The following is a 72,089-nucleotide window of genomic DNA, read 5'->3' as shown; positions in this document are numbered from 1 at the left end:
ACCCAGGCTCTCCTGGAGGTACTAAGGTGGCTCAGCCCTCTTCCTAGATGCCTCAGTATCAAGGTCCTTGAGTTTGCTGGTTACTGATTCTGATCTGTACTTCGTCCTTGGACTCTGCTTATCGTCTGACCCCTGCCTGCTTGCTTTGTCTCTCCTGTTGCCGACCCGGATTGCCTGACCTGTACCTGTGCTGCCTGCCCTGACCTATTGCCTGTCTGACCATGTCTCTGCCGTATCCTTTGGTCCTGCACCTTTGCTCCTGGTAACGCCTCTGCCCGCCTGACTACGCTTATACTTCCGGTACCTACACAGGTATCTCCTGGCCCACCTGGACCAACTGCCACTGACTCGGGGATTGCTCTGGAGTAGCCCCTAGCAACTACCTTAACAGCTCAAGTCTATCTTCACCATCTGAGGCTCTAGTGAAAACCAGGTAGTTGCTTAGACACGCCCCTCCAGAGTATAGCCAGTGAGTGGCACAGTGGGTTCACACCCGCTGATCTGTGACACCCCATGACTGACTATAATCCCATGGGGACCTCTCCTAAAAGTCCGGGATCCTGTCATTCTGCAAAACCTCAAAGGAGTTTTCCTGGACCTAGATTTTGTTGACCTATCCTCAGGGTTAGGGTTGGCCACTTTAACATGACTTTTGCAAACATGCATTAAACAGCACGATAAGTTACTTATGGACACATATTTAGTACAGCTTTAGCAATGTCACCTTCATGTTTATTACAGTCAGCTCCTCTGCCCTCACCCAGCTCAAGTCCCATCAAGGCTGCAAATAGTGAACCCCTTCAACACCAATGTCTATACTTCATGACAGTCCCTCTCTTTAACCACTTGCCGCCGCGCTAACGCCGAAAGGCGTCATTGCAGCGGCTCTCCCAGGTCACACTAACGCGATTGGCGTCATCTCGCGTGAGCCGAGATTTCCTGTGAACGCGCGCACACAGGCGCGCGCGCTCACAGGAACGGAAGGTAAGAGAGTGGATCTCCAGCCTGCCAGCGGCGATCGTTCGCTGGCAGGCTGGAGATGTGATTTTTTTAACCCCTAACAGGTATATTAGACGCCGTTTTGATAACAGCGTCTAATATACCTGATACCTGGCCCTCTGGTGGTCCCCTTTGTTTGGATCGACCACCAGAGGACACAGGTAGCTCAGTAATATGTTGCACCAAGCACCACTACACTACACCACCCCCCCTGTCACTTATTAACCCCTTATTCACCCTTGATCACCCCTGATCACCCCATATAGACTCCCTGATCACCCCCCTGTCATTGATCACCCCCCTGTCATTGATCACCCCCCTGTAAAGCTCCATTCAGATGTCCGCATGATTTTTACGGATCCACTGATAGATGGATCGGATCCGCAAAAAACATACAGGCGTCTCCCTGGAGCCTTCCAGGGGGGGGTGATCACCCCATATAGACTCCCTGATCACCCCCCTGTCATTGATCACCCCCCCTGTCAGGCTGCATTCAGATGTCCATATGATTTTTACGGATCCACGGATATATGGATCAGATCCGGAAAACACATACGGACATCTGAATGGAGCCTTATAGGGGGGTGATCAATGACAGGGGGGTGATCACCCCATATAGACTCCCTGATCACCCCCCTGTCATTGATCACCCCCCTGTCATTGATCACCCCCCTGTCATTGATCACCCCTCTGTAAGGCTCCATTCAGACATTTTTTTGGCCCAAGTTAGCGGAAATTATTATTTTTTTCTTACAAAGTCTCATATTCCACTAACTTGTGTCAAAAAATAAAATCTCACATGAAGTCACCCTACCCCTCACGGAATCCAAATGCGTAAAAAATTTTAGACATTTATATTCCAGACTTCTTCTCACGCTTTAGGGCCCCTAGAATGCCAGGGCAGTATAAATACCCCACATGTGACCCCATTTCGGAAAGAAGACACCCCCAGGTATTCCGTGAGGGGCATATTGAGTCCATGAAAGATTGAAATTTTTGTCCCAAGTTAGCGGAAAGGGAGACTTTGTGAGAAAAAAATAAATAAAATCAATTTCCGCTAACTTGTGCCAAAAAAAAAAAATTCGATGAACTCGCCATGCCCCTCATTGAATACCTTGGGGTGTCTTCTTTCCAAAATGGGGTCACATGTGGGGTATTTATACTGCCCTGGCATTTTAGGGGCCCTAAAGCGTGAGAAGAAGTCTGGGATCCAAATGTCTAAAAATGCCCTCATAAAAGGAATGTGGGCCCCTTTGCGCATCTAGGCTGCAAAAAAGTGTCACACATCTGGTATCGCCGTACTCAGGAGAAGTTGGGCAATGTGTTTTGGGGTGTCATTTTACATATACCCATGCTGGGTGAGATAAAGATCTTGGTCAAATGCCAACTTTGTATAAAAAAATGGGAAAAGTTGTCTTTTGCCGAGATATTTCTCTCACCCAGCATGAGTATATGTAAAAAGACACCCCAAAACACATTGCCCAACTTCTCCTGAATACCGCGATACCACATGTGTGACACTTTTTTGCAGCCTAGGTGGGCAAAGGGGCCCACATTCCAAAGAGCACCTTTAGGATTTCACTCGTCATTTACCTACTTACCACACATTAGGGCCCCTGGAAAATGCCAGGGCAGTATAACTACCCCACAAGTGACCCCATTTTGGAAAGAAGACACCCCAAGGTATTCCTTGAGGGGCATGGCGAGTTCCTAGAATTTTATATTTTTTGTCACAAGTTAGCGGAAAATGATGATTTATTTTTTATTTATTTTTTTCCTTACAAAGTCTCATATTCCACTAACTTGTGACAAAAAATAAAAACTTCCATGAACTCACTATGCCCATCACGAAATACCTTGGGGTGTCTTCTTTCCAAAATGGGTTCACTTGTGGGGTAGTTATACTGCCCTGGCATTTTAGGGGCCGAATGCGTGAGAAGTGGTTTGAAATCAAAATCTGTAAAAAATGGCCGGTGAAATCCGAAAGGTGCTCTTTGGAATGTGGGCCCCTTTGCCCACCTAGGCTGCAAAAAAGTGTCACACATGTGGTATCTCCGTACTCAGGAGAAGTTGGGCAATGTGTTTTGGGGTGTCATTTTCATATACCCATGCTGGGTGAGAGAAATATCTTGGCAAAAGACAACTTTTCCCATTTTTTTATACAAAGTTGGCATTTGACCAAGATATTTATCTCACCCAGCATGGGTATATGTAAAATGACACCCCAAAACACATTCCCCAACTTCTCCTGAGTACGGCGATACCACATGTGTGGCACTTTTTTGCAGCCTAGGTGGGCAAAGGGGCCCACATTCCAAAGAGCACCTTTCAGATTTCACAGGTCATTTACCTACTTACCACACATTAGGGCCCCTGGAAAATGCCAGGGCAGTATAACTACCCCACAAGTGACCCCATTTTGGAAAGAAGACACCCCAAGGTATTCCGTGAGGGGCATGGCGAGTTCCTAGAATTTTATATTTTTTGTCACAAGTTAGCGGAAAATGATGATTTTATTTTTTATTTTTTTCCTTACAAAGTCTCATATTCCACTAACTTGTGACAAAAAATAAAAACTTCCATGAACTCACTATGCCCATCACGAAATACCTGGGGGTGTCTTCTTTCCAAAATGGGGTCACTTGTGGGGTAGTTATACTGCCCTGGCATTTTAGGGGCCCAAATGTGTGGTAAGAAGTTTGAAATCAAAATGTGTAAAAAATGACCGGTGAAATCCGAAAGGTGCTCTTTGGAATATGGGCCCCTTTGCCCACCTAGGCTGCAAAAAAGTGTCACACATGTGGTATCTCCGTACTCAGGAGAAGTTGGGGAATGTGTTTTGGGGTGTAATTTTACATATACCCATGCTGGGTGAGAGAAATATCTTGGCAAAAGACAACTTTTCCCATTTTTTTATACAAAGTTGACATTTGACCAAGATATTGATCTCACCCAGCATGGGTATATGTAAAATGACACCCCGAAACACATTCCCCAACTTCTCCTGAGTACGGTGATACCACATGTGTGGCACTTTTTTGCAGCCTAGGTGGGCAAAGGGGCCCACATTCCAAAGAGCACCTTTCGGATTTCACCGGTCATTTTTTACACATTTTGATTTCAAACTACTTACCACACATTTGGGCCCCTAGAATGCCAGGGCAGTATAACTACCCCACAAGTGACCCCATTTTGGAAAGAAGACACCCCAAGGTATTCGCTGATGGGCATAGTGAGTTCATAGAAGTTTTTATTTTTTGTCACAAGTTAGTAGAATATGAGACTTTGTAAGAAAAAAAAATAAAAAAAATAAAAAATCATCATTTTCCACTAACTTGTGACAAAAAATAAAAAGTTCTATGAACTCACTATGCCCATCAGCGAATACCTTAGGGTGTCTACTTTCCGAAATGGGGTCATTTGTGGGGTGTTTGTACTGTCTGGGCATTGTAGAACCTCAGGAAACATGACAGGTGCTCAGAAAGTCAGAGCTGCTTCAAAAAGCGGAAATTCACATTTTTGTACCATAGTTTGTAAACGCTATAACTTTTACCCAAACCATTTTTTTTTTACCCAAACATTTTTTTTTTATCAAAGACATGTAGAACAATAAATTTAGAGCAAAATTTATATATGGATGTCGTTTTTTTTGCAAAATTTTACAACTGAAAGTGAAAAATGTCATTTTTTTGCAAAAAAAATCGTTAAATTTCGATTAATAACAAAAAAAGTTAAAATGTCAGCAGCAATGAAATACCACCAAATTAAAGCTCTATTAGTGAGAAGAAAAGGAGGTAAAATTCATTTGGGTGGTAAGTTGCATGACCGAGCAATAAACCGCTAAAGTTGTGGAGTGCCGATTTGTAAAATAGGGCCTGGTCTTTAGGGGGGTATAAACCTGTGGTCCTTAAGTGGTTAAAGGGTCACTAAGTTTTCAATAAACTTTTCATATGTCAAATCAAAAGTTTTGATCCATGGGGGTCCGAGAGCTAGGAACAAAGACTGATTATAATAGGGGTGTTTAGGTCGGTAGCCTCAGGCCCGATATTTCTATGGGCCCCATTGCCGCCAAAAACACCCATTACAAGGAATTATGCTCATAGGACCTGTGATGACATCATCACCATTTGACCAATAACATATGGTCCTTTCTACTCCAGGAGGAGTGTTGTTGCAGGAAAAATTTGCTATACATGTAGTTTAATGTGGCGATTACATCAGGAAAATGCGATGAAGGGTGTTATACTATATGCTACATACTTTGGGGTATTGCATACTGTGATGGTGTTATACTATACACTGTGGACTGTTATACTATATACTGTATACTGTGGGGTGGTATACTATATACTGTATACTGTGGAATGTTATACTGTGGGGTGGTATACTGTATACTGTGGAATGTGATACTGTATACTCTAGGGTGGTATACTGTATACTGTGGGGTGTTATATTGTATACTGTTGTATGTTATACTGTATACTGTCGGGTGTTATACTAATTACTGTGGGGTTTTATATATTGTATACTGTGGAGTGTTATATGCTGTATACTGTGGGGTGTTATATACTGTATACTGTGGGGTGTTATATACTGTATACTGTGGGGTGTTATACTGTATACTGCATACTGTGGAGTGCTGTGGGGTTGGGGGTGTTATACTTTACACCAGGGATGCTCAACCTGCGGCCCTCCAGCTGTTGTAAAACTACAACTCCCACAATGCCCTGCTGTAGGCTGATAGCTGTAGGCTGTCTGAGAATGCTGGGAGTTGTAGTTTTGCAACAGCTGGAGGGCCGCAGGTTGAGCATGCCTGCTTTACACTATGAGGGGCTGGGGTGTTGTGCTATATATGAGATATAGTTTTCTTTAAAATTTACCAGAAAAAAAAGGGGTGGAATACAAAAGATGCGATGGAGAGAAGGATCCCAAGATGGGTAAACAGCCCCAGGCCTATAATATACTTAATGCTCCCCTGGCTAGGATCCCCATTGATTGCTAGAGAGCGAGCTCCCTATTTGAGTGCTTCACTCTCCTCGTTCTAGAGATTGGTGGGGTTGTCAGACCCCCAACGATCACATATTTTGATGTGTCTCTATGACATGTCTAAACTTTTTTGAAAACTCTGTGAACTTTTAAGAACTAATTACCTACTGGAGATTATTAGAATCAGCCATGGCATATCTCCTGATGTTGTTTAGTGTCTTAGAGCAGGACCCCCAGGGATTCCTTAATTGAGTGTGCTGCTTGGCCAACATCTTTCTTTCCCGATCCTTCCATACATGCATGCTCAGCTCGACCCAGCATTCATGTGTAGTTAATGATGCGAAAGCTGCTATCAAACACCCCTGACAATAGCTAGTTTCTATGAGAACAAACGGATCGGGCAGTTGAAATCTACCATGCCGGATCCTTATATCTGTGAACATCAGCCATTGGGGGGGGGGGAGTTGGGAGGGTCCATACACATTAAGGTAGTTATTTGCCTGAACCCACCGGAATTAGTGGGTTAGGTGAAATAGATGAGTCTGGCAGTGGCTTCGTCCCCTTCTTCTTACTGAGAACAATTTGCATGCCTGGCCGAGCTGAGCAGGTACAGTATGTGTATGAGTTTGGCTAACAGTTATCTTAGGCCTCTTGCACATGACTGCCTGCGCCCCGTGGCCGTGCTGCAGCCCGCAAATTGTGGGCCGCAATGCACTAACACCCACCGTGGGGCAGCCGCAGCGGACCCATTCATTTTAATGGGTCCGCGATCCAGCCGTTCCGCAAAAAGATAGGACATGTTCTATCTTTTTGCGGAACGGAAGTACGGGACGAAACCCCACGGAAGCACTCCGTAGTGCTTCCCTAGTGTTCCATTCCGTGCTCCCGTTCCACACCATTCCGCATCTCCGGATTTGCGGACCCATTGAAGTGAATGGGTCTGCATCGGTGATGTAAAAAATGCACACGGAACGGTGCCCGTGTATTGCGTATCCGCAAATGCGGTCCGCAATACGGCCACAGAGCTCACACGTTTGTGTGCAATAAGCCTTATGTCACCCAGCATCAGTCACTGTGATAAATCCGGTGCATTTTATGACTGTGTAGTTTGTTTACCCTGTCCTAAAAATTTGACAGGATTAGTAAATCTTCCCCAATTCGTTATGGAAATGGGGGAATCCTTTATCCCTTTCCGGACCCCCGCCAAGTCTGGTTTTTAAAGCTGGTGCCCGCTTGTGAGTGCTGAGCGTGCCATAACCACTGGGCTTCTGCTGTTTTACATAGCAAAAGACTTGGGGTAATGTCTGTGATCGGCGGTAATCAAGGACATTTAACCCCCCAGATGCCATGGTCAAAAGTGACCACGGCATCTGGGAGCACTAAAACCGGGATTAGTGCGACCTGAACTAGTAATAGGTCTAAGGGCTCATGCACAGAACCATATGCCCTCCGAGACATATGGTCCGTGAGCGGGCCATATGTCCTGGAGCGGCATACATCGTGCACACCGGAGCGCACAGCATCATAGGTTACTATGATGCTGTGCGCATCGGGCCGCCCGCGGGACTATTTTCCTGCACTCATATGATATTATGAGTGCGGGACAATAATCCCGCGGGCGGCCCGATGCGCAGCGGGCCATATGTCCTGGCGGCCCGAAGCGGGCCATATGTCCTGGAGCGGCATACATCGTGCACACCGGAGCGCACAGCATCATAGGTTACTATGATGCTGTGCGCATCGGGCCGCCCGCGGGACTATTTTCCTGCACTCATATGATATTATGAGTGCGGGACAATAATCCCGCGGGCAGTCCGATGCGCAAGCATCATAGTAACCTATGATGCTGCGCGCTCCCGTGTGCACGATGTATGCCTCTCCAGGACATATGGCCCGCTCACGGACCGTATATCTCGGAGGGCATACGGTCGTGTGCATGAGCCCTAAGCCTGTACAAAGTTTACAGGCCGATTACTAGTATATTCCAACGCCACCTGTAGGTGGCAGAACTGCATTTAAATATACTGGATTCCGTATTCTGTATTGCATAGATATGCATTACAGAATACAAGATGCAATCCAACCTAGGGTGACTTAAAAAAAAGTAAAAAAAAAAAAAATGTTTAAATGTTTTAAAGAATATTAAAAAAAAATTTAAATCACCTCCCTTTCCCTAGAATAAAAGAATAAATACATAAACAATAAAAAAAAAAAAAACATCATGGGAAGAACTGGATCCAAAAATGTCTGTAGTACTTAAATTTTAAAAATATTTATCCCATACGGTGAACGGCGTCACGGGAAAAAAAATCAATATGGGCGATTTGCCTTTTTTTTTTTTTCTCACTTCACCTCCCCAAAAAACCTGAAAAATCTGTAATCAAAAAGTTGTACATACTCCAAAATGGTATCAATAAAAACAATAGAAAATACATAACTATAAAAAGTTATGGGGTTCAGAATGTGGCAATGAAAAGAAAAAATTTTTTTTTTATAAAGTTGTCTTTCTTTTCAGTATTAAAACACAGGAAAAACGATATAAATGTGGTATCGCATCGTATTTCATCAGTTTTGCCACATAGGGAACACCCTATAAACAAAACCCATAAAACTGTGGTTGAATTGCGGGTTTTTTCCAATTCCAACCCAGCTTGTCCAGTTTCCCACTACATTGTATGCAATAGTAAATGGTGCCATTAAAAAGTACAACTTGTCCCACAAAAAACAAGCCCTGATAGAGCTATGTGAACGGAAAAATAAAAAAGTTAAGACTCTGGGGACGCAGGGAGTGAAGAAACGAAAACACAAAAATGGAAAACTGCAGGGTCCTGAAGGGGTTAAATCATCCTAGGTGCATAAACATAAAGGTGAAAGGCACGTGTCCATCCTGGAGCGTCTCCAATAGCGGGTGCCTCACACATGGTTCTGTGTTTACACGCTTGTCTGTGGTTTATGGGACCTCACCCACCTGTGGTTTGAGGCTTCAGTTATAGGTTGTTCACCACCAGCCCCTCAGGGAGCATCTCTGCAGTGCCAATTATAAGACGTCTCCAGGAGATACAAAAGTTATTTACACCTTTTTTTTTAGACTGATTCATTATGGAGCTATTTTTCATGGCCAGGCAGGTATACCAGTGAATCCCCAATCCTCAGGCAAAGCGTCCTGGAAAAGGAGATGGTGCTATAGATACAATACAAACAGAAAAAACCCTATATACTCTTATTTTTAAAGACACGGTTACATAAAAACATTTCAGGTGTTGTAATTCCAAACCATACAGCACATCTTTATTCCTTTTCCATTGTACATCAGGTACTCTAATATTAGAGCAGATCTGTAGAAGAAAGATTGCATACCTCTCAACCTTTGCAAAGCTCAAAGGGAGACAATAGCAGTGCGCACATAGCTAAGCCATGCCTCTAACTCCGTCTTATGCCTATTATAGTACCCCAGACCTGAGGGTATCTGCAAATGTTTTATTTGGTATTGTTTAGTTATGTTATGCCATGCATTCTAGTAAGAAGAGATATGGTTGGCAGGAACAGGGCTAACCAACCTGTTCCTGCCCTCTTAGTAGGAGTGGTCTGATCCTACTTCCTGCCAGGAGAGGAAGTTTGAGTCTAGACAGAGGGGGAAAAAGGAAGCGCATGCCAGAGCCCCTACTCCAAGAGCTTGATACTATTCTCTTGTGAGACCCTTACTCCAGGAAGATTTATGGAGTCAAGATACAGCTTTCCAAAAAGGTACAGCAGATGAAGTCAGCAGAGTAAGCAGCAAGATTCCACTTACAGACTTACAGCTGTCGGTGAGGTAAAACAGGGCAGACACCCATCACCTAGAAAAAACAGCAGGCCATACTAAGTATAAGCCTGTATTACACAGTGAACGCCTACATCCACAAGTGCCTGCAAGTCCTATTTAATTGCCACACAACCTGCCACCATACCTCCTCACCTAGTGCCACAAAGTGTACTTTGTACTTTATACTGCTGGGTGCGTTGTATTCTGCGAAAAGAAAAGACAGACTGTTATACGTTCACTTCTGGCCTGATTCTTCAAACTGACTTTCAGGGAGCAATGACCTGAGGGAGTACACCGTGACACAACACCTCATCAGGGCCACTACCACTCCCATATTCTGCATTGGCTCCTAAGGGGCTCACTGTGCTATCTATATATTTCCAATCCCACCGAGTCTCATTAGTGCCCCCACATGGTAATTATTCCCCCTTTATGCCCCCACATAGTAGTTATACCGTCTTTGTGCGCCCACAATGTAGTTACAACCATATTGTGCCTCCACATAGTAGTTATGCCCATACTATGCCCTCGCACAGTAGTTTTGCCCACATTGTGCCCCTTCACAGAAATTGTACCTACATTGTGCCCCTACACAGTAGTTATGCCAACATGGTGCCCCACATAGTAGCTTTTTCAATATTGTGCCCCCACACAGTGGTTATGCCCATACTATGCCACCACACATTAGTTTTGCCCACATTGTGCCCCTTCACAGTAGTTGTACCCACACTGTGCCTGTACACAGTAGTTATGCCAACATGGTGCCCCACATAGTAGCTATTTTGATATTGTGCCCCCACACAGTAGTTATGCCCATACTATGCCGCCACACAGTAGTTTTGCCCACATTGTTCCCTTTCACAGTAGTTGTACCCACATTGTGCTCCTACACAGTAGTTATGCCCACATGGTGCCCCACATAGTTGCTCTTTCCACATTGTGCCCCCACACAGAAGGCATGTCCACATTGTGCCCCCCACATACTGATAATAAAGCCCAGCAGGCGCGATGTGTCACTGCATCTCCCCTGCAGGAGGAACACAGGTCAGTGAATGGTGAAGCAGGAGGCTGATGGCTTCTCCTCTTCACCATTGTGTTCAACTGAATCTGCATCCTCAGGATGCAGATATAGTTAAATGCATTACATACCTCAGCTGTCCCACAATCCAGCGACCGAAATCTGGGTCTGGAACAGTTGGGAGGTGAGATTATATTCTACTTATATTCTGCCCTGTGTCTAATTTGTTTGTAGCTGTCATCAGGGGCGTAGCTATAGGGGAAGCAGGGGAACTGGCTGCTTTGGGGCCCACCCAGGAGGAGGACTAATAGATGTTATTGTCAGGGCCCCCTCAACAGTATTATAGAATTACATACAGTGACACTGTAGCAAACGGACGGAGTGACTTCCTCGTCTGAGAGAGCGATCTTAATTAGCCGCAGGAGTGGGGGTTGCATGGGAGGAAGGGGTTGCAAAGAAGTTTCTGGAGGGGGGGCCCATTCCAAAATGTGCTGTGGGGCCTAGTCATTTCTAGTTACACCACTGGCTGTCATAAAGCATTCTATGAATGCTGACAAAGAGTTGATAGGAAATTTCCTCACTTTAAGCCAGGCATGCCCAACCTGCGGCCCTCCAGCTATTGCAAAACTACAACTCCCATCATTCCCGGACAGCCTACAGCTTTCAGCATACAGAAGGGCATGGTGGGAGTTGTAGTTTTACAACAGCTGGAGGGCCGCAGGTTGAGCATGCCTGCTTTAAGCCAATTTAAGCAGATGATAGTGGAAATTATTTAGTGTCTGTCACAATGTTCTCAGTAGAAGATGGCACCCCAGGGAATGTTTGGGTTTCACGCTGTTGTTTATATCTGTAGTCTGTACAGGGTAAGTGAATGCTATATTTGTAATGTAAAGTTTGCACTTTGTCTCCTCATGGTTATTCTTAGGCTGCAGGTTCCCCTGTCACCTAAAAATCCACTGAAGCAGAAACTAATGAACTCATCATTGTCAATCATTATAAGACGCTGCAAATATTTCACGAGGGACCGACCAGGTATAATAACGCAGAAGATAATCTCAAATTTAAAATGCATGATAGGCTTAAATCAGGGGCAGGCTGGCCCACCAAAGTACCAGAGGATTCTCAGAACACCCAGGCCCTGATACCATAGTGGACTCCAAAGTTCCAGGAGAAAATAAATATTTAGAGCTGACTTTGGAGCCAATCACTTGCTACCAGGATTTTCTTTTTTTTATCCAAACCTTATTATACTATGTTGATGACATAAAGGTTGGACTCCAAGAATAATTTCCTCTGGTAGGCCGAAGGAACCCCAGTCTAACATTGGCTTAGATACATGGCTCAGCATGTAGCTGGCCAGCTAAGACCTGTCCTAGGTTGCTAATATGTGTAGTTAAGCTGTTTTTACTGAGTAGGAAGTAAGACCAATCACAGCCAGCCTCACACTCAGCAGGAGTCTTGGCCACTCAAAGCCAATCTTACACTCAGCCTGTGTGTGAAATTCCCCTAGCTGGAATCATTATTCATCAAAGGAGAGGAGCTGAACAGACATTTATTCCACTAAGAGCTGTGTTTTATGGAAACGAGAGGCCAAAATAGGTATTTAGAACAGTTATATAATGTTCTTATTGTTAATGTAGTGATTAGAACTGTATACTGAACCAGTTATGTGTTTGTTCACAGTTCCACCATACAAGTTGCAAATTATGAACTGCTCATACCAGATCATACTGAGCCATAGAAAGCAAAGTAAGCAACCAATCTGCAACTAGTTACTGTTACTCATAAAGTGCTTAAATAACTTAAAATGAGAGTACAGATACTAAAGAGAGAAATATAGACACCATTTTATGTTGAATGACAAGATTGAACAGTTGAACCACCATCTTATGCATACCACCATTTGTGATACTTTATTCAACACGTGTTTTGTACATGGACTATCTGCTGCGGAGGCAGCAGTTTTATATATGAAGAAAAGTTGAAGTTACTAAAGAAGTTATGTTCAAGCATTTGGTGTGATCTTTAACCCCTTAAGGACCCATGACGTACCGGTACGTCCTAACTTTAAAAATACATTGAGGCGCGGCAGGGGTTAATCGGAACAGGATGTCCGCTGAAATCATTCAGTGGGCATCCTGTCACAATGCCGGGGGAGGGGGGCATTGTAACCCCCCCGCATCGGCGATCACAGGCCGGAAGCTGTATGAGTAATACACACAGTATTACTCATACAGCCAATGCATTCCAATACAGAAGTATTGGAATACATTGTAAAGGGGATTAGACCACCAAAAGTTGAAGTCCCAAAGTGGTACAAAAAATAAAGTAAAAAAAAAGTTGAAAAAAGAAAGTTTTTCCCCCCCAAAAATGAAAAGTTTCAAGTAAAAATAAGTAAAAATATAATTTTCCCCCAAATAAAGTTAAAAAAAAATTGGTAAAAAATAGGGGGAAAAAAAAAGTATACATATTAGGCATCGCCGTGTCTGTATCGACCGGGTCTATAAAGATATCACATGACCTAACCCCTCAGATGAATACCGTATAAAATAAAAAATAAAAACTGTGCTAAATAAACAATTTTTTTGTCACCTTACATCACAAAAAGTACAACAGCAAGCGATCAAAAAGGCACTTTTATGGAGTTTCTACTCTAGGGGTGCATCAGGGGGGCTTCAAATGGGATATGGTGTCAAAAAACCAGTCCAGCAAAATCTGGCTTCCAAAAACCATACGGCGCACCTTTCCTTCTACGCCCTACTGTGTGCCCGTACAGTAGTTTACGGCCACATATGGGGTGTTTCTGTAAACGGCAGAGTCAGGGCAATAAAGATACAGTCTTGTTTGGCTGTTAACCCTTGCTTTATTAGTGGAAAAAATGGGTTAAAATGGAAAATTAGGCAAAAAAATGAAATTCTCAAATTTCATCCCCATTTGCCAATAACTCTTGTGCAACACTTAAAGGGTTAACGAAGTTTGTAAAATCAGTTTTGAATACCTTGATGGGTGTAGTTTATAGAATGGGGTCATTTTTGGGCGGTTTCTATTATGTAAGCCTCGCAAAGTGACTTCAGAGCTGTAGTGGTCCCTAAAAATTGGGTTTTTGTAAATTTCTGAAAAATTTCAAGATTTGCTTCTAAACTTCTAAGCCTTGTAACATCCCCAAAAAATAAAATATCATTCCCAAAATGCTACAAACATGAAGTAGACATATGGGGAATGTAAAGTCATCACAATTTTTGGGGGTATTACTATGTATTACAGAAGTAGAGAAACTGAAACTTTGAAATGTAAAAATTTTTCAAAATGTTTGGTAAATATGGTATTTTTTATGCAAAAAAATTTACTTTTTTGACCCAATTTTACCAGTGTCATGAAGTACAATATGTGACGAAAAAAAAATCTCAGAATGGCGTAGATAAGTCAAAGCGTTTTAAAGTTATCAGCACTTAAAGTGACACTGGTCAGATTTGCAAAAAAATGGCCAAGTCCTTAAGGTGAAATAGGGCTGAGTCGTTAAGGGGTTAAACCTACTGTTTCCACAGAACATCGCTAGAGGAATTACATAGTAATAGACAGTCTGGTTAGACTAATAGTCAGAGATATCAAAATTCTTCTAATGCCACAGCGCAAAAGGCACTTCATAGTGCTGCACGTGTCACACAGCAGATAGTATGACACATTTACCTCCGATGCTCTAATAGGGGCCCCAGTTGCAGATTATGTCAAAAAAGGCAGACAAAATACAGTAGATATTTTTTCTGTTAAAATGCTGAACCCTGTGATTGGGTGGCCACACGGTTGACCCCCAAAAGCGGACACTCTGGCCACACCCCCAACTCCGCTAGGCCATGCCCTGCTGCCAACAAAGATAAAAATACAACTGGAAGAACGTCAGGTGAGCTGTAGGTGGGCAGGGGGAGGGTCAGTTTGTGCCTGCAGCTCATGATCAGACAGTACAATGCTGCTGTCTGAGCGTGAGCTACTGAAAAGGGGGACATCCTTGCGTCCATCCAGAGGACAGAGGACAGGGAGTCAGAAAGCCGGACTGTCCGACCTAAAACCAGACGTCTGACATCCCTACCCCATGATGTAAAACCCAACAAACCCATTATAGTTAGTAGTCTGTTGTGCACTATTCCTATAAGGAAAGGAACAACTGCAATAGGAACACCAATGTGAATGTAGCTTAGATACAGTGGCTCATGAGACAGTATCATACATGATAGCTGTAGTGCCCCGGAGCAGGGGTACTTTGAAGCCTAGACATTTGTGGACATTTGCCCCTGTTTGCCCTACGCAAAGTCATCAACGCCTTACTTTATTTCACTTTACAGGGTTAACTTGCATTGGCTTATACGGTCTGATACAGTGTAACTGTGTTTTATGTGTTTGCTGTGATATACTGTATTAGCATGGAACTTTGGAAATGGTTAATGAACACTGAGAGATTTTTGGGACTTTATTAGATAATAATGAGAAGCTGGTAATTTTCCACAGCTACCATAAGGTTTAAAGAAGAGCATGTTTTGGAGGGAAAAAGCCAGACTTGTTTACAATAAAAACCACTTTTTGAATGCCAGGTGCTGCTACGTTATTATGTCTGAAAGACCATTTTTGTCTGGAAAAACTGCTGTGTCATTGCCATTGAGTATCATTGAAGCTCTAATGCAAGTCTATGAGCGACGGGATTTGTAACATTGTATTTGTTTGTGCTGAGTTTCTCCACTCCACCCCTGCCACTAAAAGGTTCTAGTTTTGCTAGAAACTATATATAAGGAGAGCAGTCAGGGCCCCTAGTGTTCTGTAGTTAGAGAAAAAAAAGTGCTTAGAGGAGGAGACTCTGCCAGCCTATTCAGGGACTAGAAGAAGACACTGAGACGAGGATACGCTTCCACAGACCTTGGATCACCAGCCTTTGACCAGGGTACCAGCCTTCTGAGAGAGCGAGAGGGACAGCTAACTCAGGCCTTTTCTCAGCATCAAACCCTTCTTCTGCCAGGGAGGAGACTGGAGAAGCCAGCCTTATGCCTCGTCTGTATTATTTTGCACCTGAATTGCTCCAGTAAAGAAGCACACTAGTTTACTGCAGACCTTGACTTCTGGACCTCTGCGGCATTAGAACTGTAGGTGGGGGCGCAATTTAACCTTTAGCCCCGCACTCCTGCACATATCTGTGTGTTTGAGGATTATTGTACATGAAATTCGCAGCACAAACCGCAACAAAAACGTGATGTACAATGACCCCTAAGCATAGATGTATGTAGGAAAGGGTAAAGGACCTTTGGGAAAACGTAATGTGAGGGTGAAGGACCTTTGAAATAATGTAAAGTGAGGGTGAAGGACCTTTTTGATTGATGATGTATGCATGTCACGTGACTGATCATCTCAAAGGTCCTTAAGCCTCCAAAAAACTGGAGGAGATGGAGAACCTGCAGCAGCCTGTAAGTAAATGTGTGTCTATTTGTGTTCTTTTGTCCAGAAAATGTTTTTCTTACAATAAATAGGTTTTCAATCATGAACTGCGGTCTGGTATGGGGTCTGAATTTATTGTAGTGGCTGTACTTACTTTGGGGCCTGAGGTCTGTATTTACTCTGGGCTTTTCATCTGAACACACTTTGGGGTCTGGTCTGGGGTCTCTATTCACTTTGGGATGTGATATAGGAGTCCTATGAACTTGTGCATAAACTAGCGAGGTTTGGAGGACATATGTTAATGGGAGCTGAAGGAAATTATTCATATGCCATTTAACCCTTTGCCTCAGGCAGCAGAAAGGCTAGTGTGTGGGCCCCAATACATACTAATGTATTGTCATGCAAACCCATCAAAAATGGCAGGTTAGGCTGACAGTCTAATGTGTGTGCAGAGCTCCCAACTCTCCCCTGACAGCTGATGTCCATGTATGTGTATGGGGGAGTCGGGAGATTGTCCTCATCCTCCTAATCTAAGAACTCTGGGGGATTAATCCTTTCAGATTTGTTAGTGGTCACTTTGGCATAACATCCAGTTCACACGATCCAATATAACAATCCTAACAGTTATCTAATTAATATGTATCATAGTCGGAGAAGACGACTTAGTCGCTGGAGTGTGCAGAGGTCACAGACAGGGTCCGGATACGCTGTGGCTGGGAGAGGTTTATTAATGGGATTTGCAGAAAATAAAACCGACTGATTAGTGATTGCACGAGATCAGTGAATCTGTGGCTAAGAATAGACTATGTGACGCACGACCAGTTACAGGGCGGTTAAATAGTGATAAATGGTTAAGGGGCCAGTTACGGTTTTGACCAGATCATTGATGGGATATAAATGATTGACTCAGTGGAGATACTTCTGTGAATGGGGTTATTTTTAACATGTCCTGAATGAACATCAACACCATCAGTGATGAGTGGGGTCATGGAGTGCGGTGAGATGTGAGGACAATGGTGAGGGAAAGGGGGCACGGGATGGGATACACAGAAGGGAGTGGCAGATGCCTAACATCTTACTCAGGTACAACATGGTGTAATCAACCCCCTCACCTTTCCCTAAACCATCCTGCTTTCTTATTACGACCTCTACAATCCTATAATGTTACAGTGACTCAGAGCTTGGGGGAGATCCAAGCCGCAGCGTTCAGTCATCCAGCACATCTGTAGCAACCTACAACTATATACTGTGGAGCCAGTGTATCTAAGCCTATCGTTAATGAGACTATCTGCTAAAACGGTCTATCTAAGCCTATCATGTGTAACTCTGTCTGCTAAACTGGTGTATCTAAGTCTAACATGTGTGATACTGTCTGCTGAACTGCTGTATGTAATCATGTCATGTGTGATACTGTCCGCTAAAGCGGTGTATCTAAGCCTATTGTGTATTAGACTGTCTGCTAAACTGGTGTATCTAAGCCTATCGTGTGTGAGACTGTCTGCTAAATCGATGTATCTATGCATATAATGTGAATTCTGTCTGCTAAACCGCTTTATCTAAGCCGATCATGTGTAACTCTGTCTGCCAAATCGGTGTATCTAAGCCTAAAATGTGTGCTGAACTGCTGTATCTAATCATACCATGTGTGATACTGTCTGCTGACCTACTGTATCTAATCATGTCATGTGTGATACTGTATGCTGCGCTATGTATCTGAGCTTATCATATATGAGACTGTCTGCTGAGCTGCAGTATCTAAGTCTGTCATGTGTGATACTGTCTGCTGAGCTGTGTATCTAAGCTTATCGTGTTCGATACTGTCTGCTGAGCAGCAGTATCTAAGCCTTTTATGTGTGATACTGTCTGTTGAGCCTATGTGTCTAGGCCGATCATGTGTGATACTGTCTGCTGAGCCAGTGTATCTACACTATCTATCTATCCATCTGTCTCATATCTATCTGTCTCATATCTGTCTATCTGTCCTCACCCATTTCTACTTTGATTCTTCCCATTCCCTCCCCTTCTTAGGCCCCTCCTCCTCTTTTTCCCACCCATGAGGAGCTTCATATCTCTATAGCTTGTAAATGGTGTTAGTTTTTTGTGTTTATCTTCATAGTTCTGCTATGTGCTATTTTTCTGTATTATACAGTAGAAAGTCTCTTCCTCAGGACACGTCTGAAGGAGGCTAGTGTAATCTGGTGTAAGAGTGTGAACTTTAAATTAGATTATCCTCCAGACTTTGTTGATCTCCTCTTCCTTCCGACCATATGCAAGCAGCTTCTAAAAAAATTGTTCAAGACACGATGGAGTAATGGACTGGGTATATCTGTGTCACTACAAGTCCCAGCATGCTGTGTTACTACTGAGCTGTGTATCTTGGGTCATGCAAACTTTAACTTTGTTTTTCCCTTTTGAGCTGTAATTGAATGTGGACCTGTGCATTGGTAAACAGTATTTTCGCTTTGGTCAGCTGAAAATTCCCTGGCATTCTCTCACCAACCAAAAATTTCACAAACCACAGACATGTAACATTCAAGTCTGATCTACTGAGGGCTTATGAAGGGGCAAAGCTGTACTCAGTGCTGTCACCTAGTGTATACAGCTGGTATAAAAGGATCAATAGTTCTGCAAAACCATGCTGGTATGACCTAGGCATCTTCTGGTATATTATTTTATATGTTTATCTCCTGTATATAGTTATATATGTACACCTAGTATAAGTTATACATATTCTTGTGTATAGTGATATGGACCATGCTGGTATAACCCGGGCATCTCCTGTATATAATTATATATGTACAGCTGGCATAGGTTATACATTTTCTTGTATATAGTAATATTGACCATGCTGGTATAACCTGGGTATCTTCTGTATATAATTATATATGTACAGCTGGTATACGTTATACATCATCTTGTATATAGTGATATGGACCATGCTGGTATAACCTGGGTATCTTCTGTATATAATTATATATGTACAGCTGGTATACGTTATACATCTTCTTGTATATGGTGATATGGACCATGCTGGTATAACCTGGGTATCTTCTGTATATAATTATATATGTACAGCTGGTATACGTTATACATCTTCTTGTATATGGTGATATGGACCATGCTGGTATAACCTGGGCATGGTCTGTATATAATTTTATATGTACAGCTGATATAAGTTATTCATCTTCTACGGTAAGAGCAGTGAGACTATGGAACTCTCTGCCTGAGGTGATGGTGAGTTCACTAAAAGAGTCCAAGAGGGGCCTGGATGTATTTCTGGAGTGTAATAATATTACAGGCTATAGCTACTAGAGAGGGGTCGTTGATCCAGGGAATTATTCTGATTGCCTGATTGGGGTCGGGAAGAAATTTTTTCCCCTAAAGTGAGGAAAATTGGCTTCTACCTCTCAGTTTTTTTTTTTGCCTTCCTCTGGATCAACTTGCAGGATGACAGGCTGAACTGGATGGACAGGTGTCTTTTTCAACCTTATAAACTATGTTACTATGTATAGTGATATGGACCATGATGGTATAATCTGGCCATCTTCTGGTATATGAAAATATTTGTGCAGCTGGTTATCCATCTTGTATATGCGGATGTAGAGTTGCTGTGGTATAACGTGAGCGTTTTCTGCTGTATAACACTGTAATGTTTGTATCCTGCGTTGTATTTTGTTCCATACTGTGTGTCTGCTACTACATGACAGTCACAGCCTTATCTTGCACCATCATCTTATCTTTGCACCTGAAACTCCAGGAGTCATTTCATGTTTTATTCAGTGGAAAAAATATATAAATTGCTGAGCGCACAGAGTTTTATGTTTTTGTGTCCTTGGCCTATGAATTTCACCAATAAGGTCATGGGTGAGAGATAAGTTATAAACACAAGATCCACTCATGCTGTTTTTACAGGATTGACCAGGGCATTCAGTCCATAGCACAATGCCCAATGGCCTAGAAGCATTGTGGAAACTTGGAGAACCCACTCCTGAGGGTTTAAAGAGGACCCTTCACCACTTATATCTTATTAAATCAATACCTTAGACTGTAGCTTACGATTAGGAGAGGTCATCTTGGTATTTTATTTGATGATCCGCTCCTCCGTTGAGGAGCTGTGCCCCTCACTCAGTTTTGGCGTCTTGTATACTAATCAATAGCATCGGTTCAGGGAGAAGGAGACTGCAGCTTTTCTCAGGGGGCGTCCAATTGCAGCGGACCACGTCACAGCCAGGGAGAAGACAAGCTATTTTTTCTCCCTGGCTGTGACACTAACGAGCATTCATAGGATCTTTAGTGATTATCTGGTGGTGTAAAGGTGCTGCCGATTACCCGATGAACAAGCAAAACACTCGTTCATCGGGTAACTGGATTGTTTGTGTAGGCACCTAAATCATCGTTTGCCAGCAGAAGCTCTTACCGTCTAAACACGCTCTGCTGCCGGCAAACAACAAGTCTGTATATGGACGATAAATGGCAATAGCAATCTCTCCTCCTCATACCATGGAGGAGAGTGCTGCATTTAAATGCACAAGTCTCCTTCGCTGACGAGTATGCGATTGTTGGGAAGGAACGCTTCCTTCCCGACAATCGCCTGTAAAATTAGCCGGTGTAAAAGACATTTAGTAACAGGCAGATCTTTCAGTTTTGATACCTTTTATTGAAAAATAAAAACAGAAACATAAAATAAAAAGATACAGCCCATAATCTAACTAGAGATTATAATAACAATTGTACAAGAACATCAACATATCCCCAAAATTATATTACATGTTATGATATCAGTCAGAACTCAAAAAAGTTCTAAAAGGTGTGTGGGGTTGGCACAGGAGTGTGTGCGGGTTATGAGGATCAATTTTTGGGAAGATTTTAGAAACTTTAAAGTCAAAGGGAGGTGGCAATTTTTGGCAATTCAAAGGATATAGATACAGTACAGACTCATCACTTTTAGTTAGGAGATACTTTGTGCCTCCCTCATGAGTAATGAATTTAGAGAGGGTCTGCATCACCTACAGATAGCCAGATTGGCCAACCTGCACCCAGAAGCTAATGCCACCTGTTCATTAGTGTACACATTCTCTCTCAGCATCTCCGGTCATAGGTACTGATCACAATAGATACTACACTTGATCTTAGCCGAAAGGCAGACTCTCTGAATCAAAGCTATAAGATCTAGGGGGGGGGGTGTGTCTGGCTATTAGTTTCCTCACCCACTGCAACCCTTTTGGATCCCCCTTTGAGTGGAGTCAAGACCTAGACTTTGGCTCCTGATAGACACTGGTGTAGATGCCCAAGTCGAAGCCAGGAGCAAGAGAGGTCCTCTCTAGACTTCAACAAAGGGAGACTATCCATCTCCGACCCTTGCAGTGCCTTTTCGCTTTGAGGGTTGGGGAAGGTTTATGGGGGCACTTCTGACTTTGGAAAGGGCTGGCTATAGACACTTTGTGGTGTGGCACTTTGCACTTTTTGGTAGCAAAAAGTCATGTTCTCAAGCTGGTCCCTACCTTATTGATAGGTGAAATATGGGCGTTGCACAGACTTTATGGGGGTCATTTGCGGCCGAATCTGCAACTTTTTTCGTCTCATGCCAGGTCTAAAGAAAGGAGGCAGGGTCTTAATAAATAACCCCATATGTGCCTATTTAATATGACCTTTACTAAAGCTGCTATTGGGATGATACCCAGCTTTCCAGGACTCCTGAAAGGCAAACTATATACTGTGCTATATATACAACATGACGAACTACAACATAACGGTGGGACCTTAAATGAAGGTCCTAATGTTTGTTACCTAGATTTTTCAGGACCAAAAATTTTCCTTTAGACAGAAAAATGAAACGTTCTACTCCTCATCCAGCAACTCGTAGTGCAATTGTCTGCCACGCCGATCCTCTGAATTGTGCTGCTATGTGCAGATTTTGAGTCTTGCTGCCTTTTTATCAAGGATGAAACCTTGACCTACTTATAGCACAATATGAGATATGGATGTAAACGCTCTGTAAATACACCGTGCGCCGTCCCCGGGTCTACATTCTGCCGGTTGTGACCCTGACCTTTGCAGATTTCATAGATTTGACTGCACGGTTGAGCGTAAATAACTGCATCTCATCTTATCTGAGCGGTTCAAGGATTGTGGACTGTGCCGTCATTAAATACTGGTGCCAGAGGGTGTAGCAGCAGGAACCAGTATTGATCAGTTTGTTCATCTTTGTGCATCATTCACAGCTGGGAAGACAGACACCTGCCAATGAGAGATGATAGGGATGTAGTCAGTAAGTGTACAGGACGATGAAGGTTGTTGTTGGCTCATTTTTGTTACATTTTTATCCTTGTTACATTTTTGGTTAATTTGGAAGGGGAGCTCTATGACATCTAGAGAGTTTCAACATTTGATGACCTCTGTATGGAAGCGTCCAGCTCTCAATTCTAATGAAGGTTTGATGGTTTCCAGCATGAGTTAGTAAGTTTCAAGTGGGGTTGTTACCCAACTTTCCAGAGAATCTGAATGGAATATTTATCTGCATATATTCCATATGGGTCTTAGGAAAGCTGGGTGACAACTCTGCCAATCAGGCTACCTTCAGCATGTATAATATGGGAATTAAAGGGGTTGTCCAAGTTACATAAAAACTCCTGCAAACAGCCTAAAATAACAAATGAATGGATACTCATCTGTTTTCTCTGCCATTTCTTTGAGTGCTGTGCCCCAGTCCTCCTACTGCTGTTGTCATCGTGCACAAATCACTGTGGCAGCCAATCGCTGGCAATAGCCATGCACAGGACGTTTCTGCTGAGGCCAGTGATTGGCTGCAGTGGTGACATGTGTGCAGAGAACATCGCCTATGCAGCCAGAAAAGAAAGAGGAACAGGAGGACCGGAGAGCAGCGCAGGAAGAAGCAAAGGACAAAACAGGTGAGCATGCATTCATTTGTTATTTTAGGCAATCTATGGGGGTTACCCAAGTATTTATATAACTCGGACAACCCCTTTAAAGCTATTACTACCGATGGACAGGTAGCATTCAACTACAAGGGTACATTGGCTTTAAAGGGGTTGTCTGTTTTTTTTATATTGATGACCTATCCTAAAAAAAGGTTAGTAAAGCTATACAAGAGTTGTCACCCAGCTTTTCAGAGATCCTGAATGGCACATATCTTAATTGCAATATTACATAATGAGACTGCATAGCAATATATATGCCATTCAGGGCCAAAGGAGTGCTGGGTGATAACCCTTTACCTTTAGGGCTCATGCACATGAACGTATTTTTTGTCTGTGTACGTTCTTTTTTTTTTTTTTTTAGGCCCATATGCGGAACCATTCATTTCAAGGAGGCTGCCTAAAAAACAAAAATTAGTACATTCCGTATCCTTATGTCCGCAAGACTGTTCCGCAAAAAAATAGAAAGTGTCCTTTTCTTGTCCATTTTGCTACAATAGATCCACAAAAAATACAGATGTAACGGGGAAGTCGCACGAATGTCATCCTTTTTTTTTTGCGGACTGCAAAGTACATACGGTCGTGTGCATGAGCCCTTATGCATAGGACAGGCTTCACTCAGCTACTCGGGGCAGGGCATAATATGTCACCTATATTAAATAGTTATGAAGTTCAATCACCTGGGAAATGAGTTTCATATATTCCGTTATGCTGCCCATAGACTTCTATTATGACGGATTAACGCGGAATGCCTCTTAAAGGCTTCCGTTTAACGAATTCCGTTATAAACGGAACCTATAATGGTACACCCTAACGCAAACGTGAACCTGCCCTAACCTGAGTATTTACTAGCCTAATGCCACAGATTTTCTTTATCAGAAATTTTCCATTATTCCAAGTCCTTGATAAGATTTACGTATTCGATCACTGAGAGCACTGTCCCATCCTTTGCCAGTTCAGGGCTTCCAGGAAGTGGATAAACTCTTCTAATCTGAGGGTTTATAACTCTGAGGATGAGTCAGAGATGTTACTTCACCTTACATAAAATCGGGATCACAAAGTTTCTTGCACTATATCGTATTAATTGCCTGAGCAGGTGATCTCATAGCTGTCTCTCTCTATAAAGGATGGGGGGTTTCAAAACACAGCATTATTATTTTTTTGGGTGGGGGGGCCCGGGGGTAGGAACGCTGCTGCAGTTTTTATGCAGGTTTTTTGAGCCAGATGTAAGTGGATAAAAAGGAGTCGAGATATATTACCTTTATACTTTTCCATATTTTTGGATCCACTCCTTTTTTTTCCCCACAAAAGTACTGTGTAAAACCACCCGAATACTCAGTGCAGACTCACCTCTTTCTATCTCTGGAGAAACGCCACGGGGAGATCTCTGCTGGGCTTCAGTGTCCCCGAGTGAAATGTCTCCACGGGTTTATCATCAGTGGCTACAATATTGTACCTCCTAACAAGCTGCAACACAGATATCAGACGTTCAATTAAAGGGCCGGTACAGTCTTATGTCACTGAAGCTGAATCTTTGTATCATAAAAACTGCTTGTCATCTGCTTACAGCGCCACGCCATTTTTTAGGTGTCCAAAAAGGCACAAGACCCCTGTGAGACAATATTTTGTTGCATAGGCGTTTTTGCACTGTGCTTGCCACTTGGGAGCAGTGATGGCCAGTTCGCAGTGTTCGCCCGCGAACACATGCGGGCTGCCATCTTAACTCACAAGTCCGGCGAGGCACAGGTAAGTCTTTACCTGTGCTTGTGCGCGAGCCGGTCTGAAACAAATGCGATCACCGGGAGCAGGCAGTTCCGAGAACAGCCGCCGGGGGCCTTCATCGGGCTGTTCTCAGAACTGCCTGCTCCCGGTGATCGCATTTGTTTCAGACCGGCTCGCGGCACAGGCACAAGTAAAGGCTTACCTGTGCCTCGCCGGACTTGTGAGTTAAGGCTACTTTCACACTAGCGTTGTTTTAATCCGGCGTTCAATTCCGACACCGGAACTGCCCGCCGGATCCGGAAAAACGTGTGAAAACGGATTACATTTGAATCCTGATCAGGATTTTGATCACAATGAAAAAATGCATTGGAAAAAACGGATCCGCCATTTATGGACTTTAACTTTTTTTTCACATTTTTCGGGCTTAACATGCAAAAGCCGGATCCGTTTTGACTGAACACACAGTGCCAGATCCGGCGTTAATGCAAGTCAATGGGAAAAAGGCCTGATCAGGCGTTCAGTCAAAGTGTTCAGGCTTTTTGGCCGGAGGTAAAAATACTGCATGCTACGTTTTTCTGAAAAGCCTGATCAGTCAAAAAGACTGAACTGAAGACATCCTGATGCATCCTGAAGGACTGACTCTCCATTCAGAATGCATGGGGATAAAACTGATCAGTTCTTTTCTGGATTTGAGCCCCTAGGACGGAACTCAGCGCCGGAAAAGAAAAACGCTAGTGTGAAAGTAGCCTAAGATGGCAGCTCGCATGTGTTCGAACACTGCGAACTGGCCATCACTGCTTGGGAGTAGCAAGGGAGTAACGGAGGCTGGAAAATCAGGCCTGACATACTTACTGTCTTTTATACCTGGAAACAGGAGTAAAAGCAGAGTCAGGGGCTGAAGTAGTCTTTCCTCCAGGCGTATGGTCTAAGCCTTGTCATAAATTAGGAGCTTTCTCCTCCAGCGCAGGGGGGAAACAAAGACCAGCTGAAAACCCCTGTCTTTGTAAATAGCCCCCGTTGTTTTTCAAAGTCTCCCCATTTCAAGGATCTTTGATTGCTGTCAGTGAAACAAATGTTTAATTTGCATTAAGAGGTTGAAAACCTGACCATGAGTGTTAGGCCTCATGCACACGACCGTTTTTCGGGTCGGGTGCGGACCCATTCACTTCAATGGGGCCGCAAAAGATGCGGAACAGCACTCCGTTTGCTGTCCGCATACGTTGCTCCGTTCCGAGGCTCCGCAAAAGAAATGTAGCATGTCCTATTCTTGTCCGTTTTGCGGACAAAAATAGGCATGTCTACAATGGGCAGCCCGTTCCGCAAATTACACGGGCACACGGGCGGCTTCCTTTTTTTGCGGATCCGCGGTTTGCGGACCGCAAAAAACGGCACGGTCATGTGCATGAGGCCTTACAATGTATCAGCATAGGGGCTCATGCACACCACCGTATGCTTGGTCCCGATTTATTTCAATGGGAACACAAAAGATGCGGACAATACACTGTGTGCTGTCCGCATCTGCACGTCCATTCTGCGGCCCCACAAAAAAGATACAACATCTCCTATGCACACGGCCGGGATCCATGTTTTGCGATTTGTGCACCACAAAACAGATACGGTTGAATTCATGGGGCCTGGGTAAGAGCTATTAGCCTGGTTTTAGTACTGCTTTTCTGTGCACCTCACAGAGGATTATTGTTACGAACAATCACTATATGTCACTGCAAATGCACAATGACAATGACATATTGATACTGGAAAACAAGACAATGTCACACTGACACTTGGGGTACAGGACAATGACACACTGACACTTGGGGTACAGGACGATGACACACTGACACTTGGGGTACAGGACAATGACACACTGACACTTGGGGTACAGGACAATGACACACTGACACTTGGGGTACAGGACAATGACACACTGACACTTGGGGTACAGGACGATGACACACTGACACTTGGGGTACAGGACAATGACACACTGACACTTGGGGTACAGGACAATGACACACTGACACTTGGGGTACAGGACAATGACACACTGACACTTGGGGCACAGGACGATGACACACTGACACTTGGGGTACAGGACAATGACACACTGACACTTGGGGTACAGGACAATGACACACTGACACTTGGAGTACAGGACAATGACACATATTTGGGGTACAGGACAATGACACACTGACACTTGGGGTACATGACAATGACACACTGACACTTGGAGTACAGGACAATGACACATATTTGGGGTACAGGACAATGACACACTGACACTTGGGGTACATGACAATGACACACTGACACTTGGAGTACAGGACAATGACACACTGACACTTGGAGTACAGGACAATGACACACTGACACTTGGGGTACAGGACAATGACACACTGACACTTGGGGTACAGGACAATGACACACTGACACTTGGAGTACAGGACAATGACACATATTTGGGGTACAGGACAATGACACACTGACACTTGGGGTACATGACAATGACACACTGACACTTGGAGTACAGGACAATGACACATATTTGGGGTACAGGACAATGACACACTGACACTTGGGGTACATGACAATGACACACTGACACTTGGAGTACAGGACAATGACACACTGACACTTGGAGTACAGGACAATGACACACTGACACTTGGAGTACAGGACAATGACACACTGACACTTAGGGTACAGGACAATGACACACTGACACTTGGGGTACAGGACAATGACACACTGACACTTGGGGTACAGGACAATGACACACTGACACTTGGGGTACAGGACAACGACACACTGACACTTGGGGTACAGGACGATGACACACTGACACTTGGGGTACAGGACGATGACACACTGACACTTGGGGTACAGGACAATGACACACTGACACTTGGGGTGCCGGACAATGACACACTGACACTTGGGGTACAGGACAATGACACACTGACACTTGGGGTACAGGACAATGACACACTGACACTTGGGGTACAGGACAATGACACACTGACACTTGGGGTACAGGACAACGACACACTGACACTTGGGGTACAGGACGATGACACACTGACACTTGGGGTACAGGACGATGACACACATATTTGGGGTACAGGACAATGACACTTGGAATCTGGGATAATAAAACTTTGAGGGACACTGGCACTTTGTATTGTGGAGCACAGGGGACACTCACCCAGCAAAGACTAAGCTGCAGCTGCAGTTCTGCCAGGCGTCGGCCGATGCACATCCTCTTCCCGATACCAAACGGGACATAGGCAAAAGGGTTGATTGTGTTCTTGTCCTGTAGCCACCTCTCCGGGCGAAACTCACTCCAGTCATCAAAATATTCTTCACTGGATCCTAGCACGTGGTTGTTGATGGTCAGGACGGTCTGTGTGAGGGGACAACAACAGTTTCTCTGTCAGTACATTATGCTTGTGAACCAGGGAGATCAGGATGAGCATGAAGAAAAATCTAGGTGATAGAATGTTTACAATGTTGTATGCAGTGACAGGATGGGTGCAGTCAGTATAATGAAGTGGGTGATAGTATAGTGCACTGTAGTATTCAGGTTCATAGGAGGGTGCAGTATGTGGGGTGCAGGGGCGTAGCTAAAGCCTCATGGGCCCTGGTTCAGTCTCCCAGGGCCCCCCCTTCCCCCAGTGCTTTGTGGCCAGGGGGCAGGGAAGCACATCGCCTTCATGCTGCCTGAGGCAAACATTAAAATGGCAAACCCAAAATGCCAAATTCCTGACCTAACCCCTTCTCTCCAGCCAGAGGTGTAACTTGACCAGTATGCACTTTCTGTCATACCAGTGTCTTCTCATGCACCACAAGGGTCTTTTGGCCCCCTCAGGCTCCTGGGCCCGGTGGCGACTGCTACCTCTGCACCCCCTATAGCTACGCCCCTAGTGGGGTGATAGGCAGGGGCGCGGTTGGGTGATATCAGCTAGATGCAGCAAAAACATATCTCCCTTTATCTAAACAACTGATTGTTACATAACATTTCCCTCCTCTGATGATCATTTACCCAAGGTCTTTGCCAACCTGATCTGCCAAGTGGTGTTTTCATGTGCCAATGGATCCTGGCTATAGAAGCTCTGCATCGTGAGAGGTCAGAGACTCGTTCTGGAGCTGCTATAGGGACTATTCCAAACAACAGAGCGGTCAGGCGCATGGTCAGAACTGGGAATGGGTCAAAGTAAAACCCAAGGACCCAGGGGTCCCTTCCCTATCTAGGGCCCCAGGACAATATAGTTAGGTTAATCCTGTACGTGGTTGAAAATGCTCGTCAACTTTCTGCAAACAAGATATCCAGTCTTCTAGTGTACTTTCTGTATCAATTCTTTGTGGTTCTCAAGATCTCTGCTTGTTGTCAGTGAAATGAAACCTCATCAGGACATGCAACTTCATCATGGACGTGGTAAATGAATAGGAAAACTCACTCCTTTGGGTAAAACATATTCTCCCAGGACAGTCTCTTTATCCAGAGTGCGGGTTGTGAATGGAACAGAAGGGCTTATCCTTAAAGAAACATAAAATTTACATTGTCATTGCATTGGATCAGTGTACGAATAGAGGTTGTTACAACGTATCAGCGTAAAATAGGCATTTATAACAAGGAGCACATTGCTGATGGGTTTCCAGTAGCAGCCACTAGAGTTATGAATGCAGCTTTGGATGTGACTGAAGTGTAAGAACTACTGTAATCAGAAAGGTAAAGTGAGTTGGTTGTCGTCGTACCTCATGGATTCCTTTAAGCACGCCTTCAGATATGGCATATTCCTGATGTCTTCCGCTGCTGGCACTTGGTCTGGGGATAAGATGCTCTGAATCTCGTCATAAAGTTTCCTTTGAATAGTCTGATGACGGGAAATATTAAATATGGCCCAGAGTAAACTGTTAGCGGTCTGCAAGAAAAACAAGAATAATGCCATTTAATTCATGTTCTTTTGTGTAGATTAATTAAGCAAACTATGCAATGAGGGAAAATGATCCTATCATGTGGTGACATCACAAGAAGGGGGCAGAAACACTGCAGGGAGCCCTTGAGCAGCTGGTGCAGAGGATGGGAGTGGTAGTGGTCCTGGTGATAATGTTGTGTCACGATGTACTTCTTCAGCCCATTGCTCCCTGGGTATCGGTGCAGTGAAAAGACTGTTCAAAGAATCAGGCTAGAAGTAAATGTATAAAAGTCTCTCTTTACTTAGTGCGAAATATAACTTGAGGCACATCCGGCAGTAGTAAGTACAAAGTGCAGTTTCTCTAGCACTAGGTAAAGAGGTATGGTGGTTGGATGGATGGCAATAGGTGGGCACTATGTACTTGTGCATTTAGGTATCCACTGTAGTACAGGCTTAATAGTAGTCTGGCCTAGCAATGGTTTAGGTAGGTGGTGGTGTCAGAGCTGTAGTCCCTCACCTTGCAGCAGTGTCTTTAAAGCTGAATTTTGCTTATCAGTCAACTGTCTTGTCTCTCAAGTGTTGTCTTAAGGCAGGATTAATAGGAAAAAAATAACTGGTTCCTGAGTCTCCCTCACAGCGGAATAAGATATGGTTCCTGGGAGTGGGAGCTCTGACATATGCTTCCTCACTCCCCCACTATCTGAGCAGGAACTTTCCATCTCCTCTCTCTAGACTGGAACTCCCCCTCCTGGCAGGACCAGCCCACTCTTACCAAAGGAGGAGGAACAGGGTGGTTAGGCCTGTTTCTGTCAACCATTGCCAACCAATACCTCACCCGCTGGAATAAATAGTATAACCATGTTCTCCCCGTGCTTGCATGGGTTTCCTCCCACACTCTAAAGACATACCGATAGGGAACTTAGATTGTGAGCCCCATTGGGAACAGCGTGATACAAATATCTGTAAGGCACTGCTGAATATGTCAGCGCTGTATAAGTGCATAAAATAAATAAACAAACCATGAACATACAATACATTACATATAAAACACAGCAATTGCAGATCCCCCCAGGTCTGGGATACTGCAACTCTCCTTCACCTAAAGCTCCCCATAGGCCAATAGTGTCAGGTGCGGTGCAGGTTGTCATTATCACTGGACAGGGGCTGCTCTGCTATCTGTGAGTAAATAGCGTGTCATGTGATGCGTGTGAGTCATGTGACTTTTTAACTCTTGGGTCTCACTTTAATAGAGACTGTCCATCCTAATTTATATAAAGTGCATCTGTTCCAAAACACTGGGTGTTGTATCATTGCTATAATGGAAGTGAGTAAATCCTTCATACTGTCTCCACAGCTCCTATCAACATCTCAGTGATGGTGGCGTACATCTCCTTCTTGGTGAGTTTGCTGTCCTTGTAGATGGTGCAGAGGAAATCTTCATTGTCCTTAGAGGACAGCTTCGTCAGTCTCCTGTCTATGTGACACTTGGCTGCAAGAAGAATAGTGAGACCTGCGGTAAAGATCATGGTGGAATCCACAACTTAGCGACAAACTTTAAACAACTTATTATGTGCCTGGCATTTGTGATACTGTCTGCTGAGGCTGTATCTAAGCCTATCATGTGTGATACTGTCTGCTGAGCCACTGTATTCAAGCCTATTCTGGGTGATCCTGTCTGCTCAGATAGAGTATCTAAACCTCTTATGTGTGATACTTTCTAATGAGCTGCAGTTTCAAATTCTATCATGTGTAATACTGACTGCTGAACCACTGTATCTAATCCTCTCATGTGTGATACAGGGTCAAAGCACCACAGAGCACTTCAACTTCCAAATCTAATGTTTGATGAAATATGTTAGACTGATCTATAAACGAAGGCACGCCGAAACGCGCATTGGGGTAGCGCCATCCTGGTTGGTCCACTCTTGGTGAGTCACATCTGCCCCTTTACCTCCCGGTTTCCTTCCATTTGGATGTTTATTCATTGTCAGGATCTTCCTGTTGGCCGGGTGTGTATATGTCCATGTTAGCGTGGGCCTTGCAGTTACTTATGACTCGCCTTTTTCATTCTCACTCACTGTTTATCTGCGGGTAATTTATTTTCTTTTTATACATCTATCCCGCCGATTCTATACATTTACAACTTATGACCAGAGTGCCCCTCCCAGGGTGGCGCCGTTCTTCCCTCCCCCTGCTCCTTTTTTGTTCCCTGCCTTACTGCATCTTTTGTATTTAACTTTGATGTTTTGTTATGTCACAATAAAATATTTATTATATTGATCATTTGGCATTTTGAGCTCCATTTTCTTTGTTGTTCTGATCTATAAACGCACCTGTTTTGAAGATACTGTCCCAGGCCTCGGTGTGATCTTTCCAAATCTTTGTGTTTAAGCTTCTATGAAATTCCACCGGCGTCACCATCATCAACCCAAATGTGCTCATCATCTGCCATAGATAACAACAGGTTTACAGCTGGGGCAATTGTGAGTGAATAGAAACATTATAATTAGGGATGAGCGAATCAACTTCGGATGAAACATCCAAAGTCGATTAGCATAAAACTTTGTTTCAAAGAATGTATTGGCTCCGATGAGCCGAAGTTATTGCTTAGCGAAGTCTCGCGAGACTTCACATAATAACTTCATAAATTAATTTGTACTGTAAAAAAACATTTCCCGAACTCGGGTTCGGTTACAAGTGGTACCTCTTCCCTTGGAAAATTGTTGCTTCTCCTTCTCCCACTACAGCCTGTCAGTAGGTTCCCCTCATCCCTTTCTTCACATTGGCTGAGATTATAGCCAGCTGAAGAGTAGTTGCTTTCACCTGCTTTATCCCAGACTGTATAGCCACCAGGTCTTGTTTTAAAGCTGAGAATGTAAGCTTTAAAACAGTACCTGCAGATGTCATCCCTGACTTGATTTATAAAAGTTCTGTCTCTGTCTGTATAGTGGCTAGCACCACAATTCTGGTCTATGCTAGCAGGCTTCCCTTAGTTTTTCTTACTTTTTATCTTTTTTATATTTTCCTTGTTACTGCCTTTTTTGTTTGTCTTTGCCTGATGTCTCTGGTGCCTCATTATTTAGCATTAAATAAGTGTCCCATCACTTTCTGGTCGCCACCAGTCCTAGTCCTAGACCAGGGATCAGCAACCTTCGGCACTCCAGCTGCTGTGAAACTACAACTCCCAGCATGCAAACATGCTTGGCTGTTCTTGTAATTCCCACAAAAGTGAATGAAGCATTCTGGGAGTTGTAGTTTCTGAACAGCTAAAGTGCTGGAGTTTGCTGATCCCTGTCCTAGACCATGGCAGTACTCCTCAGAGCGATCCAAGTTTTGTCCCCATATCTCCTTCCTTTCTCTCCTTTTGTTTGGTGTTGCCTAGGTGTGTTCTACATTACGATTCATAACATTGGTCGGGCACCTGCATTTGTAGGATGTCTTGACTATAACTAGGTTGCTCACCATATATATATTATTCTTTTATTTTATCCATGCAACTGTTTTTCGGCCATTGTTTTGAGCTGTTTGCACTTGCATATGACGCACTTACATTGTAATGTACTGTAACTTATTGCAATAAAAGTAGTTTAAACCAAAAATAACATACAGGCAAGCGTGAAACTTCTATGTGGACTGCTATATATAATAGCTGCATAGAGGTTGTGCTGTGATGTCCTCACAAATAACAGGTAGGTTCTGATGTCATTTAGGAGATCTGTAAACATGTATAGAGAACCACTGTCCCATAATATATACAGTATTTCAGAGTTTGGAGCCCCCTACCTAGGGTAATTGCCCCCTGGCCCTTACTTTATCCTGTCTGGTTAAGTTCTCATATTATTCTCCCTGGAGGCTAGTATAACTGGGGGATACACAACTTACGGTTGTTATGGCTGTGATGAAGTCCAGAGCCTCCTCTCCGAGATTGGGCTGTAAAAATCCAAATCTCTTTTCATAGAGGACAAGGCAGATACCTGAAAGAGCAGCAAGGGTTAATCAGGAATCAATGAGCAACAGGGGAATAAATGTGATATATATAAAATTTTGTATAGATATATAATAGACATGTGACATAAATGAACAATATGATGTATAGCTATATAATATACATATGATATGTAGGGATATAATATACTGCATAGATGTATAATATTCTGTATAGATATATAATATAGATGTGACATAGATGTACAATATGATGTATAGATATATAATAATGATGTAATATATAATATACTGTATAGATATATAATAGACATGTAACATAAATGTACAATATAATGTATAGCTATATAATATACATATGGTATGTAGGGATATAATATGCTGCATAGATGTATAATATTCTGTATAGATATATAATATAGATGCACAATATAATGTATAGATATATAACAATCATGTGATATATAGACATTATATAATGTACAGATATATAATATAGATGTGACAGATGTACAATATAATGTATAGATATATAATAATCATGTGATATATAATATACTGTATTGATATATAATAGACATGTGACATAGATGCACAATATAAATGTGTAGATATATTATACATGTGACATAGATGTATAATCTAATGTATAGATATATAATAATCATGTGATATATAGACATGTTATATAATGTATAGATATATAATATAGATGTGACACAGATGTACAATATGTATAGATATATAATAATGTGATATATAATATACTGTATAGATATATAATATACATGTGACATAGATGCACAATATAATGGGTAGATATATAATAATCATGTGATATATATAGATATTTAATAATAATATTCTGTATAGATATATAATATACATGTGACATAGATGCACAATATAATGGGTAGATATATATCATGTGATATCTATATATATAATATAATATTCTGTATAGATATATATTATACATGTGACATAGATGTACAATATAATGTATAGATATATAATATACATGTGATATGTAGAGATATACCATATAGATGTATAATAATTGTGTCACTCAGAGCAGGGGAATGCATGCACTATCGATGTGTACATACATGTATACATGTAACATATGTGACTCACTCTCAAGCGACCACTTGTTCAGCTCACAATACAAATCAGCGATCCTTCCTTCCTCTGTACAGACGCTGTCAAGTCTCTGGATAAAATCCTCCATGACCTAGAGAGAACGGAGGGAGATTTCAGCTCAGTACATGATGCCTTATTGTATGACCAGCATGTTATCAGTGTTCGTAAGGCTTCTTTAGCTGTATCTGACTCTGGGGAAGCTGAGTGACCAGCAATGCGGCCACTACCACAGCTTCCCAATCAGCCTGGGTATCCAGTGATAAACCTTAATTTACCAAATTGCTGCAAAAATATACATAGATGTTGTGCAGGAAAGCTGGATGACAACCACTGTGACTGCATTACAGTTCTCCAAGTGGTTGTCAGCTTCCCAGAGTCCTGAACGGAAAATCTGCTCAGCTATACAGTCATGCAGTGGGGGAAAGGGTCCCACTTTGTCTTGTTGGGGTCACGTTGCGTCTGCTTCTCAGAATTTTTACCTCGTTGAGTTTCATGTCTAATTTCCCAACTTCTGACGGCTTCATCAGTTTTTGCTGGAAGGCGCTGCGGACCCTCTGCCAGTCTTTACCTTCTCTAGATGGAGAGGAAATGGAGATTTACACTGGACCTCAGACAACACAATGACATCCCCTAAACCTAGTCAATATGGGCACTTTACAGATTTTTTTAAAAAAAATTTTAAAGCCCAAAGTCGTGCTCTCACCTCGTGCCAAAATCGTGCAGCGTGCCACACAAAAATCGTGCACTAGGTCGCGGTCTATCGCAGGCCCTCTCCGAATAGAAGAGCCCCCCACAAACCATTCCCAATCCCTCCGGGGCCGTTAAGCTCCTGCAAGGGACTGAGACCAGTGGCAACCCTCAGCCGAAGCCAAGGGTACGCCCATCTATGCTCCCGGCTTTCGCCTAGGCTGCCACCCAAGGCGTCAGCCAGGAGCTTCAACAAGGTCTGGACTCTCCCCGGAGGGAGAGCCCAAGGGGTTTGGCAGGGGGGTGAGGAACCAAGATGGCCACACACACCCCCCCTAGACCTCAAGGAGGGGGTACCCGTTAGGGCGCCGCAACCCTTGAAAATCCTAGTGGACACACAACGTGTAAAAGTGCACACGGTGACATAAAAAATAAATAAGTGAAATGTTTTGCCCTTAAGGCCCAGACATTCGGCCGGAATTATAAAAATTCCTCGTATCTTCAAGGCCGAAGACGAGCAAATAGAGGTGTGTGCTAAAATTGTGAGAAAGAAAGTGCTGTGCTAATGTGCCATCTCTCAGTGGGATTCCACCCCCAGTGAGTTCCGGCACCCCAGGGCACCACCCCCGGGGCACTTGCACTTTGGGCTTTCAACACAACTCGACCTAGTGGCGTCGATCCAGCAGAGCTCAGAGGTAGCTTCACATGAGAGTCCAATACTCCCCCCATGTTCCGCTACCCAGGGTTGCTGTGTGGTTCTCCGTTCCGCTCAACGACCATGGCAAGCCATGGAAGGAGTACAGCCTGGAGCGTAGCTCTACAGGACTGAAGAACAGATACTACACTTGATCTTAGCCAAAAGGCCGAGAAGCGATGGGCACTTTACAGATAACCTACCCTATAGGGATCATTCACACGACCGTATTTTCTTCAGTCTGCTATCCTTTTTTTCACAGATAGTACACTGAACCATCCCTAGTACACCAACCATGGAGACATGAGCACAACCATTTTTTATGCAGATCCATGTGCCCAATCCGCAAATTTCAGTTGCGGTCCCATTCCTGTCCGTATTTTGTGGATGAGAAATTTCCTTTCTAACCGGTTTTGTGCAGACCAAGATATGGACGCGGCCATGTGCATGAGGACTGAAGGGGTTCCCTGTTTTTTTTATGTAGATGAGGAATCATAGTTTTATGGTGAAGTTCTGCAACTTTTTAATATACTTTGTTTCAAATCCTCCTCATTTTCAAGATCTCTGCTTGTTGTCAGTAAATGGGAACATTCTCATTTTCAGCTGGAGGATGAAAACCAGTCCTGATCCAATGCTTCTCACAGCTGAGGATTTGTAACAGTTGTACCCAGCCCAGGCCCGGCGCTATAATAAGGCCTAGTTCACACGATCGTTTTTTTTTTGCGAGTGTACGGGCTGTTTTTTTGTGTTCCGTATACGGTCCGTATACGGAACCATTTATTTCAATGGTTCCGCATTAAAAACGGAATGTGTTGCGTAAGCATTCCGTTTCCGTATTTCCGTTCCGTTGAAAGATAGAACATGTCCTATTATTGTCCGCAAATCACGTTCCGTGGCTCCATTCAAGTCAATGGGTCTGCAAAAAAAACTGAACACATACAGAAATGCATCCGTATGCCTTCCGTATCCGTTCCGTTTTTGCGGAACCATCTATTGAAAATGTTATGCCCAGACCAATTTTTTCTATGTAATTACTGTATACTGTATATGACATACAGAAAAACGGAACGGAAAAACGGAACGGAAACTGAAAAAACAACGGAACTCAAAAACGGAACAACTGATCCGTGAAAAATGGACCGCAAAAAACTATAAAAGCCATACGTTCGTGTGAACTAGGCCTAAGGCAGACCAAGAGGCTGCCTTTGGGCGCAGAGACGCCGAGCCAAAGGAGGGGGGGGGGGGCAGAAAAATGAAACTTTTTTTTGTATATATATATCTGTATATGTAGCGCGGCACCCAGGGATCTCACTGCACTTACTACTATCCCTGGGCGCCGCTCCGTTGACCCGCTGTGGCCCCCGTTACTGTCTCCCGCGCCGTATGCTAATTACTACTAACTTCACAACAGGGAGGAGACATCAGCTTCTCTCCCTGGGCGTTCCTTCTCCCTGGCTGTAGCGCTGTCCAATCGCAGCGCAGAGCGTCACAGCCAGGGAGAAAAACTAACCTTCACAGCCAGAGAGAAGGAACGCCCAGGAGAGAAGCTGATGTCTCCTACCCATTGCTCCGATAGTAGTAATTAGCATACTGAGCGGGAGACAGTAACGGGGGCCACAGCAGGCGAACGGAGCGGCGCCCAGGATTAATAGTAAGTGCAGGGAGATCCCTGGGCGGCACACTACATATACAGATAGTTATCTTACAATGTTTGGACCCATGAAAGGTCCTCTTTAAATAAATCAAAATGGAGGGGGAGAAATGTGCCATGGGGGGGGGGGAAAGAAATGTGACACGAAGGGGGTTATGTAAAAAGGAGAGGGTGATGTGACATTGAGGGGGAGAAATGTGACATTGAGTGGAGGGGGAGAAATGTGACATTCAGGGGGTGAACTCTGACATGGGGAGAGAAATGTGACATGGGGGGAGGGCGCCAAAATGTAGCTTCGCTTGTGTTGGCAAAATTCCTTGCAGCGGCCCTGACCCAGCCTATAGAATCCGCTGTGAGGTAAGCAGCCTGGACTTCAGACTGATACCTGAACTGACACATTGTAACAAACTATCAGGACTGAAGGGAGAATTGTGCTGTTGACGTGTTTAGCTTCCAAAATAATCCTCTAATGAGTCTTCTGCAAATAAAAGACGTAATCTGAGGGATTCATGAGACTGTTATAGTAATATTATGTCTGTGCCATTCATCCCGTCTGTATTCCGATAGATTTAGTTTTCCTGTACCCACGGAGGCTATAATTCATTTTATTCATGTATTTCATGACTAACTGGGAAAATATGAGGCATCGTCTGCACACAGTTTATCCAGACTCAAAGATCTCTACGATGTGGAACTGAGGAGCACAGAGGACCAACCACCTCCATACTAGCCACATGCCACAGACCTAGGTCAGGGTCCAGTAGACTGCGAGACCCCTGGATGACATGTTTGTGACACAGACATGCCACAGACCTAGAACAACATACAAATGCGTTACGCCTAATGCTACCATTCAAAGGCGTATTCCGATTATGCAAAGTTATTCCCTATGCACAGGTAATGGATAACTGCTGTTAGATTGGTGGGGGGTTCTACCGCAGGAACCCCCAGCAATCACAAGAACGGAAACCCCGTACCCCTTGAAGTGAACGACTTGGCCGGTTGGGCATGCTTGCAGCAGCTCCATTCATTTCTATGGGAGTTCCAGAGATAGCCAAGTGCACAGGAAGGCGATAACTTCACCTAACTGGAATACGCCTTTAAGGCAGGGATCAGCAACCTCTAGCTTTTTTGAAACTACAGCTCCCAGTATGTCCCATTCACTTCCATGTTAGTTGTGAGACAGCCTAACAGGTTTACATGCTGGGAGTTGTAGTTTCACCACCGCTGGAGTCCCAGAGGTTGCTGATCCCTAATTTAAACGGAATCTGTGACCCTGATTTTGGACCATGATCTACAGTAATACATTCGTAGCCCTGCAGATAAGGAGCCCAGATCACTATTTTTTATATTCCTATGCCCCCGGTTCCCCTGCTGTCAGGACTGTACAGCAGTGTAGACTGTATTTCAGTGCAGCTTTGAGTACTGACAATGGAGGAACGGGGGGCAGTAGGAAAATACTTAATAGTGATATAGACTCCATATCTGCAGGGCTACTCACGTATTACTGTAGATAATGGTCCAAAATCGGGGTGACAGACTCCCTTTAAGGCATCAAAATGGGCATGCTCTATTCAGTCCCACTGATCCCACAGGGCACAACCTCATCACAGCTGAAATCTGGTCCTGACCTTCTCATGCTCACACAGCTGAATGCTTGCCACAATGTGGCTAGTCTGATCACGTGCAGGTAATAGACACAGGATCAGGATGATGAGGGTGGTGATCCATTCAGCCCAATCATATTTCCCCCTAAAGCCAAACAATCCTCTGCTTTTAGCAACTCAGCTGCTAAACTCCGGGAAAGCTGGGTGATAAGGAATTATGCTTCTATTACAGCTCTGACAGGAATGGTCACCCAGCTTTCCTGGTCTCCTGAATAGCAGTTGGACCCATTATAAGGCTAGGTCTACACGGCGACATTTGTCGTGCAACATTTTGTTGCCACAATGTCGCGCGACAATTCTTATAATGACATTCGAGATGGATTTTTCTGCGACTGTCGCAGTGCGACACTATAGACTGCCATTATAAAAATTGTCTCGCGACATTGGTGCAACAAAATGTTGCGCGACAAATGTCTTATCTGTCGCGCGACAAATGTCGTCGTGTAGACCTAGCCTTAAGCAACATAGGGAGGAATACTTACATCTTGGCCAACTTCCTGGACCTCTATGACTGTGATTTGGAATACCTGCATTTATACCTGAATTTCCCAGTCTAAGTTCACAATATTTTAATATTCTTTTATCATCCTAGTGCTCTATAGTGTCTGGTGTAACATAACCTCTTAAAGGGACTCTCTGTTATTGCAAAGACTTACAGGATCAGGAGTCCATAGGCTTCGTCCCGGTAGTCTCTGTAAGCCTTCCATGGCTTGATCTCCAGCCTCTTGGGATAATTACTTTCTTCTCTGAACAGAGCTTCCAGCAGGCAGGGGGCCCCGATGTGGACCGAGTCAAAGGAACCGAGCTTCATGCGGAATATCTTCCCAAACTGCTTGTGGTACCCAGCCTGGAGGGACAGGAGCCTCATTGTTAGGTGATGCAGATGAATGTTAGGGCTCGTGCCTGTGCTGTGGACCACAAATAGCGTTCTGCAAAGCACGGGCACTGCCACTGTACTCCATACTGCAAACCCATTGCCTTGAACGGGTCCGTGATCCGCAACATATGGCCAAAATAGGACATGTCTTATGTTTTGCAGTGCAGAGGCACGAACCCGAAAGCCCACAGAAGCGATTCTGATCCGTGCCTCCTTTCCGCAATACAGGCACAGAGCCCTTACATTTGCCTGAATGAGCCCTTGGACGCAGCAGTGACACAGTGTACAGGGGGCAAAGACCCCACCAGAGGAATCTAGAAGAAAGAGGGATTAGTAAAGAGCTGTCATACACAAGCTATGTCTTCCTTACTTTCTTCTTCATTTTTACGTTTGACTTTTTCTCTCCTTTTCTTCCCTTTCATCATTTTTCTTCTTCTTTTCCACTTTTTTTGGTTTCCTTTCATCTCCATCATCTTAATATTTTTTTTGCTCTTATCTTCTTATCTTCCTTCATCGTCTTCTGCATTTTTTCTTCTTTTTTCTTGTTTCTTTTCATCACCTTCATTCCTTCATCTTCATTCCTTTTCTCACTCTCCTTGTTTCCTTTCTTCTTCATTTCCACTACTTCATTGTTTCCTTCCTCTTTTACCTTCATCTCTTCCTCTTCTTTCTTGATTCCTTCCTACTTCTTGTTCTCCAGCATCGTCTCCCTTTTCTTCTTCTATTACGTTTTCTTTTCTTCATTGTTTCCTTCTTCTTTTACCTTCATCTCTTCCTCTTCTTTCTTGATTCCTTCCTACTTCTTGTTCTCCAGCATCGTCTCCCTTTTCTTCTTCTATTACGTTTTCTTTTCTTCATTGTTTCCTTCTTCTTTTGCCTTTGCATTAGCTCTACGCTATGTTTCTTCGATTTTTCACCCTTTCACTGCCACTAGGATCAGCAACTAACATCCTCTCCCCGTAGAGCAGAAACTTTTATAGATATAACAAAATCAGGAAATTGTAACAATGTAATGTAATAATATTTAACAATATAATAGAAAGTAGTACAACAATGCAATAATGTAATACTGCAATGAAAGAAAATGTAGTATAAAAAAATACAATAATGTAATGTGAGAGAATATAATCTAACACTATGATGTAATGTTGTATAAGAGAATGTAGCAATATGATGTAATGAAGCATAAGAGAATGTAATACAATATAACGTAACAATATAATGTAATGTAATATAATGTCATATAATATTGCAATATAATGTACTGTAATATTAGAGATTACATTACAGCACATCATATCATCTGAATATGCATCATATCATTAATTTTATGACATTGTAAAATAATGTATTACTATAAAGTATTATCTTCATCACATCATATTAGATTGCATTACATTATGTGTATCATCCTGCACAGATTCTATATCGTTATGACATATTACGTTACATTGACTGTGATGCATAGCTATATCCATCAGGTTATTTTACACTTTATTATATGATATTATATTCTCTGTAGTATTTACCAGTGCTTGGTGTTGCCTCTTCAGTCCTCCTTTCCTCAGGATGTCCACCAGGCTTCCTAGGATGGGCCAGTTGGTGGGGCCAGGCAGTGCAGACAGGGAGTGTGGGCAGGAGGCTGGGGGTGTTGGGTGGACAGGGAACCCCTGGGTTTTCAGGTTACAGGTCACAGTGGGGTTAGGGATGCTGTGATGGACACTGATTCCCCTAGCCTTCATCATCATCCACATTTTGACTCTTGCAGCCATTGTGCAGGGGATTGCTGGTTGGGCTGATAGATCTTGGTGGAGTAGATGTGAGGCTGCATTTTGCTATGGAACATATATATATAGCTGTAGTGTCAGGAGTAGCTGCCTGTATACAACCCCCTGCCAATGGGAGAGGCCAGGCAGCGTCACAAGGTGCTCCAGTACTTTGAGTTCATTAAAGGGCTGTTTTCCTGGCAGGAGTAATCTCTTCTGTAGCCAAGTCCCAGGATCAGGGCGTTCTCTGGCAGCCGTCTCCTGACTGGTCAGCGCTCACAGCTCTCACAGCCTTGAAAAAGTTCACTTCTTTTTTCCTTTGTTATTGTGACAGTAATGAGAATCTGACGTGTGTCATGAGTGTACAATGGCTGCACCTAGTCACCTGCCTCCCACCTCACCTGGGGAGATTAACCCATAGAGCACAGACCAACATACACCAGTGGGTGCAAGGGTTTGTGCATCTATAGGTGTGTATATATACAGATGTAGCAGAGCTCAACCTGTCACTTTTGCAGATTGACTGTTTGTGCATCATCAAAGTAATACAGTAGGTGCTTTCTGCAGTCCTATGTAACACCACCTAGAATAGTGATAATATTCTGATTACAGAAAAGTGAGTGGGGGTTTTGTAAAACAACAGATAAGTACAGATAATGTAGAAGGTGCTTTCTGCAGTCCCATGTAACACCACAGATAACACAGTGATAACTCACTGAGTACATGTAATGTAGTAAAGTGTTACCTGCAGTCCTGTGTAGATAACATACAGTGATAACTCTCTGAGTACACATAATGTAGTAGGTGTTATTTAAAATCCTATCTAACACCCCAGATAACACAGTGATAACAGTAAATACAGAGAGAAGATGTTACCTGCAGTCCTATGTAACACCACAGATAACACACAGTGGTAACTCTTTGAGTACAGATAATGTAGCAGATGTTACCTGCAGTCCTGTGTAACACCACAGCAAAGACAGTGATAACTCTCTGATTAATGCAGCAAACGTCACCTGCAGTCATATGTAACATCACAGATAACTTACATTGATAATACTCTGAGTACAGATAATATAGAAGGGGATACCTGCAGTCCTATGTAACACCACAAATAATATAATGATAACTCTCTGGATACAGATAATATACAAGGTGTTAACTGCAGCCATATGTAAACTCACAGATAACAGAGTGATAACCCTTTGAGTATGGGTCATGCAATAAATAATACCTGCAGTCCTATGTAACCCTACAGAAAACACAGTGCTAACTCTCTGAGTACAGATAATGTAGTAGATGTTACCTGTAGTCCTATGTAACACCACAGATAGCACAGTGATAACTTTCTGAGTACAGATCATGTAAATGTTACCTACAGTCCTATGTAACACCACAGCAAACAGTGATAACTCTCAAAGTTTAGGTAATGTAATAGATGTTAAGTGCAGTCCTATGTAACATTACAGAAAACCCTATGAGTATGGGTAATGCTTTAGCAGTTAATTGCAGTCCTGTGTAACATTACAGACAGGGGCAGACTGGGAACTTACACTGCGTGCAGAATTATTAGGCAAATGAGTATTTTGACCACATCATCCTCTTTATTCATGTTGTCTTACTCCAAGCTGTATAGGCTCGAAAGCCTACTACCAATTAAACATATTAGGTGATGTGAATCTCTGTAATGAGAAGGGGTGTGGTCAAATGACATCAACACCCTATATCAGGTGTGCATAATTATTAGGCAACTTCCTTTCCTTTGGCAAAATGGGTCAAAAGAAGGACTTGACAGGCTCAGAAAAGTCAAAAATAGTGAGATATCTTGCAGAGGGATGCAGCACTCTTAAAATTGCAAAGCTTCTGAAGCGTGATCATCGAACAATCAAGCGTTTCATTCAAAATAGTCAACAGGGTCGCAAGAAGCGTGTGGAAAAACCAAGGCGCAAAATAACTGCCCATGAACTGAGAAAAGTCAAGCGTGCAGCTGCCAAGATGCCACTTGCCACCAGTTTGGCCATATTTCAGAGCTGCAACATCACTGAAGTGCCCAAAAGCACAAGGTGTGCAATACTCAGAGACATGGCCAAGGTAAGAAAGGCTGAAAGACGACCACCACTGAACAAGACACACAAGCTGAAACGTCAAGACTGGGCCAAGAAATATCTCAAGACAGATTTTTCTAAGGTTTTATGGACTGATCAAATGAGAGTGAGTCTTGATGGGCCAGATGGATGGGCCCGTGGCTGGATTAGTAAAGGGCAGAGATCTCCAGTCCGACTCAGACGCCAGCAAGGTGGAGGTGGAGTACTGGTTTGGGATGGTATCATCAAAGATGAGCTTGTAGGGCCTTTTCGGGTTGAGGATGGAGTCAAGCTCAACTCCCAGTCCTACTGCCAGTTTCTGGAAGACACCTTCTTCAAGCAGTGGTACAGGAAGAAGTCTGCATCCTTCAAGAAAAACATGATTTTCATGCAGGACAATGCTCCATCACACACGTCCAAGTACTCCACAGCGTGGCTGGCAAGAAAGGGTATAAAAGAAGAAAATCTAATGACATGGCCCCCTTGTTCACCTGATCTGAACCCCATTGAGAACCTGTGGTCCATTATCAAATGTGAGATTTACAAGGAGGGAAAACAGTACACCTCTCTGAACAGTGTTTGGGAGGCTGTGGTTGCTGCTGCACGCAATGTTGATGGTGAACAGATCAAAACACTGACAGAATCCATGGATGGCAGGCTTTTGAGTGTCCTTGCAAAGAAAGGTGGCTATATTGGTCACTGATTTGTTTTTGTTTTGTTTTTGAATGTCAGAAATGTATATTCGTGAATGTTGAGATGTTATATTGGTTTCACTGGTAAAAATAAATAATTGAAATGGGTATATATTTGTTTTTTGTTAAGTTGCCTAATAATTATGCACAGTAATAGTCACCTGCACACACAGATATCCCCCTAAAATAGCTAAAACTAAAAACAAACTAAAAACTACTTCCAAAAATATTCAGCTTAATTATTAATGAGTTTTTTGGGTTCATTGAGAACATGGTTGTTGTTCAATAATAAAATTAATCCTCAAAAATACAACTTGCCTAATAATTCTGCACTCCCTGTAAAGTGACCCCATGTTGTAAGTTAGTCCAGATTGCCAGAAATCAAGGCTGCCACAAATAGGCAAGGCCAACAATAACATAGAGCAGAACCAAATACCACGGTGCGGCACAAAATACCTCCCAGAAGCTGTCCCTCTGGGGTGACCAGTGCCAGCTCACACAGTCTGTCTCCTGTCCTCCTTATCCACTTGTTTCTAATTACGATGTGGAGGAAGGGGCTGAGGAGGTGAGACATGGGTGACAGAACTGAGCCAGCCTTACCTTCAGCATGCTGCCTGGTCTCTCAGTCCTACCAAACATATAGGAGAATACAGTACTACATATGCAGTGACCAGGAACGGGTTCGCTGACGCCACTTTAAGGCTCCATTCACACGTCCGCAAAATGTGTCCGCATCCTTTCCGCAATTTTGCGGAAAGGGTGCGGACCCATTCATTCTCTATGGGGACGGAATGTGCTGTCCGCATCCACATTTGCGGATCCGCACTTCCGCATCCGTGCTTCCGTTTCTGCAAAAAAATAGAACATGTCCTATTCTTGTCCGCAATTGCGGACAAGAACAGGCATATTCTATTATGTCGGCAATGTGCGGTCCGCAAAATGCGGAACGCACATTGCCGCTTTCCGTGTTTTGCGGATCCGTGACTCAGTGTTTCCGCAAAACACATTGCGGACGTGTGAATGTAGCCTAATGCAGTGGCAGGGTCAGGTGGATAATATATCCAGTATTTGTCGTAACGCCAATTGCAGGTGCGCAGGGTACTATCCCAGGGCCCTTCCAAGGTGTTATAATGTATGTCCCAGACTAGGAATGCCAGAGTGGTGTAATGGCCTATAATGTCTTTGTAGGATAGTGATAATGGTGTCACGGTGTCTCCTACCTGGGTACGGCTGGACTCAAGGCTTCCTGGCTCACTTGCAATACATTTGAGTGTAGTGATAGTAGGAGTAATAGAGGAACTTTGCAGAAGAAATGATGTCCAGACCTTTAGATGAAGTTCAAACGTTTCTTTACTTGAAATAACTTGCATCCAAACAGTATACAGCTTTGGTCTCTTGGTCCCAGCAGGTTTTGGCAATCATTGGCAGGAATGAGTACTTCTGCTTTAAATGTGGAGCTTGCAGGATAAAACATCTGCTTGATAGCTCTGTAACTGTGGCAGGATTAGCTTCTGCACTTATCTGGTATCTTCTGCTGTGTGGGGACAGACTAGGTGAGGAGGAAATAGCTTCTCCTAGGTCTCTGGACTTATCTCACAGGTGGATTCTCAGAGGATACTTTCTTCCTGGACCCTGGAGGTTGTCTGTAATTTCTGCTCTCTTTATCCAGCAGAGCTGAAGGTGCTCAGACACGGAATATGGTCAAGTCTCAGCCGAGACTAGGTCTTTGCTGTCTTCCCTAAGAAGGGGTTCTCCTGGACACTATCACACAGTCTTCTCCTAGCAGGGGGGAGGCTACACTGACTCTAACTTTCTTCTCCACCCATGCTGCAGGATGTGGGACCAGCCCACCCTAAACTGTAACTTGAACCTGCCAATGTGTTGCTGCCACCTGCTGGTAGCCAGGCAAATTACATGAACAATTGCATTAAACATAGATTTATATGCACATAACATAAATTACATCTGATGACAGTATAAAGGCTCTTAGAAGATAGTAGCGGGGTAGAGGTGTGTAGTAACACAACTCTGGGGTGTTACACATTCTTATTACATCCAGTGAATCTCCTCTGATGTAGACATTCTCTTTCCACATCTTCTCCATTCGGCCCAGGCTGCCAATCTTGACTTCTTTCAGCCACATCAAATTTTCCCACACAGATATCTTAGATTCCTCACTTTTCCATCATACTCCCTACCTTGTCACACAAACTACTCATCATTCCCCAACTTTGTCATCTTGGTGCCACTCCCAATACTCCCGCTGTCCCCAATGCTCCCAGATACTATACTGTGGTAATACATAGTGCCTGCAGTAGTAATAAAGCCTCCTATAACCCCCCATAATAATAATGCCCCTAGAATGCCACCAGTATTAATTATGCCCCCTATATTGTCTCCAGCAATAATAATGCCCGCTATTGTGCCCCCAGTAGTAATAATGAATAATAATGCTCCCTATAGTGCATTAATATTAAAATGCAATCTTAGTGCCCCCAGTAATACCCCCTATAGTGCCCTACATGTTCCCTAAGTCGCCAATTAAAAAAATAAATCTAATACACACCTGAGGCCTGTTCCATGCCGCTGTCTGCATTTCAAACCACAGGCTTCTTCTGGCCTGTGGCCTGTGATGTCTGGCTCCCAGCACAGGTGGCCACAATTATGTCATTGCTTCGCAATTGCCTGGGCCGTCCCACTGCCCATGAGCTTCAGGCCTAGTGGCCTATGAGTGAATGATGGGGCAGAGAGCCATTTGCTCCAAAGCCCTGCTGCAATATTCAACTGTATTGCAGTCCTGAGGACAGAGAGACAGTTGAATTCAAGAGGTCACCCTCAGCTGCCGGCTGGTTACTTACAACTACATTACACCTCCATGAGCTTTTATGACATCCCATTCAAAATCCATAGGGATTGGTCTCCCTGTTCCAACTAAAACAGCTTCCATTCTTCTAAGGCTACTTTCACATTAGCGTTCGGAGCGGATCCGTCTGATGTTTCATCAGACGGATCCGCTCCGATAATGCAGACGTTTGCATCCGTTCAGAACGGATGCGTCTGCATTAAAACTTAGAAAATTTTCTAAGTGTGAAAGTTGTCTGAGCGGATCCGTTCAGACTTTACATTGTAAGTCAATGGGGAACTGATCCGCTTGAAGATTGAGCCATATGGTGTCATCTTCAAGCGGATCCGTCCCCATTGACTTACATTGTAAGTCTGGACGGATCCGCTCGCCTCCGCACGGCCAGGCGGACACCCGAACGCTGCAAGCAGCGTTCAGGTGTCCGCTCACTGAGCGGAGCGGAGGCTGAGCGCTGGCAGGCGGATGCATTCTCAGTGGATCCGCCTCCATTGAGAATGCATCAGGGCCAGACGGATGCGTTCGGGGCCGCTCGTGAGCCCCTTCAAACGGAGCTCACGAGCGGAGCCCCGAACGCTAGTGTGAAAGTAGCCTAAGAAGGCTTTCTACAAGATTATGGAGTGTGTATGAATTTTTGCCCATTCATCCAGAAGAGCATTTATGAGGACATACACTGATGTTGGAGGAGAGGACCTGGATGACACTCTCCATTCTAGTTCATCCTAAAAGGTGTTGGATGGGGTTAAGGTCAGGGCTCTGTGCGAGTCAGTCAAGTTCCTCCACACCAGACTCACCCAACCTTGCCTTTTTGGACCTGGCTTTTTGCACTGGTGTACAGTTATGCTGGAAAAGAAAAGTGCCTTCCCCAAACTGTTCCCTCAAATTTGGAAGCATGCAATTGTCCAAAATATCTTGGTATGTTGACACATTAAGATTCCTCTTCACTGAAACTACCGAGCCTAGGCCTACCCTTGAAAACCCCCAATAGCATTATCCCACCTTCACCAGACTTTACAGTTGGCACAATGCAGTCTGGCAGGTAATGTTCTCCTGGCATTTGCCAAACCTAGACTCATCTATCAGACTGCTAGACAGAGAAGTGGGATTTGTCACTCCACAGAATATATTTTCACTGCTCCAGAAAGCAGAGGTGGTGTGCACCACGCCATCCGACGCTTGCCATTGTGCTTCACGATGTTAAAGAGAACCTGTCACCAGGATTTTGTGTATAGAGCTGAGGACATGGGATGCTAGATGGTCGCTAGCACATCTGCAATACCCAGTCCCCATAGCTCTGTGTGCTTTTATTGTGTAAAAAAAAAACGATTTGATACATATGCAAATTAACCTGAGATGAGTCCTGTCCCTGAGTGAGTGGTGTTTTTAGCAATGTCCTTCTCAATGCAGTAAAGTATCTATCAGCCTTAGGGCTCATGCACACGACCGTGTGCTGGCCGGACCCGTGCTGTGGACTGCAAATTGCAGTCCGAAATGCACGGCCACCGACCACCGGGCAGCCGCATACGGATCGCGGACCCATCCACTTGAATGGGGTCCGCGATCCGCATCCGACAGTCCGCACCACAAAAAAGTAGTGCATGCACTACTTTTTTGCTTTGCGGAGGCAAGGCCAGAAACACCACGGAAGCACTCTGTAGTGTTTTCGTGGGGTTCCGATCCGTGCTTCTGCACCGCATCTCCAGGTTTTTGGACCCATTCAAGTGGGTCCGTCTTTCTCTGGAGTACTGTGTAGCAGATGTGGTTTTCTCACTGTACAGTTTTTAGAGGTAGTGGTACTCTGGAACCCAGGCCTCTGAGGGGTGAGCACATGTCTCTTCTTTCACTTTCTCAGCTAACACTCTGAGCTACGGGCAGATGGAAGGCATCCGCCGAAACGCGCGTCGGGGTTACGTGGCTCACCTGAGGTGTATATCTCTATATTTATGGGTATGTAGATATGCTATATTGTTGTGGACTTTGAGGGATGTGTTCATTGGCTCTAGGTGCTCAGCTATACCCACTTGGGTTATCCACAGGTGGATGTTCACTGTGCACCTGAGCCAGTTTTGCATGTATTTGGAGGTTTAAGCTGTCACCACAACTACAATTGTGGTATTTGACCATTGATTGACTAGTGACTTCTTATGCACTTGCACTTTAACCTTCTGCTGGCAGTCATATGGTCCCATAATTTGGAACCATCAGACATCCATATGTCGCGGTGTAATCTGCAACCACTTTTTGATATGGTGTTTTGCTATTCAGCATTTGCACTTTAGCATTTTTATATCTGTGGTTACAGTTATACATACACAAATCAGTGGGGTACTGCACTCCTTTTTTCTACCGCCTTTTGCACATTGCATACTCCAAACCCCCCCCCCCCCCCTTCCCTCCCTATGTCTCATTTGTGTTAACATGCCCCCTCAGATGTAGCCATTTTTTATCTGTTGTCTCATGTCTCGTTTGTGTCATTTATTCAATAAAGGATTTATTTTTGATGATATACCCGTTTAATCTCAGTTTATTCTTGTTGGTTGGTATTAACATATTAAATAGCATTACATGACAAGAACAGTTTACAAGTACCATATTCTGGGGTACTGCACATCAGGAGCTCCCCTTACACCTTAGATTGCTGGCCAAAATTGCCACTCCATAATTTTATTAATTTTATTAATGAACCATGATGCTCAGTAAATAAAAAAATAAAAAAAAAAAAAAACCAATAATAAAATACTGCAGGTAAAAATACAAAGGGACATTTCTGAAAAGTTGTAAAAAAAAATTAAAAAAATATAATTTTTTGTTCAAACAAAAAGTCTCTATTTATTCACTATGACATAATGAGACTGCACTTTGTCTTTCACTTTTAGCTAATTGTTTTGTGAGTTTGGCCTGTATGACCTCTGCAGTACGCAGCCCTCCTATAATAACTTAATCTCTTCTGTATTTATGAGCCTGGGCGATGAATGAACTCTGTTGCCTTTTGTGATGTGCAGAGTTTGTAAAGAGACTCGGTAAAGGGTGAATCATGTTAATTTTTATAGAGCAGCTTTAGTCATATCTAATATCGCTTGGGGTCATGTGGGTGCATCACTGACTTACTCATTTGCATAGTAAATTTCGGAGGAAAGAGGAAAGTTTTTGGAAGGAGAGCTCTCGCACCGAAGATGTTGGAAATTGATTTGTTTCAGACAAAGTGACTAATGCATTGATTTAGGTCCGCAAAAAACTGATCCGCAAAAAATATGGATGACATCGGTGTGCATTCCGTATTTTGCGTAACGGAACAGCTGGCCCGTAATAGAACAGTCCTATCCTTGTCCTTAATGTGGACAATAATAGGACATGTTCTATTTTTTTGCAGAACGGAAATACGGACATACGGAAATGGAATGCACACGTAGTAACTTCGTTTTTTTTTTGTGGACCCATTGAAGTGAATGGTTCCGCATATAGTCCGCAAAAAAAACGGGACGGACACGGAAAGAAAATACGTTCGTGTGCATGAGCCCTCATGCTGAATTTTCTGTACCAAGAACAATCTATGTTTCTTTGATGTTGTTCCATTTTTTTCTTTTTCATTTTGTGAGAAAAGATGGAAAAAGTTTGCAAAACACATGAGAAGTAATTGCAGGGTTTACAAAGTGCACTTATTGTGTGAATTGCAGATGAAATCTGTGCCGTGTAACCTTTAGTGACAGATGTACATCCAATAAATAAACCCACGCAGACTCGCATCAAATGACTCACGCGTTTCAGGCTTTGCTGGTAGAGAGGCAAACAAAACCCAATCAAGAGACAGGCCAGAGAGTTCATTATATCGAAAACACTGTGAATCCGCTATTTAGTGCCAGTTTCATTTTTTTTTTCTCTCCTGAAATTAAGAGTAATCTCTGTTAGTGGATTGATGAACCTTTTAGTAAATTATTTCACGTCATATAATTGGTTGCGTTAAAGGGTTTGTCAGAGGTTGTTAAAAACAAAATAACAAAACAATCAAAACTCACCCCTTTACTCCCCTGCTGCTTCCAGCAAAGGGGCTTCGGTCATCCCTGTTGCAGTTTGTTTTCCTGGCTGCAGCGATGATGTTCAGACACACAGCTCACCACTGCAGCCAATCACAGGCTTCAGCAGTGACCTCTCATGTACTGCTTAGGCCAGTGATTGGCAAAGATGATGTCAGTGGTCGGACGACTGGACTACTGGAGCACATAGCTGGAATTAGCAGAGAAGAAAGGTTCTAAGTATGGGTTCTTTAACTATTTTAGCACATTTACAGGGACTCCCCAGGTTTTTTTTAATTCTCAGACAACCGATTTAACTTCCTGGTTCTAATAGTCCCTCCATAGTAGTGTCTATATAACTTTACACACCTATAAACAGTATCTAAAAATATAGGCAGGGTTGGATTTGGTCACCTCGTAGACCACACAAATGTTTGGAGCTCCATAGTTCAGGGGCACCTGCAGCCCCCTGGAAGGCAAACCCCTCTCCCCAGCAGGGGCATCATTTCCAACTCTATCTGCATCCTCAGGATGTGGATACAGTTGAATACAATGGTGAAGCAGGGAGCTGAAAGATCTCTGCTCCATCATTCACTTCGCAACCAGTGGTTTGGTGCTGGCAGGAGTGATGAAGTGATGCCATCGCACCTGCTGCACCTAGACATCAGAAAGACTGGAGCAAACCTACATTAAAAGATCTGCTCCGTTCAATATGGGAAAGTGGGTTAGGTGAGTATTCATTTTGGAGACACCAAATGGGCAGCATATTGTGTTGGGGCCACATAAGGGGGCATTATATTATGTTGGGGGCACATAAGGGCGCATCATACTATGCGGGGGTGCACATAGGGGGATCGCTATATTTGTGGTCTGATGGAGCGGTGCTTAGCAGATCCATTACTTTTTTCAGCATTAAATGTGTGGTAAAAATGACGTTACCTTTAGTTTGCGGTTCAGTACGATTACACTGATACCAAATGTATGTAGTTTTCTTTTAGGTTTTAGTACTTTGCATCACCATATACTGACACTTTTTATATGTTTCCCTCTACGGAGCTGTGTAAGGGCTCATTTTTTGTGGGACAAGCTGTATTTAATTACCATTTTAGGGTAAGAATGTCTTTTTGTTCAAATATTTTTTGGAGGCGTAGCGACTAAAAAAGATTGATTAGGGCATTCGCTGTGTGGAATAAATTCATTTATATTTTAATAGTTCAGGCCTTTTCATACATGGCAGTAGCAATGAAGTGGAAAAAATGGATGATTTGATATTTTTTTTTTATAATGTTGTCATATTTGTTTAGCTTTAATATTTAGCCCCCCCCCTCCCGGGGGGGATTTGAACATGCAATCATTAGATCATTTATACCATAGTCTGCAACCAAATAGTATTACAGTCTATGAAAAAATCGCCATGCTCCTATTAAACCCTGCCTGAGGTAGGGCTTAATAGGAACTTTATTATGGTAGGCCTGGGAACCATAGTAACCGAATGGCAACTACAATCTTATCGGGGGAAGGTGGTTAGTTAACGGAAGGAGCTCACTCCCTCTAAATGACCTCTCAGAAACCATCGCCACAATTGACCATAGTATCTGAGGGGTTAAATATCCATTTGAGTTGTCTCTGATCACAAACACTGCTGGCAAATGTCAGGTCCACGGACTATGGCAACTTCTCAGCTCCAGAGCCAGTGCCATGCTTAAAGACCTGACAACCAGCCTTCATATTTGGCAGAGGACAGGAAGGTGTTAAAGGGGACCTTTCATGGGATTATGGGTTACAAACTGGTATGCTTACCAGCAGTGGTGTACATAGAGAAGTAAGGGCCCCATAAAAAGGATCAAACCAGGCCCCCCCCCCCCACACAGGACAGAAGGGTTTCTGCCTAAACTCTTTTCAATGACCCTTGGGCCATTTTTCCACTGCTTTAAAAGTTGTTTCTTTAGATCAGTGTTCCTCAACTCCAGTCCTCAGGGCCCACCTACCGGTCATGATTTGAGAATATCCCTCAGAATTAATACCTGTGGTAAATCCTGATGAACTGACAGTAATTATATTGCCTGCTAAATACTAAGGAAATCCTGAAAACATAAACGGCAGGTGGGCCCTGAGGACTGGAGTTGAGAAACCCTGCTTTAGAGGGTAGAGTCCTGACCAAGTTTTTACCTCCAGTAGAAGAGGAGGTAATCCCAAGACTAGGCCCCCTCTTCACCTGGGCCCCATAGCAGTGGTATGGTCTGCCGCTATGGTAGTTACGCCCCTGCTTACCAGATAGGGCGGCCCCTACAGATCGCAGCACTTTTTAAATTTTTTCTAAAATACCCCTCCGTTCTGGCGTTGTGTCCCCCGCTGTTTTTGGCGCCTGATATGTTAATTTAGAGTATTGGTAAAGGGAGGAGGAGACAACCGGGTTTCCCAGTGGACATTTCCTTCTCCCGCAGCGGAGAGCTTCACAGCCAGGGAGAAGGTGAGCTGTTTTTTCTTCCTGGCTGTGACGCTGTCGACTGCGCTACAGCCAGGGAGAAGGAGACGCCCATTGAGAAACCCGGCCGTCTCCTCCTCCCTGTACTAATACTCTTTTTTTTTTTTTTATAATATTTTATTTGTTTTCAAAAGGAAATCACAAAAAAGAGAAAGGGAGAGGGATTACAATATATCAAATCGAATAACGTATCGCTAAATGCAGTGCCAAACATTACAACGTCATATCATCATATAGCAAATCCCCCTCTTATTTTATACCTGAACCACTTGGGATACTCCAAACATGCGTCGGACTTGTTGCCAGGTGTACTCAAGCATTTTTCTAAATGGGTTTATTATTGTTTTCTTCTCAGAGGGGCCTTTCTCAAGAATAGAGAAGACATCCTCTCTAGGTCCACAGTTCTCCCTAAAAATAAGCCGTATGCATTTATTCTTTCGGTTCCTTACACACCATCTCAGCTGTGCAGCCATGTAATATCCTTTTAAAAAGGGGGCGGAGATGCCGCCCTCTTCTTTATAAAGGTACTGTATTTTGATTCTAACTCGTTTGCGCCCCCATATTAATTCATTGAAAAGAGTCTCCAATTTATTAAAGAACTTATCTTCTATCGTTATTGGACTTGCATTGAATACGTATAGTAACATCGGTAATAGTGTCATTTTAATAAGCGCTATATGATTAATTTGTGACAGAAGCAACCTTAACCATGTTCTAATTTTTCCCTTAACTTTGTCTATTATTGGGAGTATATTCAATTTCTCATAGTGTTTCAACTTAGTCCCTATATGGATACCCAGATATAATAGCGATTCTGCTGGGGTCAGGACGCTCACCCGATAGTTATGACCCGGTGGAACAGGGCGTCTCAATGGGAGAAACTTCGATTTTTCCCAGTTTATCTCGTATCCAGATAGGGATCCAAACTCATCTATAGTTTCCATAACCCTGGGTAGATTCCTATGACCCTCCCCCAAAAACTGTACTGATACTCTAAATTAACATATCAGGCACCAAAAACAGCAGGGGACACAGCGCCGGAACGGAGGGGTATTTTAGAAAAAATAAAAAAAAGTTCTGCCATCTGTAGGGGCTGCCCTATCTGGTAAGCATACCAGTTTGTAACCTATAATCCCATGAAAGGTCCTCTTTAAAGGGGATGTACAAGGGAGAGAAATGTGATAAAGCAAATAAAGAAACATAGCTTACCTGTTTATTTCCCACCATTCTAGCGCCACAACTCTTCTCCTCCCCTTCAGCTCTGAGGCCAATGACTGACTGCAGCGTCACATAGGTATACATCACCACTGCAGCTTGGGGGACTGAAGGGATGGCACTGTAACAGCAGAGAAATAAACAGGTAAGTAATATAGTTTTTCCTTATAGGATGAATGGTGATTTATCATAAAATAGTCAGAAAATCTATTTCTTAAATGCCTAGATAGCCTCCAAATCAGACCCCCTTATTCCCCTCCCAGGTATGCTAGAGCTGGGGGATAATAATAATAATAATAATAATAATAATAATAATAATAATAATAATAATAATAAACTCTGATTAACTAGTTCAGAGGAAAAAAAACATTTGTTGGCTTGTAAATTTGTTATCTGGGGGAGAAGAACAGAACTGGATCGCACATCCACAATGCTATGCTTTGATCTAACTCGCTTCTCAGTGCTATATTAACCACCTCAGCTCCCCTAGCTTAAACACCCTTAATGACCAGACCACTTTTTACAATTCTGCACTACACTACTTTCACGGTTTATTACTCGGTCATGCAACTTACCACCCAAATGAATTTTACCTCCTTTTCTTCTCACTAATAGAGCTTTCATTTGGTGGTATTTCATTGATGCTGACATTTTAACTTTTTTTGTTATTAATCGAAATTTACCGAAATTTTGGCAAAAAAAGGAGATTTTTCACTTTCAGTTGTAAATTTTTTTTAAAAATAAATAAATTTCTATATAAATTTTTCTCTAAATTTATTGTTCTACATGTCTTTGATAAAAAAAAATGTTTGGGTAAAAAAAAAATGGTTTGGGTAAAAGTTACAGCGTTTACAAACTATGGTACAAAAATGTGAATTTCCTCTTTTTGAAGCAGCTCTGACTTTCTGAGCACCTGTCATGTTTCCTGAGGTTCTACAATGGCCAGACAGTAGAAAACCCCCACAAATGACCCCATTTCGGAAAGTAGACACCCTAAGGTATTCGCTGATGGGCATAGTGAGTTCATAGAACTTTTTATTTTTTGTCACAAGTTAGCGGAAATGATGATTTATTTTTTTCCTTACAAAGTCTCATATTCCAGTAACTTGTGACAAAAAATAAAAACTTCCATGAACTCACTATGCCCATCACGAAATACCTTGGGGTGTCTTCTTTCCAAAATGGGGTCACTTGTGGGGTAGTTATACTGCCCTGGCATTTTAGGGGCCCTAATGCATGAGAAATAGTTTGAAATCAAAATGTGTAAAAAATGCCCTGTGAAATCCTAAAGGTGCTCTTTGAAATGTGGGCCCCTTTGCCCACCTAGACTGCAAAAAAGTGTCACGTCATGTGGTATCGCCGTACTCAGGTGAAGTTGGGCAATGTGTTTTGGGGTGTCTTTCTACATATACCCATGCTGGGTGAGAGAAATATCTCGGCAAATGACAACTTTTCCCTTTTTTTTTATACAAAGTTGGCATTTGACCGATATATTTATCTCACCCAGCATGGGTATATGTAAAATGACACCCCAAAACACATTGCCCAACTTCTCCTGAGTACGGCGATATCACATGTGTGACACTTTTTTGCAGCCTAGGTGCGCAAAGGGGCCCAAATTCCTTTTAGGAGGGCATTTTTAGACATTTGGATTCCAGACTTCTTCTCACGCTTTAGGGCCCCTAAAATGCCAGGGCAGTATAAATACCCCACATGTGACCCCATTTTGGAAATAAGACACCCCAAGGTATTCCGTGAGGGGCATGGCGAGTTCATAGAAGTTTTTTTTTTTGGCACAAGTTAGCGGAAATTGTTTTTTTTTTTTTTTTCTCACAAAGTCTCCCTTTCCGCTAACTTGTGACAAAAAGTTCAATCTTTCATGGACTCAATATGCCCCTCAGCGAATACCTTGGGGTGTCTTCTTTCCGAAATGGGTTCACTTGTGGGGTATTTATACTGCCCTGGCATTTTAGGGGCCCTAAAGCGTGAGAAGAAGTCTGGAATATAAATGTCAAAAAATGTTTACGCATTTGGATTCCGTGAGGGGTATGATGAGTTCAAGTGAGATTTTTTTTTTTGTCACAAGTTAGTGGAATATGAGACTTTGTAAGAAAAAACAAAAAACAAAAACAAAAAAAAACTATTTCCGCTAACTTGTGACAAAAAAAAATCTTCTATGAACTCGCCATACCCCTCAAAAGTTATCTTTTTATAGCGCCGCAGTGATTTTACGGTGTTTTTGCAGTGATCAGAAAAATTCTGTCACTGCAGTGGGGCGGACTGAACGCAAGTGTGCGCACAAGATCAGGCCTGATCGGGCGAACACTGCGTTTTTTGTAGAGCCTATAGAACATGTCCTATTCTTGTCCGCAATTGCGGACAAGAAAAGGCATTTTCTATATAGTTCTGGCAATGTGCGGATCCACAAAATGCGGAAAGCACATTGCAGGTGTCCGTGTTTTGCGGATCCGCGGTGTCAGTGTTTTGCAGATCCGCGGATCTGCAAAACACATACGGACGTCTGAATGGAGCCTTACAGGGGGGTGATCAATGACAGGGGGGTGATCAGGGAGTCTAATATGGGGTGATCACCCCCCTGTCATTGATCACCCCCCTGTCAAGCTCCATTCAGACGTCCGTATGTGTTTTGTGGATCCGCAGATCCGTGGATCCGCAAAACACATACGGACATCTGAATGGAGCCTTACAGGGGGGTGATCAATGACAGGGGGGTGATCAGTGACAGGGGGGTGATCAGGGGTTAATAAGGGGTTAATAAGTGACAGGGGGGGGTGTAGTGTAGTGGTGTTTGGTGCTACTTTTGTCACGAGTTGGAGGTCCCAGGAGAGACCACCGCGTCGTTAAGCAATAAACGGAAATCAGGTACAGACACAAGAGTTTATTGCACAAACAAAAACATGGAAGGCAGCACAGACAAAACATGAGCTCTATGTACCGTCAGCACAGTGGGAGAAAACCCCCACTGCGCCACTGTCTAGTAATACTCCAGAGGGGCGTAACTAAGCAACTCCTGGTTTTCACTAGAGCCCTAGATGGTAGAGTTAGACTTTGCCGCAGGAAGTTGCCAGGGTCCACTCTGGAGCGTGAACTAGACGGTGACAGCAGGAGCGAATGGACAACAGGTACCAGAAGGTACCGACGGCACATAGGCATACATAACATACAGGCAAATACAAAACAGGGCAACTAATAATACAAGCAGGAGTTCACGCAAGGGAGCAGGAGTGGCAATGAGCAGAGAAGGACTTGCTCCACCAGTAGTAAACTGCATGGCCTTGTCATGCCACTCTGCTGCAAAGGCTTGCTGAACACAGACATCAGAATAAACACAAAGTAACTAAAACATAACAGGCAGAACAGATAACAGACAGACGACGTTAATAAACAAGTAGGGAAACCCACAGAGCACAGACAGACAGACACGGATCCCATGGGTCAGCAGCATGAGAGAGAGAGTACAAACCAGGAGCAGGACAAGACAACACACACCAGGAGAGCTGAATCAGAACTGAGGAAACCTCAGCCTTATATACAGGTTCCATGGGTGCAGCAGAGAAGCCACACCCATGGAGCAGACAGAGGATTAACTCCTAATAGGCAAACAGGGGATTTAACCCATACAGAACCACAAATAACACAAAGGAACAGAACTTCAGCGAGGAGCGCCAAACGAGCAAGAACGGAAGGTCACAGTCAAAGGTAACGACTGTGACAACTTTACAGAGCTGCCTGTGTCCTCTGGTGGTCGATCCAAGCAAAAGGGACCACCAGAGGACCAGGTAGCAGGTATATTAGACGCTGTTATCAAAACAGCGTCTAATATACCTTTAAGGGGTTAAAAAAATCGGATCTACAGCCTGCCAGCGAATGATCGCCGCTGGCAGGCTGCAGATCCACTCGATTACCTGCAGTTCCTGTGAACGCGCGCGCCTGTGTGCGCGCGTTCACAGCAAATCTCGCGTCTCGAGAGATAACGCGATGGCGCGTCCACTCGTAATAACAGGGCCGCCGCAAAGACGCAATCCTGCGTACGGCGGTCCTGTAGTGGTTAAAGTGTACAGCCCCCCATACTGCATGCTGTACAAGAGGCATTAGTGTACATTTTGATCAAAAGGCATAAGCCCACTCACCACGCCAAGGTCGCCTCTTTGAGTGGGACCTACTCTGACAAAAAGGCGCAGCGACAATGCGGTGACAAAGCGGCACTGCCCTAGTAGGCGGCGGGACCCAGGAGTCAAACAGCACCTCTGCTGTATGACAATGCCACCCATGGCACTGGGTCCCACCAACCCACCAGCACAGCACCACAAAAACAAAGGCCACCACGCAGTACTGCACCATGTGAACAGTTGTCTAACACAACATGTCCATTGCTATCAGAAGCTACAGGTCAATGATCACTTATATGCAGACTTCTGTGATTAAAACCACCAGTGCCGAATGGGAGGAGTGCTGATACCAGTAATAAAGAAGAAAGATTCAAATAGTTATCTGTGGGAGAAGAACAGAACTTGATCGCACATCCACAATGCTATGCTTTGATCTAACTCGCTTCTCAGCCCTATATTAAAGTGTACAGCCCCCCATACTGCATGCTGTACAAGAGGCATTAGTGTACATTTTGATCAAAAAGGCATAAGTCCACTCACCACGCCAAGGTCGCCTCTTTGAGTGGGACCTACTTTTGGCGTGGTGAGTGGGCTTATGCCTTTTTGATCAAAATGTACACTAATGCCTCTTGTACAGCATGCAGTATGGGGGGCTGTACACTTTAATATAGCGCTGAGAAGCGAGTTGAATTAGATCAAAGCATAGCATTGTGGATGTGCCATCCAGTTCTGTTTTCTCCCCCTGATAATTGTAAATTTGTTATGTTTTTGTAGTCAGTTACTTTCTGTCAAATAATTTATTATTTTAGGATTATTGTTATATTTTGGAGTAGTTCCTACTTTATTGTTTTATTCCACGGCTCAGTGGTGTCAGCAAACCATCAATATTCAGTCCAGGAATATGTTATGTTGATGTTTGGCTTCAATAAGTGTCAAGACAAGGCCAAAACCTGTAGATCCCACGCTATCTGACTAAACTGAGCTAATGTGATTAATTGCAGCAAGTTATTTCAAAAAGATAGCTTGTGGAATTTTTAACATTTAGTAGATATTTTCAGAACTGTGTGTGCATTGTGTAGGATTTGTTATATTTAGTAGTATTTAGATATACTGTATTTTGTACATACACTGCTCAACATTGAAATTTCAAAACCAAGAAGGACAAGCCGCAAGGTTATGCAAAGCGTATACAAATACAAGTTTTGTGGGATAATTGTGCGATGCCTCCTGTTCATTGATGTGCCAGTTATCGTCACCTGTTGCAATTTGAGAGAGACAGAGCCCTTATCACTCTGATTTATCGCTTAGTGATCCATTCTGTACTGCAAGTGAAATTGGACGTCACATCCCAAGCCTAGGTTGGAAAACATTGTCTACACAAACAATCAGAAGGTGTTTGCACAACATTGTGCAATGAGCCAGAAGTCCAGCTACAGGTGTTCCATTGACCTCACGACACTGATCTCAAAGGCTATCATGATGCAGAGCAAGACAGCAATGGAGGCTGGTCTGGAGGGCCTCTTCAGCGATTAGTCCCGCCTTTGTCTCAAAGTGATAACCAGAGCTTGATCGAGAGACCACATGGGCAACGCCATGAAGAGGCCTTCTTAATGGAATGTCGCATAATGTATGGTAGCCGGACCCCTCTAGTCTTCATTTCTAGTACACTAACAGCTCGACATTACATTGATTTGGTTGTGGAACCATGGCCATTTCTACAAAGTATCTCAGGAGTAGTTTTTCGACAGGAGAATATCAGGCTCCATGTTGCTCGTGCTACTGTGAGTAGCCTGCTTGGCCTAAATGTGCTACCATGGCTTGCAGCGTCTTCCTATTGAGCACATCTGGGACATCATTGGTTGGCAATTGCAAAGGGAGCTGCCAGCAGCAGATCTTGATGATTTGTGTGCCCAAGAGAATTCAGCATGGCAGAACATTCCTCAGACAACCATTAAAGGGGGTGTCCCACAAAAAATATTCTACAGTTTTCAAACTGGATCTGAATACTTTTGTAATTGCATGTAATTAAAAATTTGGTATAGCCACTGAGTGTCACACTGGTGAGTGGGGGAAACCCCCCACCGTGCGGTATCAAAGGGAAAAAGAGTATCAGCCTGGCCAAAAGAAGCAATAAGGGAGCAGGTCACCTCCTACAGCGTCCCTAATCCTCTCCCTGACTCCTCACCTTATGAGCGGACCCCGATGGTAGGGCGGCTCATACTCTGGATTCCTAGAGACCCTGAGTCGCCCTGGTAATCCCTCCACCAAGTCTCCCCACCAAGGAGCCGGAAAGAGACGACCTGTTCATCCCAGTCATGGAGGAACAGGAGTCTCTATCTGAGGCCAGGCTGCATGGAGAGGGGAACACATACAGCATATGGAGTTGGCAGGTAAGCGAAACCCATAACACACTTACTCTCCATAGCCACACTGACTGGAACCCGTGCACAGGTGCTGCTGTCCACACCAATATTAAAGGACACAGCACAAACCACAACCACACAGGAACCCAGGACCCTCATAGCTGCAATAAACGTGAGACAGGGGAATGTCTAGCAAACATGCTGAGCACCAAACATCACCAGCCATGTAACACAACACAAGACATACAACATTTCATTGTATTGTACATTGTATTACATTGTATTGTACAGTGACAATAAAGGCATCTTATCTTACCCTGAACATAACCCACACAAACCAAAAATGTCACAGCGCAAACAAAGGCCGTGACACTCCCACTCCTCAAAGCCCCCCCCCCAACAAAAAAAAGGGGAACTAAACAGAAAAACCCAAAAAAAACAACAGAGCGGGAGGGTAGGGGAAAGTAACAGGATCAGCGTCAGTGCAAAGAAGTCTCTAAAAGACTGCTGCAAGCCCCCGAAACCACCTAGAAACCAGGCAGCCAGCCACCATACAGCTCATAGAGACCGCACTGAACACTGTGTCCACCTCAGACCCAGTTCACACAAGGTCACTGCCAGCAAGCATTCCCAACCAGAACACCACAGGAATGCAGCCAGCACACAACAGAAGTGAAAAAACCACTGAGACATGGACAAGGTGAAGTAAGAAGATTCAGCGTCAGAGCAAGGATGTCTCTCTAAGACTGCCGCCAGCCCCTGGAGCAACACACAGGAACCAGGGCACCAGCCACCAAACAGCCCAGAGAAACCGCACTGAACGCTGCGTCCATCTCAGACACGGTTCACACCAGGTCGCTGCCAGCATGCATCCCCAACCAGCACACAGCCAGTATACCAAAGGGATGCATCCAGCACACAATACAAGCACCTGAACCACTGAGAAATGGACGAGGAGAAACGCAAACACCAGTGACGGTTCACACCAACTGCAACCAACTGTCACAGGGAACCGCACTGTTAACAGCATCTCACCTTTCACCCTCCCTCCGGAGGATAAGCATGTGCACCAGAAAATGGCAGGCGACACATGCTGAGCCCTCTTCCGAAGGCACCAAGCAAGGAACCTTTGTGGTCTTACTGTCACGATGGGGAGTGGGGGAAACCCCCCACCGTGCGGTATCAAAGGGAAAAAGGGTATCAGCCTGGCCTAAAGGAGTAATAAGGGAGCAGGTCACCTCCTACAGCGTCCCAAATCCTCTCCCTGACTCCTCACCGTATGAGCGGACCCCGATGGTAGGACGGCTCATACTCTGGATTCCTAGAGACCCTGAGTCGCCCTGGTAATTTCTCACCAAGGAGCCGGGAAGAGACGACCTGTTCATCCCAGTCATGGAGGAACAGGAGTCTCTATCTGAGGCCAGTCTGCAAGGAGAGGGGAACACATACAGCATATGGAGTTGGCAGGTAAGCGAAACCCATTACACACTTACCTGCCACAGCCACACTGACTGGAACCCGTGCACAGGTGCTGCTGTCCACACCAACATTAAAGGACACAGCACAAACCACAACCACACAGGAACCCAGGACCCTCATAGCTGCAATAAACGTGAGACAGGGGAATGTCTAGCAAACATGCTGGGCACAAAACATCACCAGCCATGTAACACAACACAAGACATACAACACCCTGAACATAACCCACGCAAACCAAAAGATAAGAAGGGAAATAGACACTGTTAAAACATCAATGACCACAAGGGTGGCCCTCACTGGACAGATGGTAAAAGCCAGGAACAGTGAACCACCAGCATACACCAAGGCTGGAGGAACCCTGAGCCTCAGGCATCCAGCAGAGGCTAAATAGCCCAAGCAGCCACACCCACACACACATAAACCCAGTGTTCACAAAACACTAGGAAGGGAGTTAACCCTTCCAACACCAGACAGAGGAAGGAAGCAACTTAAAGGGAAAGTGCACACACAAGCATACCAAACCAAACGTTACCACTGGCAACAGCATGCGTGGCAACCATGTCACGGCAATCACCCAGAAGGCCGAGACACTTCCACCGCATGCTCTCACAGCAACACGCTGCCGTAGGCAACCACAAGTGTGGCAACAGTGTCACAGCGCAAACCAAAGGCCGTGACACTGAGTTATTCAGTAAAATCTATCTGTATAGCGCCACTTAATTTCTTATTTCTTTGACCTGCTCACTGAGAAGGCCGCACATGCTCAGTTTCATTCTTTATCTGCCTCCTGAACTGTGATAGGGAGAGCATGGACACGCCTCCTTAGCTGCAGTGGAAAGACACTCCCGTGAACTGTCAGCTTGATATAAATCTAGCAGAGCAATGAATAGTGATATTTCTGGATCCATGTGAGGTACAAGGTTGGTTCTAGCTTTATTAGAAAGAGATTGTCATTTACTATATAATGTCTGATTTTCATTTTTTACATTATTCATGGGATAACCCTTTTAATAGCCTCACTGATAGTATGCCAAGGCGTGTAAGTGCTTCCATTTCTGTGTGTGGTATTTGGTTTCTATTTTTTATCCTTTGCATATCTATTAACTTTTCTAGAAATCCTGTGATTTCTATAATTCCATGAATTTTCCTTCTTGGTGTTGTAATTTCTATGTTGAGGAGTGTATGTAGAATTATGAGCATAATTTGTAGAATTTCAAACATATTGTAGATGATTTACAGAACTTGTAGCATTAAGTACATACTTCTGTGTATACAGCTCTATGAATTTTTAAAATTTAGCTGATATTTTGTTGAAGTGAAGTGAAATTATTTTCGAATTTTTAACATATTTTGTACATATTTTTATAGTTTCTTTTGCAGATTTAAATTATTTTAAATAAAAATCTAATTTAATGTACTTTTGCAGTGTCTAATGATGATCTACTCATAATATACATACATTTTTAAGATGTCCAAACAGGTGAGATAAAAAAGTGGCCAATATGTCATATTCTGGTAACTTCGACCAACCATCTTATAAAAGTGTAACGATTGTTCATGATAGCCATTGGTAGATAATTCTCTGCTGAAAATACAATACATAATGTTATAAAATTGTGGCAGTGGCTTGGCCAAAAATACAACTGTATATCGTGATCAGCCAAATTGGGCTGATTAATTTCCATTTTGGACAAGCCCAGTGTGTTTATTATTTTTTTTTTATAATCTGGCTCTCTGATTGGACAGCTTACTCGGCCCTGTTTCTGGTGGAATTATTTGTACAAACGATCCCATGAACTACCATTGGCTGCGATTTGGCCAAAAGTTTTCTCCTGTATAGCTGGCTTTAGTAAATTCAAACTCCTGTGTAGTATTTTATTTAACCATTTTCTAGGTGTACTGCATTTGTTTTTAGAAGCTGGGTGACATGGCTGTGTTAACAGGCCTTGTAACTCTTTTTTTTCTTAGAGGTGGTTTGTCTGGATATGCAGTTTTGACCATATTAAAAAAGTTCAGAACCTTTTTGTAAAAAAGTTAATTCAGTAAATGTAATAGATGCCTGGATTATTATCAATATTTGATTAGACGTTTACTATGGAAAGTGTTCTGGTTCAGGTGGTATATGGCTTGGCAAAACAATGTCAATAGAAAACATCACCCCTCTAAAAAAAAAAAAAAAAAAGAGAGTTATGTAACAAGATTCCCCAGAAAAAGTGATTCTCTCCCTGTAAAGTTGTGGTCAAGGGTAAATGTCTTCCAGATGGAAGTTCTTACATAATGAATATTTGTGGTTTAATAGAGAATAAACAGAACTTTATGAAGGTTTGTAATGTATTATTGTTAGACTTTGCTGTATAAACTTTTGTGCTGTGTGTGCAATTATATAACAATCATCCTCTCCCCCATCTGTAACATAGTCTCTCATGTTTTTCATTTTAAGCATTGTTGCTTATCACAAATTCTTCAGAAACTAAGGGGGTCATTTATTGTCAGATAGACAACAGTTATTTGCGCCGTAATCTGCGACTTTTCACTGCTCATGCCAGGTCTAAAAAAAAGGGGTGTGGCGGTAGGCCCGTCTCATTTATCATTTTCTGCACCTATTTTAGGCGTAGATAATTGTCTAAATTGAAGCCAGCAAGGAAGCTGTCTTACATTTAGACCGGTGGTACAGTAGATGCACCAAAGTTATGTAGAGGGGGGTGTCTCTTCCTAACTGTAGCGGATCCACCACCAGCACAGGGGTTATTAGGGCTAAAATACCGGTCTTAATTAATGCCCCCCTAAGGCTACTTTCACACTCGCGTTTGGTGCGGATCCGTCATGGATCTGCACAGACGGATCCGTTCAGATAACACAACCGTCTGCATCCGTTCAGAACGGATCTGTTTGTATTATCTTTAACATAGCCAAGACAGATCTATCTTGAACACCATTTAAGATAATGGAGGACAGATCCGTTTTCTGTTGTGCCAGATTGTGTCATAGAAAACGTATCCGTCTCCATTGACTTACATTGTCTGTCAAAACGGATCTGTTTGGCTCAGTTTCGTCAGACGGATACCAAAACGCTGCAAGCAGTGTTTTGGTGTCCGCCTCCAAAGCGGAATGGAGACGGAACGGAGGCAAACTGAGAACAGCTGAAGAAAGCTGCTGCCGCGCATCTCAAGTGGAGGCTTATCGCTGAGAAAACAAAAAGGATGGGGCGTTGAAATTCAGCGTTCCCGATCCTTCCATCCCCACACTACGGTCAGGCTATCAGAGGATCCTCCTGGTGGGTTCAGTCTCTGATACCATAATTTTAACTAAAGATCAAGGAGGAAAAGAAAAACATTTGGCTGCCCTTGGAGCCAACCACTTGCCACTAGGGTCTATTTCTCTGATTCAAAACCTATTAAGCTTTATTAATCAAATAAGAGTTGGGCCTCAAAAATAATTTCCTTTGGTAGGCCTCAGAAGCCCCAGTCCAACACTGACATCTGTCAGGTCAGGAGCTACTCTTACACATTAGGCTGATGCTGATCCTACCAAAATGGCAGGTTTGGCCGACAATAGTTTAATGTGTGAATACTAGAGATGATGTGAGGTATAATATGAAGTGTAATGTAGTAACTGTAAAATATACAGTATGAAGAATAGTGGGAGTAAATGTTAGCGTATGAAGAATACAAGCTGTATAAGTTAGAGTGAAAGAACAAGAGCTGTGCATAGTCTATAAGTAGAGTGGTAACAATATGAGGAATAGTGACAGTATATAGTAAAGTATGAATAGTAGTGACAGTAGATTGTAAAGTATGAAGGGTGTTGAAAGTATATTGTAGAATAGAGAATGATGGGAGTATATCATTCAGTAGTGGCAATAGGCAATATAATATGAAGAGCAGGAGCAGTATATGTTAGCGTATAAAGAGATGTAAGTGTCCAGGGCAGTGGCAGCAGAAGGGAGAGTATGTAGAGTAATGTAATGGTAGGTGGTAGATGAAAAATAGAAGCAGTAAGTTGGGACCCATGTATGAGCATTAGTAGTATGTAGATGATATGGTATAAAGACAAGTAGAGTTCAGACTGTGATGAAGAGTGGGAGGAGAAGGAAGAATTTACAACACATCCATAGTGTCATCACAGTGCTCAATGATATACATGTTATAGTCCTGACATGTTACTATTTGTGCAATAATAAGCATGTGCAGAGCTCCTGATACCCTGCGGGAGTGAAGCAGAGGAATCATTAGCATTGCGCCTTTTCTGGGTGAAAGGTTACCCAAACTTATTTATGAAATCTGCTTTCATAATATGAACCCGTTTCATACCAATACTAGAATTATCATCACCTCTAAATGTTCTGCTGCCTTCTGGTGGAAAGAATACAGCTCTGTCGTCGTTTTTCTCTCCATCCCTCTCCCTTTTTTTCCTGTGCTCTGTGGGGGATAGAACTTGTAAGCAGTGGAGACTTCTGCTGGCCACATCATGTAATGATATCAGGATGCCAGAGGTACTTGATTTAGGAGAGCCTTTGGGACCTTTGTCACCACATTCAGTATTGTGTTTGTAAAGAATGAGGATGTAAGGGTCTAACTAAAGCTTCCTTTACAGGGCTCAATCGATTTCCCACCATTTTCCACAAAGAGACTGACCTAGACCTATAGCCTCTTTACAGAGGCCGAGCATCGGGAAGATCATTGCTAACAAGCAATTGTAGAAATGCTCATTAGCAATGATCTGCCGATTACCCGATGAAGGATTGTTCATGCGGATACCTGACGGCCCTTTTACACTGCTCAACTGAGCAGACGAATGTTGGGAAGGAAGAGTTCCTTCAGGGCAATCGTCTGCTCGTCAGTGAAGGAGACGGCTGCTATTGCAGCGATCTCCTCCACAGTACGGGGAGGAGTGATCGCTAATGCCATCACTCCTCCCCATACAGACTCATTGTTTGCCGGCAGCAAAGTTCTGTTTAGACAGCACCATCTGGCACCACCGGCATTCAATGATTTATGACCCCTTTACACTGCCTCAGTAGATCATCGCTAACAAGCGTTCGTAGGAATGTTCATTAGCGATAATCTGCGGGTGTAAAGGTGCCGCTGATTACCCGATGAACGAGTGAAACACTCATTCATTGAGTAATAGGATGGTTTGTGTGGACACCTAATTCATCATTTGCCGGCAGCAGCTCTTGCCATTTAAATCACGCTGCTGCCGGCAAACAATGTGTCACGGGGTTCCGAAGGTGCACTCTGTCCCCCATCGCCCGCAGACCTGTTGCTTAGCTTTGGGAATGAGGATCTGTGTTTGACCTCATTCCCAGGGCGGCTTTACTAGCTGGGTGGCTCCCTGCTCCTGGGTCTGCCTTGAGCACCGAGCTGATCACTCGGTGCTCGACTGGTTGGTCTGTCGGTCATGTGACGCTGGCCACGTCACATGACCCTCACTCCCCACTATAAATACAGGCAGCCTGCTGGCTACAGGTTGCCTGTTAATTTCTAGGTTCCTGGCTATTTGTTGGACTGCTGAATACTTACCTGATCCTGTTCCTTGACCATCCTTTTGCCTGATCCTCCTGTACTGCGCATCCGTCCTGGTATTGTGACCTCGGCTCCCACCTGACTACTCTCTTAGGACTCCTCTTGTACTTCTCTGCTCTCCTGGTATTTGACCCCGGCTTCTCCTGACCATTCTTTGCTTAATCCTTTGTAGCTTTCCTGGTATTGACTCAGTCCGTTCACGTCCTGTTGTTTGTCTGTCTGTCATCCCTGCACTTATTCCAAGTTAGGGATTGCCGTCCAGTTGTCCCCTGTCATTAGGACTCGCGAGGCAAGTAGGCAGGGCCAGGGATAAGGGTGGAGCGCAGTGGTCACTTCCCTCCCCCCTGTGTGTGTGTGTGTGTGTGTACGCGACCGTTACAGATTAACAGGCCCAATAACCACTGTATTATGAATCCTCTGGTGACCCTGACTGACTATGTCTCTAATCTGACGCAGATGGTGCAGGAGTTAGGGGAAAAACTCAGCTCTTTTGAGTTAGGGCAAGGCTCTTCCACTCCTCAGGCCTCCAGTCCGCATTTTGAGCCCCAGATTAAGCTCCCAGAAACCATTTCTGGAGACCGGAAGAAGTTTCTCTCTTTTAAGGAGAGTTGCAAACTTTACTTCCGTTTGCGCCCCGTGTCCTCTGGGCCCGAGAGTCAACGCGTGGGCATTATCATTTCCCGATTACAGGGTGATCCCCAGGACTGGGCGTTCTCTTTACCTGCTGGCGCCAGTTGTTTATATTCTGTGAAGGGGTTCTTTCAGGCCCTAGGTACCCTCTATGATGAACCAGACAGGACTCTAGTAGCCGAGACGGCTCTAAAGGCACTGGTTCAGGGCAATTTACCAGCGGAGGATTATTGCACCCAATTCAGAAGGTGGTGTGTCCCCTCAGGATGGAACGAACCAGCCCTGAAGAGTCAGTTCAGGTCAGGTCTGTCTGATAAATTAAATGATCTTCTGGTCAGTTATCAACTTCCAGAGACCTTAGAGGAGATGATGACACTTGTTGTCCGACTTGACCAACGGATTAGAGAGAGATGACAGGAACAACAGTTCTCTTCCCAGATGGTGGTCCAGCCAGAGGCCTATCCCAGAGACAATGCTGAGGTCTCCACCGAGGAACCCATGCAGGTTGGCATGACCCGAGGGAATCTTCGCCGCAGACGTGGAGAATGCTTTTACTGTGGATATTCTGACCATTGGATCAACCAGTGTCCTAAGAAGGTCCTCTCTGTCAAGTCTCCTAAGGCAAGGCAACCTAAAGACCAGGTACACCCTGAATTTTCTAAATGTAAGCTTTCGGTACCCATTACGATTTCTCTGGGAGTAGATAAATGGCCGGGTAAGGCCTTTATTGATTCTGGCTCAGCGGCTAGCTTTATTGACTCTGAGTATGCTGTAAGATTGGGTATTCCTATGTTTGCCTTACCAACTCCTATCCATGTCATGGCTATTGATGCTACTCCTCTTATTGGTGGTACGGTGAGCTTATGTACCTCGGAGATTTCTCTAACCGTGGGTGTGTGCCACTCAGAGAGATGTTCGCTTCTAGTCCTGGAGAACCTACCTGCTGAGGTGGTACTAGGGTTGCCTTGGCTCCGACTACATAACCCCACTATAGATTGGTCCAATGGGGAGTTGGTGAGATGGGGGCCTAAGTGTGACTCGTGCCTGTCCGTGGTACAGGCTGGGGTCTCAGTAAAGTCTGATACTTTACCCTCTGTTGTTAGAGAATATTCTGATGTATTCTCATCACCAATCCCGGAGGTTCTACCCCCCCCATAGACCTTATTATTGTACCATAGAGCTAGTAGAGGGGGCCAAGTTTCCTAAAGGACGAATTTATAATCTTTCTATGCCCGAACGCAAGGCCATGGAAGATTATATTAAGGAGAGCCTTGGTAAAGGGCATATTAGACCTTCTGTCTCTCCTATGGGGGCGGGGTTTTTCTTTGTTAAGAAAAAAGATGGTGGTCTTAGGCCATGTATCGATTACCGGAGATTAAATAAAATCACTGTCCAGAATAGATACTCCCTCCCATTGATTCCGGATTTATTTAACCAGGTCCTGGGGGAAACCTGGTTTTCCAAAATTGACCTGAAAGGGGCATACAATCTAATCCGAATCAAGGAGGGAGACGAATGGAAGACGGCATTCAATACTCCGGTAGGACACTTTGAATATCAGGTGATGCCTTTTGGACTCAGCAATGCCCCAGCTGTGTTCCAAAACTTCATGAATGACATTCTTAGGGAGTTCTTAGGTAAATTTGTTATTGTCTATCTTGACGACATTTTGATATTCTCTCCTGACTTCGAATCCCATGTGTCTCATGTTAGACAAGTATTAGAGGTGTTGAGGGAGAATCAGCTATCCGCTAAACAAGAGAAATGTGTCTTTGGTGTGCAGGAGATTCTGTTTCTAGGGCATGTTCTGACTCCTCACGCCTTCAAGATGGATCCTGGTAAGGTACTAGCAATTAAGGAATGGGTAAGACCTTCATCCTTAAAGGCCTTACAACAGTTCTTAGGTTTCGCCAATTACTATCGTAAATTTATTATGAATTTTTCCGTAATTGCTAAACCGTTGACCGACCTTACTAAGAAAGGGGCGGATTTGGAGAATTGGTCTACTGAGGCCATTTCTTCATTTGAAAAATTAAAAAAGGCATTCAGTAGCGCTCCCATTCTGATCCAGCCTGATCAGGAGAAACCTTTTATTGTGGAGGAGGATGCGTCCGAGGACGGCGCAGGAGCAGTCCTTTCACAAGGTCCTGCTAGCCTCACTAATCTGAGACCATGTGCCTTCTTCTCCAGGAAATTCTCTCCCACGGAGAGAAACTACGACATAGGGAATAGGGAGCTGCTGGCCATTAAATGGGCATTTGAGGAGTGGAGGCATTTTCTGGAGGGGGCAAGGCATTGTGTAACTGTTGTCACTGACCATAAAAACCTTATGTTTCTCGAGTCTGCTAAGAGGTTGAATCCCCGTCAAGCCAGATGGGCTCTGTTTTTTA

At 43.7% G+C, this 72,089-nt stretch overlaps 1 protein-coding gene and 1 pseudogene across 1 annotated transcript; both read right to left on the bottom strand.

Annotated features, from left to right (window-relative positions):
- Nucleotides 1-21,064: 21,064 nt before the first annotated feature.
- Nucleotides 21,065-42,232, bottom strand: LOC121006005 (1,25-dihydroxyvitamin D(3) 24-hydroxylase, mitochondrial). Its single transcript, XM_040438882.1, has 12 exons — nucleotides 41,990-42,232; nucleotides 40,240-40,430; nucleotides 35,364-35,457; nucleotides 34,879-34,975; nucleotides 33,679-33,770; nucleotides 32,130-32,241; nucleotides 31,140-31,285; nucleotides 29,636-29,802; nucleotides 29,338-29,416; nucleotides 28,086-28,283; nucleotides 24,506-24,622; nucleotides 21,065-22,457 (listed from the first exon to the last, which is right to left on the bottom strand). Exons 1-11 carry the CDS (start codon nucleotides 42,230-42,232, stop codon nucleotides 24,512-24,514), a joined length of 1,530 nt encoding a protein of 509 aa, XP_040294816.1. The 3' UTR covers nucleotides 21,065-22,457; nucleotides 24,506-24,511.
- Nucleotides 36,364-36,446, bottom strand: LOC121006542 (annotated as a pseudogene).
- Nucleotides 42,233-72,089: the final 29,857 nt, after the last annotated feature.

This window comes from Bufo bufo, chromosome 6 (genome assembly GCF_905171765.1).
Source record: "Bufo bufo chromosome 6, aBufBuf1.1, whole genome shotgun sequence".
NCBI classification, from domain to species: domain Eukaryota; kingdom Metazoa; phylum Chordata; class Amphibia; order Anura; family Bufonidae; genus Bufo; species Bufo bufo.
This window is presented reverse-complemented; position numbering and strand designations above follow the sequence as displayed.

Excerpts from the sequence above, each read along its gene's own strand:
- LOC121006005 (XM_040438882.1), bottom strand. The coding sequence starts at position 42,232 with ATGGCTGCAAGAGTCAAAATGTGGATGATGATGAAGGCTAGGGGAATC. Across the intron at positions 32,242-33,678 it reads TCATCACAGCCATAACAACC|ATGATGAGCACATTTGGGTT; the intron begins GTAAGTTGTGTA and ends TATCTATGGCAG. Across the intron at positions 29,803-31,139 it reads TGATAGGAGCTGTGGAGACA|ACCGCTAACAGTTTACTCTG; the intron begins GTATGAAGGATT and ends TTTTTCTTGCAG.